The 56,065-nt window shown below is 41.2% G+C and overlaps 6 protein-coding genes across 15 annotated transcripts in view; 2 read left to right on the top strand and 4 right to left on the bottom strand.

The window, feature by feature from the left end:
- uap1 (UDP-N-acetylglucosamine pyrophosphorylase 1) overlaps positions 1-3,781 on the bottom strand; it is a 13,610-nt gene extending 9,829 nt beyond the window's left edge. For 2 of the 3 annotated variants that reach the window (XM_030050206.1, XM_030050208.1), the window contains exons 1-3: positions 2,518-2,800; positions 998-1,202; positions 103-278 (exon numbers count right to left, since the gene is read on the bottom strand). In XM_030050206.1, coding sequence (XP_029906066.1) covers positions 103-278; positions 998-1,202; positions 2,518-2,800 — 664 coding nt within the window. Of the gene's footprint in view, positions 1-102; positions 279-997; positions 1,203-2,517; positions 2,824-3,642 lie in introns of those variants that run through there. The other variant, XM_030050207.1, reaches the window with a different exon arrangement.
- A 2,880-nt stretch (positions 3,782-6,661) lies between these two features.
- Positions 6,662-15,559, top strand: ubxn6 (UBX domain protein 6). 2 transcript variants are annotated; one of them, XM_030049327.1, is made up of 11 exons: positions 6,662-6,835; positions 7,379-7,530; positions 8,682-8,746; positions 9,113-9,241; positions 9,415-9,512; positions 10,042-10,117; positions 10,642-10,726; positions 10,961-11,180; positions 12,411-12,541; positions 12,706-12,854; positions 13,203-15,559. In XM_030049327.1, exons 1-11 carry the CDS (start codon positions 6,753-6,755, stop codon positions 13,326-13,328), a joined length of 1,314 nt encoding a protein of 437 aa, XP_029905187.1. In that variant the 5' UTR covers positions 6,662-6,752; the 3' UTR covers positions 13,329-15,559. The 2 variants fall into 2 exon arrangements, with proteins under 2 accessions (XP_029905187.1, XP_029905186.1); XM_030049326.1 differs by having other exon boundaries at positions 6,663-6,835; positions 7,376-7,530.
- Positions 15,560-15,621: 62 nt separating this feature from the next.
- Positions 15,622-26,900, bottom strand: chaf1a (chromatin assembly factor 1, subunit A (p150)). The gene is given in 27 exon segments (XM_030049717.1): positions 15,622-17,033; positions 17,274-17,358; positions 17,582-17,906; positions 18,343-18,499; positions 18,964-19,213; positions 19,351-19,364; positions 19,367-19,451; positions 19,832-19,919; positions 20,460-20,484; positions 20,487-20,555; positions 20,558-20,622; positions 21,271-21,458; positions 21,460-21,489; positions 22,001-22,015; positions 22,017-22,070; positions 22,177-22,257; positions 22,412-22,467; positions 22,470-22,643; positions 22,646-22,661; positions 22,858-22,920; positions 23,416-23,576; positions 23,579-23,626; positions 23,783-23,829; positions 23,831-23,874; positions 23,876-24,048; positions 24,662-24,709; positions 26,576-26,900. Coding segments are annotated over 27 exon segments (2,559 nt in total). The 5' UTR covers positions 26,646-26,900; the 3' UTR covers positions 15,622-16,905.
- Positions 26,901-27,314: 414 nt separating this feature from the next.
- On the top strand, positions 27,315-36,503 carry scamp4 (secretory carrier membrane protein 4). 3 transcript variants are annotated; one of them, XM_030049270.1, is made up of 8 exons: positions 27,315-27,511; positions 27,640-27,900; positions 29,236-29,262; positions 30,084-30,212; positions 31,736-31,892; positions 33,360-33,461; positions 34,317-34,434; positions 34,583-36,503. In XM_030049270.1, exons 3-8 carry the CDS (start codon positions 29,256-29,258, stop codon positions 34,766-34,768), a joined length of 699 nt encoding a protein of 232 aa, XP_029905130.1. In that variant the 5' UTR covers positions 27,315-27,511; positions 27,640-27,900; positions 29,236-29,255; the 3' UTR covers positions 34,769-36,503. The 3 variants fall into 3 exon arrangements, with proteins under 3 accessions (XP_029905130.1, XP_029905129.1, XP_029905131.1); XM_030049269.1 differs by having other exon boundaries at positions 27,315-27,900; XM_030049271.1 differs by lacking the exon at positions 29,236-29,262 and having other exon boundaries at positions 27,316-27,900.
- Positions 36,504-37,313: 810 nt separating this feature from the next.
- Positions 37,314-52,388, bottom strand: LOC115357666 (semaphorin-4E). 5 transcript variants are annotated; one of them, XM_030049268.1, is made up of 15 exons: positions 52,261-52,388; positions 46,710-47,292; positions 46,157-46,299; positions 45,052-45,114; positions 44,530-44,628; positions 44,011-44,110; positions 43,578-43,688; positions 42,537-42,688; positions 42,061-42,233; positions 41,690-41,846; positions 41,321-41,543; positions 40,606-40,721; positions 39,579-39,798; positions 38,745-39,464; positions 37,322-37,450 (listed from the first exon to the last, which is right to left on the bottom strand). In XM_030049268.1, the coding sequence occupies exons 2-15, from the start codon at positions 46,822-46,824 to the stop codon at positions 37,446-37,448; spliced, it is 2,397 nt and encodes a 798-aa protein (XP_029905128.1). In that variant the 5' UTR covers positions 46,825-47,292; positions 52,261-52,388; the 3' UTR covers positions 37,322-37,445. The 5 variants fall into 5 exon arrangements, with proteins under 5 accessions (XP_029905124.1, XP_029905127.1, XP_029905125.1 ...); XM_030049264.1 differs by having other exon boundaries at positions 37,314-39,464; XM_030049267.1 differs by having other exon boundaries at positions 37,314-39,464; positions 41,690-41,843.
- Positions 52,389-53,147: 759 nt separating this feature from the next.
- Positions 53,148-55,666, bottom strand: LOC115358177 (uncharacterized). Its single transcript, XM_030050029.1, has 4 exons — positions 55,590-55,666; positions 54,874-55,251; positions 53,961-54,098; positions 53,148-53,366 (listed from the first exon to the last, which is right to left on the bottom strand). The coding sequence occupies exons 1-4, from the start codon at positions 55,630-55,632 to the stop codon at positions 53,200-53,202; spliced, it is 726 nt and encodes a 241-aa protein (XP_029905889.1). The 5' UTR covers positions 55,633-55,666; the 3' UTR covers positions 53,148-53,199.
- Positions 55,667-56,065: the final 399 nt, after the last annotated feature.

Genomic DNA, 56,065 nt, shown 5'->3' with positions numbered 1-56,065 from the left:
AAATAAAATAACTAGATTTGCGAAATAAGGCAAAGCAGGATATTCAGAACCAAACTACACTCTCATGCGAGCCCAAAACTCACAAATCCCGAGCAAGCTTACCAGGCGCCATGGAGAGCTTGCTTTTGCTCTCCAGAATGATCTTGCCATTATAGTCCATGGCTGGTAGCATGCCTTGCTGGAAGAAGATGACGTTGTCCTTGCTCAAACCAAAATAGTTATGTCGTGAGAAGAACTCCTTGGTGGAGTCCATTGTCCTGCCGCTGGTCATGATGTACCTGACGGGAATATAGGAGTTATCTGTTATTGATTCATGTAGTTCTTTGCCATTTGAATGAAGTGTATAAGGGCAAGAATGTGATAAAGAACATATAGGCTCAGGAAAACCTTCTGTAAAATAATACTGATTAAACATATCCAAAAGGGTCTCTTTGTCATGCAACAGCACATAACATAAATTTTAATACCTATTCACAAGAGCGACACCTACAACAACATAACAGACCTCACCAAAGCCTGAAACATAATAAGTAATGAAGTATATGACAGGCAATAAAAACATAACATCTTTATATAATTAGTTATTGTGTCACTGGGACAAACGGTAAACTATATAACTGTTCAACCCAAAAACCCTGTTCGGAGTACTCAGTACACTCCACTGCCTTCCTGGCATCTTCCAAACGTTCTCAGCACCCTTGGATCTGCTCCACAGGGAACTTTAATCCCTATTCGTGTGAACAACTTCCCTGACTGAGATTTTAGTGATGCTGACAGCGATTTGAAGCAGTTAATCATCACAAAAGCAGAACTGGGACATTATGGTTATACTGCTCATTAAAAATGGAGCCAAGATTGGGGAGATAGATCTGTTTTTGTTTCTCACATAACCTAACAGATACGGCTAAAAGACACACAATCTAAAACACATTAGTTATTACTTCCTGAATAACCCTCCATAACATGATACTTATTACCTTTAGCCATGAAGGCTTACCAGGGAATACAGCACTTGGTTTTATGCTTCTCATCAGCGAGCTGTTGCAGCTTCAGGATGCGTTCAGCCTGGATCTGAAAGAGGGTTTTGTGGGATGGCAGGCCCACGTCGTACATGCCCTTGGGATAAGAGACCCCCAGCCTGGTCCCTTGGCCCCCAGCCAGCAGCAGGACAGCCACTTTACTCTGAGAAATGCAGTGCAGACCTGAGGCAAGACAGCGAGTCTGAATTATCATAAACAGCAAGATAAAGATTATTGCTTTCGACTGTGTGTTATGTAAAGTGTATTTAAGATAGCGAGATACATCTAGCCCTATGCCTATATCTGGTGGTGATACAAGATGTGTCTGTAGTAGCACAATATCTAATCTCTTATGATGGCCATAGTGCATCAAACATGGGTTACAAAATGTTGATAAAAATTATTAAGCATGCACCAAATATTTTATGACTAGTGCTACAGGACTTTGGTACGGCAGGTGGCATAATAAATTAGCACAAAAATGACTCACTGAGATGAAATTTAATAACCCTGACCCTGCTTTTTGATTATCTTATTATGGTTCACTCAAGTTTATCTAACATAAACTGCTGCTACGTGACCTACTGTGCAATTTGTTTTTGTGCCAAAAGACAAGGCAACCACCAGTAAAATGGGTGGGTCTGATAGACTCTGACTACTCCCACCCACCCACACCCAGCACTCAGAGTCGACATGTAAGCCCTGACAGAGCAGGGTGACCTCATGAATGAGGGTCAGGCAGTACAGCTGTTTACGTCAGGCCCAAATCAAAACCAGATGCTTTGTGTTGCCCACCTCCACTGTCGTCCTCCCTCTGGGTAAAACTTTTTAAACAGACTCACCCCCACCTCAGAGCCCCCACTGCAAGGGGATTGCGCAAAGTGTAATGAATAACGCAAGCTGACTTACTCATAAAATCTGTGTAAGAGGCTGCAAATGGGAATGATTTGAGAGTTTATGAAATACACAGCAGGCTGTTCAGCGGCTCTAAATTGTAGCATTCTCAAGTAATTATTATATCAAGCTTAGACTGCATTGTGTGTGTGTCTACTGCTTGAAATCTAAAAACTTCACCAATACAACATCATGATCATCCATATTCAGCATCATAACATCTGGGATGCAATGTAATGTTTCAGTGACTTGTAAGGTTTGCCTTTGCTCTTATCTGAAGTCACGTAGTTCTTCCTCCACCCGCAGCTACTTGTTTAATTTGCATATTGGAAGTCACTCAACACGACCACATATCCGCATGACTTCTTTTCAGTCTCTTTGGAGGAAACTGTTCCTGTTAAACAGCTGGTCACTGTCCACATATGCTCTATGACTAGATAACATTACGATCATGCCAATAAAACCCAATACTGCCTGAAATCTCTGCCACCTCTTGCTTCCTTATGGTTCATAGTGTACTGGTCAACTAAATATTAAAAAATTAGGGCTAAATCAGTGACTGTACAAAGATATTTTTAAGCAGAAACACTTTGATGGAGCTCACCTTCCACCTCCCAGTCTTTGAGACTGTCCCTGTCCCTTGTGACACTACCCAGCACCTCTCTGGGTACTGGCTCCATGCGGGCATCCATCTTCTCGTGTTTACTGCTGCTGGATGTCTCCATGGCACTCTTGAAGAATCCATTTATTTCCTGAAAGTCCATTGACTCCAGGTCGAGGGTCAAACTGGCTCGCTCCTCCGGACTCAGCTCATCATAGAACTGCAGGAGGTGAGACTGGCCGGCTTCAGCCAAACTCTTGACAACTCTGCTGCTGCTTGGGTCCATGATCACTGGGCTTTCAGCTGACTCTGTCAAAATGAAGTACAAATCCATGAAAAACACTTAATGCTTGTCAACATTATGAGACACCCATCATCTATAGGTATCTGCTAGCATTGCCATTCAGAGCTGGAACTCCACACCATAGCTTACCTGAAATAAAATTAACTTCTGGATGGCTCCTTACTATCTTTCTTTGAGTCCACACCAAGGAATGTATTAAGTCTTAGTGATAATGGCCAACACCCAAAACGAGAGGCTTGCCGCACAAGAAATTCACCACAGTGCTGGAGGTGATCTCACAGCAAATGAATGGGATGCTGGCTACTGCTGAAGGCTGCTGTGACCCACGCCCATCAGTCGCCCCCATGGATTTAACCAAATGAAACCGATGGCTGCCAAACAAATCAGTGATACAGCTCTCACTCGTAACTTGAGTGTATCACAGAGTTTCAGAGCTGGGGGTCACTGGAGGTCCTGACAGCGCCGTGCAGCAGCTGTCACACCATCATCACCACAAAAACACCGGAGAGGAGAGGCGCCTCACCTCAGCGGCAGCACGGAGCATCCCGCGTTAGCAACATGCCATGAAACCGGCTGGTGTTACTAAACTACACTGTTGTTGTAGCACACGTGATTATTAATGAACATATTGTGCCAAGTAGTAATAAAGCTACCAGCTATATCCAGCAGCAGCAGCAGCACGCGAGTGACAGACAGGCGGCACCTACCGAGGCTAATTGAAGCTTTAAATCCTGCTAGCTAGCTAACGCCTGGATGTAAACATGCTATGGCGCGGCTCGCTGGAAGGAAAATAAATAAATAAACATAAACTGGTACAAACTCACCTTTTCTCGACCGCTTGCCTCGGCTTCCTGACCATTAATGCGTGTCGCTATGTGGAGTTTCTTGTTCTGGAGACGGAGCCTCCTCCCCCGACGACACCTCCTCCCTCGTCACGTTTGACGTGGCAGTAGTGGCTCCGCGAGGACGAACCGGACAGGCTCCCGAGCATATGCTCCCGAGCGCCGCACATCTGCTGCCTTCAGGTGCTGCTCGTAAAGTTCGCTTTCACTCGAGGAGAGACAGACACACCAGAGTACTGGGGTCTGTTTTCTGTGGCAGGTGGACCAAAGTCTTTAGCAGCGGGCGCTCAGCTAAATGTGTAATTATTGATTTATAAAAACAAGTCACAGGAACAATTCTCTTTATAGACTACCTGTTTATATTGCATTATATTTATTTAACTAATTTAGATTTCTATTCTATTATATTACATTGGATATAGAATATAACCACTATTTAAATCGTTCACTAAAGTATGACACGTTGTCTGCTTTGTTGTTAATTGCTTAAATATTGTGTATGATTGGAGAAAGCTGGCTGTCAAAGGGAAATTATGGCCAAAACCAGGCATGAGCTTGTGGTGGTAAGAGTTCAGAGAGCCAATCGTGTACAATGTGAGGAGTTACAAGTGGGCGTGGTTTCATGTAGGAGGCGTTACAGTGTGTGTGTGTGTGTGTGTGTGTGTGTGTGTGTGTGTGTGTGTGTGTGTGTGTGTGTAATGTAAGTCAATTAGGTCTTGCCTTCGCCATCCCATCCTAGGAAAGAAAGTATCGCACACAGTACAGCGCCACAGTCTGCTGCAGAGTAGCCATCCTATAGGGGACAAAAAATTACCTCGAGATCATAAAATACTTACTCGTCCACAAAAGAACCTATTGTTTATTATGTAATGAATTCATGATATTATCATGGATTTGTTTCCAAAAGTGACAGCAAAATGTTAAACATTTAACTCGAAATTACAGTATTTAGGCAAAATGACAAAGATACCATGCCTGTTATGATTTCCATTTTTGCTGGGAGTCTCCCTTTTTTTTTTTTTTTTTTTTTTTTAATAACCCTTTCTCCAGTTAATCTCTCATTTTCTGACATGCATCTCCAGTCCAGTGGGTGTTTTGTGTGAACTCTGTTTGTCAGACAAGCCTGAGAGTCAGTCTAATCAGCTACACACTCAGCTTTTTTTTTTTCTCACATTACCTGGCAACTCCCAACATCATCTTCGAAACTCATCAGTGCAATGGCTTTTCCTGCACTGAAAAGATAAGTGCCAGATTTTAGTTTGAGTTGATAGTTACTCTTATTGTACTTTTTTGTACATTTGCATACATACACACAGATATAAGTTTATCACTACCACCATCTTTCGGCCTCCCACTTTCACAGTTTCTTGTTCAACTCATCATTTCTGTCAGTACCTGAAGCTGAGGCGGATCTACGGGTGGGCCTGGATGGGCGTAGGCCCACCCAGATTGACAGCTTGCCCACCCTATCAGATTCAAGACCAAAAAATAACTAACTAAATAAATAAATGTTTTAATGTACTTTTTCCAACATGTAGTTTATGCTCATTTACAACCTCTCGGCTCGTTCACCGAGAGTTTTTTTTTTTCTTTCATCATATCATTTTATACATGTCTATCTAAAAAAATAAACAAAATGAAATAACAGGCCCATCCAGAATTTTTTAGGCCCACCCATTAGCCATGTTCTGTATTCGCCACTTATACACACATGACTCATGACAGGCTCTTCATGTAGTAGCAGCAGATCAATATAATCTATCTATCAGCATGGATAGAGGGAGGTGTTACACGTATATATGTATCTGTTACAGATTACAGTAGCTTGCAAGGGCAGACTTGTAAAATAAAAGTGACTGTAGTCAGGCTTCCCTGCATTTTCGGCGCATCATGCCAGTAAATCAAAAGAAGGAAGTTCCTTGAGAAGACTGAGCACTGGCTAAAAGTGAACACAGATAAGATAAGATACGTTAAGATAAGATGTACCTTTACTGATCCCCTGTACAGGAAATTCAGCTTGACCCAGCAGCAGCATAAGATGTCGATAACATCATAGAAAGAACATTTCCATAAATTCCTATGCATCAAAAAAGTAAGTACAAAATAAATTTAAATACCATAAAATGGAAATAATACATACAATAAAATAGCTCTGTGTGTATTGTAGATTTTAAGGTCCTTTTATTGGCTCATAAGATTATACATGGGTTAGTTATTCAAAGTTGGCTGGACATTGAGACTTTTCCTATCTCCTCTCCTCTACTCTGGAATGCTCTACCTACAGAAATTAGGGAGGCAACCTCTCTTGATATTTTTAAAACTAACTTGTTTTCTTTAACTTATGGATAGCAGAATTTTAGTTTGACCAGTGAGGGAGGCGACGTCTCTCACGTCTATCCCACTGCAGTAATACATGTATGCACAATAATCTTTCTTCACTTTTACTTAATCCTGTTACCCCATTAATGCTCTCATATCCCCCCTCAGCTTCTGTATCTGTGTCTCAGTTGCCTGGGTATGAATGCCTCATCACCCTGTGCTTTGTCTTTTTTGTCTGTTACTGACTTCTTCTGTATTATGCCTGTATTGATTGGAAATTACACCCATGTGGCTCTGAGGGTGTCCTTCTCTGTCGTCCTTCTCCCATTTTCTTCCATTTTTTCCCCCTTTTACACCTTTCGGAGGGAGAAGAGGGGTTTCTTGGCCTTAAAATATACTTGAACATGAACTCAGTATTATCTGATTAGACCAGACAATCAGTGAGTAGCACCCCCAGGAACATGTAGGTGGCTCTTCACTTCCTTCACCATTATGATGACAGTGGTGGGGGGCATTTTGCAGGACATTGAAAACTTTGGCCATAGTCAAAACCAAGGGCATGCGCACCTGTGGCTTGCCTCTTTGTTGTGTTTACTTGTGATCCCAACCACGAGGGGGCGACATTACATTTGATGCGCCGGAAGCAGAAACGGGCCACATTATTTATTTGTTTTGCTCCGCTCTGCTAACGTTAGCCAGCTGGGAGCGCATCTGAGAGCTGAGCGGGCGTTGGGCTTTTTTTTTTCTTTCCTGTGACAGTCAACTTCGAAGAGATGAAGAAGTTTTTTGACGACATTAAGAAGGACATTAAATTCAAATCTGCAGGACCTGGGAAGAAACTTACAGAAGAGACCAGGCAAATATCAAACTTTGTGCACCGCTGCTAACCGAGTTAACTGTTAACTAGCGCTTCTTAGCGGTTAGCGTGTGTTAACTTAGGTTTGCAAGCTAGCAGCGTTATAGTTTTTGGATGTTAGTTTGTCGAGTTTGTCAGCAAACCTTGAGAACATAACGTTAGGTTGTGTGATTTTTGTCTATTAGATAGCGGGTGGGTTAACTGTTTGCTGCCGCTCTTAAGTGGGTTATATAATAGCAAGGTTAGCTTAGTTAGCGTAGTGGGAGGTGCCCCTGTGATTTCAGCATAATCCTAAAGGAAGCTAATGCCAAGACTTTAAAGTAACGTTAAAGTGACTCTCCTTAATCACATAGCTTACCTCCTTTTAGCTAAACCCACAGTCTGCATATGAAATGACATTTAGCTGAGTTAGCTGACGTTAGCTGCTGCAGCTTCTGGGCAGACTTGTGCTTTGATAATTCAGTGGTTGCTTTGGGCTAACGGAAAGTCACTGCTCCTTTTCTCAGTCCCCAATTTAATCCTGTGTACGTAACATTACAGCAGCAAACCACAGGTGGTGCAGGGCAGCGTCAGTGCCAAGCCTCGCCATGCTCCCACCGAGGGGGCCCAGATGGCAGGAGCCGCAGCCCTGGCCAGGATCGAGCAGCACCAGCGGCCAAAGGTCCACACATCACAGGATGCCATCCGGAACCAGGGTCAGATACACTCTTACACTACATATACATATGTATATACATATCTGTAGCAGTGTCATTAATATGTTTAATTTTGTTTATTACCTGTAAACCACTTAAATCAGTCTGACAGTGCTGGCATCAGCCCCTCTTCTCACATAAATAGTAAACAGTTTGAAAGGATGTCCATGCTTTGATGATGGCAGTGTCAGTTTTATCTATACAGCACATTTCATTACAAGTAAGCTTAATGTGTTTTACTTTGAAAGACAAAGTATAAAAATATAGTCATAAACATGAGGTAACACAGTAGCATAATATTATGTAAGAATATTAGTATTAGTAAAATGCAGAAACTGAATTATTGATACACAGCCCCAATTAAAAACATGGAAATGTCAACATAACCAAATAGAAAGTCCTGCGCTATCATGTTGGGACATATAGCCAACTAAATAAGAAGCAGTGCTACCACACACACAGAGGCAGTAATTATCCATAAGCCTGGGAGAATATATAAGTGTATGATTGAATGTGGACACAGTTGTGATGGACCTCAGGTCAGCAGGCAGTCTGGTCCAGAGAGCAGGATCACAGTAACTGAAGACTTGCATCAAAGTCTAGGTACAACTAGAGGATTTTTCCTTGATGACCTGAGAGACCTGATGAGTTATTATCAGTGAGCAAGTCAGAAATGTACTGAGGAGCCAAGCCATTAAGAGCCTTGCAAACTATTAGCAGGCTTTTAAAGGTGATCCTGTATTGTACTGGAAGCCAGTGAAGTGATTTAAGTGCTGAAGTAATATGGTAAAATATTCAAGTGTGTGTAAGGCTGCCACATTTTGAATGAGCTGGAGCCGTCCTACTGACTGTTTGGATAATCAGGCAAACAGAGCATTATACACTGTAAGTGAAGGGATTTTCTCTTAGTTAGGAGTTATGCCACATATAAATAGCCCATATCTTGATTACTGTTGCACACAATTGAAATATGTGATAAGGAAGTGGTCTCAGAATTTGTTTTTGGCTAATGTTTTTAGTCTAAACCCCAAATCTTCATCTCTTTAATATTGATGCGGCATTTATAACTGTGCTATCATGCTGGAGAAAGAGTTTACTTGAAAAGGCACGTTGTTGCATTTTCCATATTGATTTGAAATTTTCTCTTGTAGTGAAAAGAGAGTTGGAGGCAGAGGCCGCTGCAGTGGCCGAAAAGGAAAAGGCAGCGATGGCAGAGGTATGAACCATAGCAATTAAAGCAAGAAATGTACGTTTAATTATTTCAGTTAGATGCACTATTTGCATAGGATCCAAGTTCTGTGCAGGGACACCCGTTGGAGTAAATGTTTAAATTTTTAGAGCAGTTTGTTTCTGCACAGAGGTGTAGTGATAATAGTGGGGGGGTGTGGAGGCTTGGTACAACTACAGTTCAGCAATAATACAAATACTGAAATGGTGAAGAAAGTGGCTTGATTTTTCTGGAGACCAATTACGAATATTTCAAGATATTGGTGTCCCTGCATCCCGCTGATGTATACCACTTCATACACCCTCTGAGCACTGATTGCTAATAATTTTGGTAAATGGTCATTCTTTTTTTCAGGGATCCAAAGTGTCAGTGAAGGATCCTGCCTCTCTGTCAGTGTCAGGTGTGTATTTCACCTGTCCACTAACGGGAGCCACTTTAACTAAGAGCGAGAGGGAAGTACACATTAAAGAGGCCATTTTCATGGTAGGTCTGATGGTAAAGACATATTCACATGTTCCAGTTTTAGTTAGAATTTATCAGTCTTACTAGCTTAGTAATGCACTGTCTGCCTTGCCATATGATACATTATAAATGAGAGTGATTAATGAGGTTCTCTGGTGTAGTCATGGTGTAACTTTTCTCCTTCTTATGGTCAGCGGTTTGAAGAGGATGAAGTGGAGGCCTCTGTCATGATGATGCACACTTTTAACAAGGACAAAGAAAAAGTGAAGGCTGCTGTGGATATCATAAGCAAGTAAGCCACTTTATGACAATGCTAAGGTTTAATCTTATCTTAAACTAAGAGGGGCAGACAGACAGATTTTGCATCAGTCAACAACGGATTGAGCCAGTGCATTTTGGCAATGGATTCTGTTCTCTATGGGTCAGTGGTGAATGATGATGAGAACGGAGAGTATTTTTATTTATTTTTTGCATGTCAAAAGTTCAAACCTCTTGACCTTTTTTATCTTGTGATATGTTATTATTCATCAGCTGGTTAGTACTTTATCAGAAATAGTAATGGCAGGCCCGATTAAAGAGTATTTACTTGTCCTTTTTTTTTTTCAAAAACACGTCACTTTTTTACATTCATGTAGGACAGAGAACAGAGGGCAATGGATCCTTTTAAGAATTTGTTTTATCTGTCTCTCTGTCCACTCCATAAGTTTGACTGAATCATGATTTTGTCTTTGTATTTTCATCTTCATACATTTTAAAATTTTATGTTTATATTTTATGTACAGATACCATTGTATAATGTTTCTCCATTGTATTGCCTACAGGTATGTTGACAATATATGCAAGAATCCAACAGAGGAGAAATACAGGAAGATTAAAATCAGCAACAAGGTTTTCCAGGTATGTTTACAATTTGAATGTGTAAATGTTAGTGCCAGAAAAGTTTTTTTTCATTATCAGTAGTTGGGGCAGGGGTTTGGAGGTTAGGAACATGCTGATAATAATTAGTAATTATGAAATTATAATTTGGGTCTCGGCTAAACCATGTTGTCAGCCGTAATTCTAATATACACATTATTTGGGGATTTTGTTTACAGTCTGTCTTTTAATGAATACTGTGTACATGAAAAATGCTAAATTACTGTGTCAAAGTGTAGTCTGGTGGAGGTGTGTCAATATATTGGTAGGTCTACTAAACATGGAGCAGGAGCACAGTGTTCTCTGTCCACTTTGTTGTTTCATACCCTTTGACCATTTCCTGGTTGTATCACTATGTATGGTAAATGCTTATCACAGATTTTATGGCACCAATCGAAAAGAAATTCAGTGAGAATAAAAGCAGGGCTTGTCATGTTAGAACTATAGAAATGTTTTTTTTTTTTTTTTTTTTTTTTGCTAATCATTCCATTATTTGTGTCCCTCAGGAGAAGGTACGATGTGTTGAGGGCAGCAGAGAGTTCCTGCAGGCTCTGGGCTTCCAGAGCACCATGCTTCCTGTAGAGGGACAAGGTAAACTCACCTTCATGCTTTTATTCTAAATTGTCAAAGTGTTGTTATTTCTGCACTTCATGGTCCATCTGTGTTGGGTTTATCTCAATGTACCACTCTCAACAGACATTTAAAAATAAAATAATCGCAACATCTGGCAAACACAATCTTGATTTCTGTTTTTCTTTTTTGGTCATACACTCCATCAGTCAGTCACTACCCCCCTCACTCTTGCCTGTCTTTGCTGGAGATCAGAGCAGGAAGAAGAGTTCCTGGTGTTGCCAGAGCAGAACGCTGATGCCCTGGAGTTAATGAAGGAGAGGAGGGATCGTCTTCAGAGGGGAGAGCCAGTCAGAGCTCAGCTGGACAGGCAGCCTCAAGCGTTCAGACCCTCTCCTAACGCCACGCGATTTGAGCTGCCGCCGGAGTTCTACAACCTGACAGCGGAGGAGCTGAAGCGCGAGCAGCAACAGAGGTGCAGACCCCTCAGCAATGCATGGTCTTTCATCAGCTATAGCAGCTACATTCACACACCCCTGTCAGAGACCCACACACACAGTTGTGTCTTGTCTATTTATGCCTTCAAGTGCAAGTTGGAAGCTCTTGTTTCCAACATCAGAAATCCTGCATACAATTTGGCTGACGTTAAAGTGCTTTGGTTGAAAATATTGCATAACCATAGCAACCTGATGGAAGAAAATTTTACATTAGCACAAAAAGCAGATATTCAACATTTACTGTCATCAGCAGCAGAATGAAGAGCATATGTTGTGCATCAGTTTTATATTCTTTATTCTTTAGGCCATTTTGTTGTCAGGGTAACTTGGAAACATGGACATTATCAACATCTCCCAATCTCCTACTGGTAATTACACATTTAAGCGCAAACTCATGTGCTTATTAACTTGTAAATACAGTAATATGATTGTCCCTCGCTATAACGCGGTTCACCTTTCACGGCCCCGCAGTTTTGCGGATTTTTTTTTTTTGTGCAATTTTGCATGCTTTTTTTTTTTTTTTTTTTTTTTTGTACAGCGCATTGTGTTCTGCGTACTGATTGGCTAAGGGAGAGCCTGCGCATTGTGTTCTGCGTCCTGATTGGCTAAGGGACTGTAGACCATTGTCAATCAGTCTCCTCCGTGCCGTGTCTCCTGTACAGTACAGAATGCGTTCATTCTATAATACTGGACTTATTTTTCTATGAAGGTTTTCACTTTGAGAGTGTTTAAACAAGAGAGAAAAGTGAGAAAATGTTAATGCCTGTCTGAGAAAAGTGTATAAAGTGTGTAGTGAGGGCTTTTACAGCCTTAAAACATCTAGAATAATTGTAAAAAATAAAGCTGACTACTTCACAGATTTCGCCTATTGCGGGTTATTTTTAGAACGTAACTCCCGCGATAAACGAGGGACCACTGTACATTTGACCTGGTCTTGGGATTGTCTGGATTATTTTTGCGGGACCATTGCCTTGGTGATTACTTTAATACTGACTGTTTACATAATAGTCTGGGTGTGAAAAAGGGGTTATGGGGAAGAGAGACTGAATGGGGAAATGCCTGAGAAAATTTCTTGTACTCTGTTAACTAGTTTAGGACGGTGTTGCTGTCAGATAAATCAAAAGGAATGACAGCTGTTCTTAAGTGGAACTTAATCTTTAAAAAGTCTGATGTTGGAATGTTAAGCATGTGTTGTGTGTGTTTGTCAGGAGCGATTTGGTGGAGAAAAATGCCATGCTGCGCACCAAGGCCATGAGGGAGAGGGAGGAGCAGAGGGAGAGGCGGAAATACAACTACACTCTGTTGAGAATCAGACTGCCTGATGGAAACCTACTGCAAGGTCAGCATCTTAGATTTTTTTTAATCCATTGAGAACATTAAATAGAAACTGTATTTTTTTTGTTTTGTTTTGTTTTTTAATGTATTGAGATGAACCAGGAGCTATGTGTTCTTTGCCAGAGACATAGCATGATGAGCTCTGATGGAAATAATCTGTGTTTGCAGGAACCTTTTATGCGTGGGATCGGTTGCCTGTGCTGTTCCGGTTCGTACGGGAGTCACTGGTGGACGGCTGGCAGCCCTTTGAGCTCATTGCTCCTGGAGGTCAAAAACTTAAAGAGACTGAAGAAGTTGCCCTCGCAGAATGTAACTTGGTGAGTTGAAACCAGAATCTTCCAATGAATGTTGCCACAAATTATCTGTCTGTCTGTCATCTTTTTAAGAATTTTTAACTTTCTCTTACTGTATATGTCTGTTTAATTCCCTTTTTGTGTTGTCTATCTTATTGGCTTACATGTTGTTTTTTCTGTAAAGCACTTTGTCACTCTACAGTTGTCTTTGTGCATTTTAGACCATGTATGCAGAGCATGCAGATGTGTTTTTTTTTTTTAATATGGTGATAACTGCAACTTTGTAGTTGTGTATTGAGAACAGTAACCATGTCCGTTAGTGTGATGATCAAACCCTGAATATTCAAGTGTGTACCGGCTTTTGTTTCTTAGGTCCCTGCAGCTCTGCTCACATTCTCCTGGGATGCAGCTGTGCAGGCGGACATTGCAGCTGCTGGTGGAAAGAGCCCTACTCTTCTCAAACCAGAGCTACTGGAGACCATTCAAACCCTCAGCTGAGCAAAGCAGCTCTGTCCCTGAACTCTCCCTGCTACCTCCCTCCTTGGCACTACTAGGGTGAAACTGCCCCTTAACCACTGACTAGTGATGAGCTTCTCTTTGCAAATAAAATGCAAACCATTAGCAGTGGGACTAGGTGCAATTAGAAATCACATAAGTCTTATACAGTATGTAAATATATATTATATAACATATATGATTTCTATGCTTCACCCTAGCCCCTTTGTCTTGTCGAGTCATGATATTCTCTTTCCACTTGGGGGTTAATGCTATCCCTGCAGCTTATCTCAGCAAACTGTTGAAACACACTACTCTGTTGAAGGAATCGTTATCTGGCACTTGTAAGGAGAAAGCAAGGGACAAATGTTTTTATTTTATTTTTCATTTGTTGCATCTTGAATGTACATGCTGTACAGTAAACTGACCAAACAGAAGCAGTCCCCTGTCCTCTACTGCACAGTCGGTCAGCTATGTATGGCATATGGAGAGACCTGGATTTAACTGTGTCACCACATTTTCCTTTGTTCCAAGTAAATAATGCTTATGTCACTTGCACAGCAGTTTAACAGAGATATACACTCCGGAGTGTAAAATTTTGTGAAAGAGAACCAAGACTGGAGAGGGCAAATAAGCTGACCAGTGAGTTGCTGACTTGTATTAATTATGTTAAATAATTTTTTGAAGTTTCAAGTCCTGGTCAAGCATTTTAAAGTGCAGTGGCTGTACTTCAAACCCGTGAAAAGCTCTGTGCTCAAGGTTAAGTCAGTGTTTTTTCTCGTGACTGGCAGTTGACTGGTCTGATTTGATGTGATAAGAGCTGCTGTAAACAGCAGTTCCGTGCGGCTTGCGGCGCAATATTTTCAACACAACGTGAGTGTGAGGAAACTGGCACTAACAAGAAGTATCAGTCACAAAAATGAGTTGTACAATCCCACTGGGTATAAGGTCTGTTCCAAGTCAGCCAGGTGCTGACAAAATAATGGTGATGCTGTTCTAATTATTAAATGATTTATTATTATATGTTTCCAGTTTTAAGAAGCACATTTCAGGAGCAGGCATTTAAATATAAAGAATTGTGGGTGTATAAAGCCCCCTGAATGGGGAAAAAAGAAACGTTAAACATACACAGTATTGTTTAATCCATACTAAATGGTTTGACTAACAAGTGGTTTAGTTAGAGGCTCGCTGCAAAAGCTTCATGTAACCACCTTATTCTAGCACACAAGCCGTCGTGAATTAGTCATAATGTAAAAACTGGCAGCATGGAAACCTGTTGTTTTGATAGTGGTGGTTGTGCTTTCTTTAGTCTTGTATTTGTTTGTATCAAACACCTTTCTTTGCAAGATAAAAGGGTCTAAATTTCACACTCAGCATGGTGAGTGGGAGTATAAAATGGATCTCATGTAACCAGACCAGCGCATAGAAACCAATGAGAATTCTGAAAATTAAATTGGTGGAACAGACTGGAAGCAATTGTTAGTGTACTGGCCCCAAATTTTACTTAGTTTTGCATAATGTCTCTTTGATCTTCATCCTTTCGCCTGAATTGTGCCCTTAAAAATTTCACATTTATTTTTAAAGTAAAATGGTGTATTTTAAGTTAACTCAGGTGTGTATCCCCAGTGAATCAGTGAAGGTGAAACAATACACTAAATGAATTCTATCGGTGGGGCAGAGATAAGCATTTGTATTTATCTTGCTTGTGGTTTGCCAGGATGACAACAACCTACCTCTCATCACTCATTTCATCTATTCAGTGCATCCAAATTGAGTTATACACACGGAACAGACATCTTCACCATCCTGGGCATGGGTACTTCGTTTTTGTAGCCAATGGTAATCAGTGTCCACCTCTTTACTAACAAATTAGCTGGCCATTCACAGTGAAATACAGCACATTACAACTGCTGGTTGGTAGAAACAAGGTAATGTCAAGTGTCAAGTATCACTTTCATGAAGAATTTAAAGCACAACCTGTGTGCATAAGGCCAACTCAGCCATAACCGTCAATATTCCAAGAAAACAAACTTTACTGCACGCATCTGTTGTCTTGTTTTGCCTGTCCAGCTGCTCATATATTTTCTATACAGGAATATAAATATTATTGGCAGTGTAACTTTCTTTAGGACTAATAGTGAAGACCAGTTGTGATCTATCCATGCAATGAAGTGAGTTGTGTTCTATGCTTTTAACCTGCCTGTAATGAAAATAAAGACCACATTACATCTTTACTATTGTTTAATCGACCCATATACAAAGTTAGTCAGTGTGCTAGACCTCATCTGCATCTGGAGGGCATCTTTCAACTTTAAAATGTGAGAACCATGTTTTTTTTTTTTTCCCCCACAAAGACTTTTACTCTTGCATTGTTCATAAAGGCATAGCTCTTACAATAATGCTTTATTGAGACAAATCAAAACTTTTATAATACCTGCAAATGAAAACAGCTGAGGGCTCAGGGCATTCATAATGCCTGCCACTTGAAATAACACATGAACAGCAATGTTTTCATAATGGACGGCCATCTTACTACTCCAGCTCCAACCATCAGGAAATAATATACAAAATAGAGGCCTAGAGTAGTAATACAAGCACTGTCAAGCAGCCTGAAAGACTACAGCATCTGCTGTATTCTTAAACATCAAACCCTTTTACCAAAACAGTTCAGGTCTTGATAAGTATTAGCAACTGTTAGTGAGGGTGGTTGCATGTTGACAAAGGCACCCAGATAGAAGGGGAAATGAAAGGAATATAAAAGTGCAGTACAATCATACTCTGTTTAATGAATTTATCCTGTTCAAGTATTCTTGAAAAACAAAAAACAAATACATATTTATAAAAATGACACTGGGCCTAACTGTACAAGTACAGATCTAACAGCAAGTACACCATTGAACTCAGATTTAGAAATTGCAGAATAAATGCACCCATTGAAGGCAAAGAGAAACATGGATGGACTTTGAGCCTCTCATTTCCAAATTACCAGTATACTATATACATTTAGACCGTGACACAATACTTTAAAATTCAATAACGATATGAATATTCAACACTTCAACAATGCCAATTCTTCACAATCTGCTCGTTCTCACATCCATTGGGCATATCTGTTCTGCTCTTTCTCCTTCTGTTTAACCCAATCTGCTGTAGACAAAGGCAGTGCCAAAGAGACTGCTACCTTCCACCTCCACAAACACCCATATCAAACAAGCCTGACTGAAACTCCAATGTAAAAGTCAACATAGTAATGAAATATAATCAAATATGTCCCTAAGAGAACCAGACACTGATTTATCTCAGAACTACATTTTACAAGCAAGATGTCTTCAGACACTTGAAGAGTGAGGTGAGGGGAGTAAGGTGTAACACTGTATACTGTATAAGATGCTTTGTGGCTTGCTGTGAGCCAGTTCTACTAGAGTGCAGTGCTTCATCTTGCTTGAAGACCTGATTCTGTCTTTGACATAATGGAGTTCAGACCCAAGAAACAAAATGTAAGAGGGAGAGAGGAGCCTTTGGGCAGTGGTGAGGGAAGGTGCAGGGTCCCAGAAAGGACAAAGGAAGGCTTGTCCTTTTCTTAGGCAGTGGCAAATGTAGAAGCAGCACTAGGCAAGCTGCAGGCAGCTGCATCTGTTGGTGTGACTTCCATCTGGCTGTCTCCCGCACTGGTGATGGGGTTGCTCGAGGAGTTTTCTCTGGTTGAGCCTACAGTGTAAACACAGGAGTGTTTATGCAGGTTGGAAAAGGTGATTATGTGGTCACCATGATAACCAATCACCAACCTTTACCATGCATCTTTGGTGCATTTTAACACATATTTTATGCATATAAAAACATCCCACATACAACTTTGCTCAACAAGCACATTGACAAAAATGTAGAGAACTCAATTCTCAAACCAAAAATAAAAAAAGACAACATTAAGTGTCTTCCTGTCCAACCCACCATTCTGTGTAGAGACGATGGCGCAATCCTCCTCATCGTCATCCTCAGTGTCTGCTTGGAAACCATCCGTCTCCATTGCTTCTGTCTGCAACAGACAAGAAATTCACTTGAAACAAAGATATCCGAATTTAAAAAAAACTATGAAAATGACCTTTTGAAAAGCATGTGAAGTCAACAATACTGGAACCAAACACGTGACAGGGAGAGGAAAAAGACCCATCTGTTAGAAAGGTACCAGAACAATGGATCACAGGACAGACGGCTCAAATCGGACTGAAGAAAGATATGAATTTTGTGCCCTGTCCTACCTGCTCCGGGTCAGTACACTTCTTCATGAATCTGGTGATGGACATGCTGCCTGTGCTCTTCCTCTTGTTGGAGGATGAAGGTGTAGTGGAGGAGGAGGTTTGGGGTGTGCTGGGAGAGTTTCCCTGTGAGCCTGTAGCTGCTTGAGGCTCTTCACGGGACTCTTCTCGAGCTCCTGTGGTGAGGTAGGTCCACTGGCAGGGCACTGGGAGGGCCTCCTGGCCAAAACGAGATAGGACGTTTGTGTGCGCGTACCAGCAGCAGCGCCTGTGTGTTGAGCGCTTCTCATAGACAGCGTTGTTCTTGATGAGCCGCTTCAATTGTATTCTGATGAAAGAGGTGGGAAAAGAGAAGTCAAAGCTGCGGCAAAGGTGCTAAGATCTGCAGGACAAAGCCTATCCACTGCTTGCACATTAGTATCTAGTGTAGCTGACTGCAAGCATACACCATCGTCAGATGGGATTAGTTTCTTGAACAAAGTTTAAGTTTTAATTACTGACACAGAATGTCTGTAATTTTATGTACCCATTCTAATGGGATTATAGTCTCTGTAATTTATAGAGAGGCCACCTGAAGATGTCACCCCTCTCAGCAGCAGCATGTTTATATAATATGTTGTACAGAAAATACTTTCAATTTTGGTGAAACTGTTTATTACGTCTCCAACTGCTGGGCTAGTGAAATGTGTTTGAGGCAAGTAGAACTCTGACCTACTAGACTGAACACTGTAAACCATGATAAACACACACACACACTCTCTAACCTGGTAGGAATGTTGTCTGCTGAGCACAGAGGACTGGCCAGACTGGGAGGTGATGAGGAGGAGGATGTTTGCTGCCGACAGAACTCCTGGAACTCTGTGATGATGACCTTGCTGCTGTTGACGTTGCCGTGCAGCAGAGGCAGCAGCTGACCGAGCACTATGGGAGACATATGAAGGAGCGTTATAAAGCTGCCTGAGTAATCAGTTAGTGGACCAGTCTTTGTAGTCATCTCTTACATTTTGAAAGGGATGAGTCATATTTTCTAATTTCAAATGCTTATGTTTTGCTGGCTTCAAATAAATTTCCAAGTATGCAGGTTTAACTTAATATTCCTAAATGTTCCTGGTTGATGGCAGATCTCAGGATGAAGTAATAACACCAAAGAGCAATAACCGAGAAATGCTCCAGAGTATTTACACAAAAATCTGCAAAATATCTTTCCTTTGGCATAGTAAATAATACTAGATAATGTATGTGAACAAAGATTAGATGTGGAAATGAAAGTACTTAGATCATGTGGATATACTTGTTATACAAATGCACGATGTCATATGAGATAATACTGGCTTGAAAATTTCAAATTTAGTCCAAGTATCCAAGTAAGTCCAGTGATTACACACATTGTTCATCTTCCTGGCGTTTCCGTGATGATTCCTCAGGACTGGGGCTGGTGTCTGTTTTGGGTAAAGGCTCTATCCGACACATGGCATAAGGCTGGAGGAGCTCCAAGGCAGGGCCGTCTCCCTCCCAGACACAGCCCCTCACCACCACCTCCAGCACCTTCACCTTCTTCTTCAACAGCATCATCTCATCCCACTCCCTTGCTTTCAGTTTCTGGCGTATTTTCTGCTTCTCCAGGTCACCGCCCTCCTGCAGAAACACACAGAACGCATGGACTGACTTTTCCCCTCTTCAACATAATTTGGCAGACACTCCACTCTTACGAAAGCTTTTACAAAAGCAGAGAAATATCTGACAAAATGACCAGAATGCAGCAGCCTTCATACCTCTTCCTCCAACGCCCCTCCCCGTCTGAGAGGTAACCATGAGGAACAAAGAAGCCGTCGTCGTCATCATCTTCGTTGTCCCCTCCCTCCTCCTCATCCTCCTGATGAATACCAACCAGTTCAAACTGTGAGGTTCTGACAATTTTGTAATGACTTTTTTTGCTGAATTACAAATAAAGGACAAACAGTATAAGATTCTGTTAAAGTTGAGCTTCAGTAGATTGATTGCATCTGACCTCACTGTGAAATGATACCGTTTCAACTCAAATACCGTAAATTAAAACATACCGTTCTTATGAATTATTAGATATAATTTAATAGTTTTCCAACTTTCTATTTTATTTCGAAAATAAATTGTGTAGGCTTTTATAAAAGTTTGAAACAAATGTAAAACTATGATACTATGCATCATCATACCAATACATTATTAGGGAAGTGCCGAACTCTTAGACACATTTTTTCAACTTGTAGTTGGACTCACCCCTTCACTGTGTGACAGCGACTCTCCGGGTTCCTCTTCCTCCCATTCCTCATCACTGTCCACCTCATAGTCCAACAGATCCTGTGGTGACAAAGCCCAGCTTTTAATGTCAGTGATACAATATGAAATATGAAGGTCTTGGATGAAATGCAAATATAGGAAAAGGGTGGCACCAGGCACATATGTTGCACTTGTGGGGTGTATGGTTTCCAACAAACATTGTTTGGCCCACAGATATGCAGCATTCTCATCTATCCACCTATTAGTAATAATGAAGCAAAGATAAAATCAATCTTGGTTCTCCATTGATACAGAGGACAAAGATAACCCACGCCATGTTCTGCGAGTAGGCCGCAGATATCAGCATTTACATTTATGTACACTGGTAATCCATTAATATTTTTATTGTGTTTCAATGCCACATCCTGTTTACACACGTAGTTTACAGCTGCTTTTAGCAGTCTATGCAGGCTCAGTGTTGCATAGTGTAATGTATAAAGTCAACAGTTACACCTGCAGAATCTCTTATATGTGGATTGATAATTAATTGAAACGACTGAAGGCATTCCTAACAGCTATAAATGCTTTGCACCAACAAAACAGGAAAAACTGTAAAATTTACCTTGTGTGTCTGAGGGGGCAGCGGGGTGAGAGTGTGAGCTCTTCTTACTCCACGTGCCCCAGTAGGCTGGACGGTAGTTCTCATGGAACTGCAGCAGCTTCATGGTCCATAACGTTTACGGTCTGGCACACCATCTGGTTTAGGCCCTTCTGCCACCACCACACACTCCCCTGAGGATATAACACAACAAGGAAACAGCACATATGGTTCACAACAATGGAATGTCGACAAATTAATTAAGTGTAGCAAAAGCCAAGGTATACCACAATTTGTAAATACATAATAAAACCTTAGCAACACTTAAGTGACCACAAATCACCATTCATGTTCCTGCATACGAGGCGATGTGCTACACTGTTTAGAGATGCAACCATATTTCATTTACAGTTTCATAGTTTTCAGTTTGTGGATCATGGTGAAAAATGCCATCTCATACACTGCTCTGCGTAATTCTCCAGTAAGCTTCCCACATGGGTGACATAGCATTATGATTTACTGTAATCCATGCTCAGTCATTCACTGGCCTATTTGCAGACCAATGGATACCGTCATCCTGAAGAGGCCTTACGTAGAACAAATGCTGTATCACAGCATGAAGCGATTACTCAGTGGTTTGAGGCCCTGAGTTAGCCTTGACAAAGCCAAAAAATGTGTCCCACACACCTGATAGAGATTGCTGTGTCACTGCTGGTACATTTTTTTTGCTCTTATTTTTTGCTTCCATAATGTTGGGGACATTTGTGGACTGTTCTTAGATCACCAAGCACCTACAAAGAGTCAACAAACTGGCAGGAATACACATTACAGCCAGTCTCACCTGAGTGGACCTGTCTGTCTGGGTTTAGTGCGCCCTGATCGTCGGGGTTTTTTCATAATCCAGTCCTTAAGTCCATCAAGGCTATCATCAGGTTTCAACAAGTACTGGTCCAGTTCCTCCAGAACAGAGTCCTCACACTGGACCCGGCACAGTGGTGCGAGACACATGTTGTCCTTGATCTCAAATGGGAGCAAACTTGCCACAGGCGGCTGCAAGAGTCTAGAGGTTAAAAGGAGAGAGACAAAGTTAACTAAGCTGCAGTTTTTGAACCGATTAGCTATATTTTGGAGCACACAAAAAACACACTGAGGAAAAAAAAGGAGCAAACAGACTATCACAACTGAAACGTAGTCAGGGCTGTTCTATTACAGCTATTTACAGACAGGTTTAGTTGTAATGTGAGAACTGTCCTGTTGAAAAGACAGGTTTTATTTACTTTTTAAAATTCAGCTGCTGGAGAGTGTTTGTCCCATGGATGTGTGATGGACAAACTGAAATTATGTCCGGTTCTACCATGAATAAAGTTATAAAATTATGGCCACAATCAATCCTCGTTGAGAATAAGAGGAAGTATCATTCATTAAGAATTTCACTCACTTTTTGGCCTCGACAGACCAGCCATGGAAGGATTGCTGGATTTTTTGGATTGCTGAATAAACTCAATCAACCCAGTTGAATAAAAATTCAATATCTAGTGGCAGAGTATTTTAATTTTTTTCCTGTCAACTACCTTGGAGGCCTGTTGGGGTCTTGGGTTTTTGTAGAAACCTTGTAATTTCTGCCTTCTCAGCTTTGAGACGCTGTAAACAGATGGGACAAAAACAGAGGTAATTTGTTTGAGCAAATCTCAAGGAAAACATTGTATCACATTTGTACCACCAAACAGCACCTTTCTACATAACTTACATCTTTCTCTTCTTTCAACCGTTTCTCCTCCTCTTTCAATCGCTTCTCCTCTTCTTTCTTCCGTTTTTCTTCAAGTTTGCCCTGAGAAGATCAAGTTTGAGGGAAGTGCTATTACACAAAACAAAATTTTTGCTGCTATAATATTTGACTTGATGAATAGTAGCTTATGGTACTTAACAATGTCAAAGTAAAACTGGTCAAGCTGACTGGTCAAGTATAAGGGAGTCAGAATGACTCACTCTTGCTTTGATTTCCGTTGCTCCTCTTTTGCTTTTAACCGCTCTGCCTTTCCTTCTCCTCCTTTCTTTTTTCTCCCGGTTTCTCTCGCTCATCTTTTTCCTTTTTCTCCCGCTTTTCCCTTTCACGCTCCTCCTTTAGTTTTGCCGCGCACTCTTCTTTCTTTTTCTCTTTGCAGCTTTAGCCTCTTCCTTTCTGACGCTCCTTCTCCTGACGCAGGCGAAGCCTCCCTCTTGTTCTTGCAAACTCTGGTTGCATTAATTGAGAATAAGTCTTTCATTTCTATGAAATCTCAGCTTCTTTCTAATAAATGATGGTGAATGGCGTAATAAATAGAAATGGTTATACAGCACAGATTGTGTTATGAGCACATGCAGCTGGTGGCTTCGGGTTTGACAACGTGGAGTATCAACCTGCCTCAACAGCATGTGTAAACATTCTTACCTTCATGAGCTTCGTTTTGACCTTTTTCTCATCTGCTGGTATCTTGGGAGTGGTCTTTGGCTCCTGTGCACAAATAAAGGAGATTTTTATGACAATGTATTATTAAGAATGTGGTATGAGAGCTCTGACGTTTCCACAAATCGTTTCATGTATATAAAACATAAACATGAGTTGGACAAGAACTTGACATATACAACTTCATTCAGTCTTAGATTTTATTAATCCTCCATGACTTACAATGATATTTTATATAGAAATAATGGTTTGAAACTCCATTTCGGCACTTTGAATTATATCATAAAAATGTAATGACAGTTAGTGTGATACACAAAATAATGAAATACAAATACTGAAATCTCTGACTGAGACTTAGTCTCAGTGGTGGGTTACTATTTAAAATTAGCTTTAGCACTTTGATTCTCTATGTTGGCAGATCCTGTTAAAAATATTTTAGGTGATGCAATATCTTTGGATTATTGTGACATTAATTTGTGTACAGAGCCCCACCCTACATGTGACAATGAGCCCGTAAACACCAGTGAGGAAAGGTGTACTTACTGTAGGTGTAGCAGCGCTCTCGGTCTGCTCTGGTGAGCTCTCTGCAACAGACACGGAGCTGACTGATGAGGGTGACAGCATGGACTTGTCCCCTAGACTGGAAACATCTGCCTTGCAGACTCGTCCTGCCTCCTCTGCCTCACTTTGAGAATCTTGTGTGTGTCCAGTTGTGAGACAGATGCAGAACGTTCCTCGTCTGCTTGCTCCATCTCTTCCATCTTCATTCCACCTCCCTATTATTCTCTGATTCTTTGACTACTTGGCCGTCTGTGCCATCCTGTGTCTTAGGAGTGTGATGATTGTCACTAGGATTTCCCAGTGGAGGTCTTGTCTTAGTTGGGAGGCAGGGGAGGCTGAGCAGGCGCACCAAGATGCTTCCTGGGGGATCTTGAATCTTCTGTGAGATCTATACCTGTTCTCATTTGTACGGGCAGAGCGGCTGCGACTAAGGAAGCCATCAAAGGGGTCCACGCCCGTTAACCAAGGCTGGTCCATTACGCACAGGGAGCTGGGGGGACTCCGCCTCATTCTCCCCATCTGAAAGCCCAGGTTCAAGGCAGGGAGGCGCACGGGGACGTTTTGGTTGTTGATTCTCTTTAGGTTCAGGGTTCAGGCGCTTAAATGGGAGACGAGCTGAGGACAATACACAAAACCATCACCATCAGTTGTAGTTGCACTATTATCTCCAAATAACAGTCCTTACTGTTAGCACAGTTTTTCAAGAAAACCCTAATTGAAAACTAATAAACTTTTTTTCAGATTTTTATGTAATAAACTTGTTTGTAGTGTGTGAATTCAAACAATAATTAATGGCAGTGAAAACAAGGAATCAAGAGGTTTAATTTACGTATGCCGCATACTCTTTTAGTGGGCCATAATAAACACTTCATTGAATTACTGAATCCTGTGTGGATTAGTGTGACCACTCCACAGCTTAAAATGTGATGGTAAACAAAGTAGCATTTCAAAATTATGCCAAAGAGTACAACTGGATGTGGTCAAGAACACACAAAAGGCAGAGAAAAACAAAGAGAAAAGCAGGTTAACTGGAATAACACAAATATGCCCCATCATGACCATAACTGTGAATATCTGTGATTCTCCTGTTTCATTTACCGGTGATGTACTGTAGTCAGTCGTTATAAAATCATGTAACCATCCACACTGCATAAACCTTAATACTTTATAATGGCTGGCTCTAATGATCAACATGCTACAGTGTGTAGAGAGAGTATCATTTCCTTACCTTGAACAAGTTTCTTGCTGGCATGCTTACTGGGTTTACAATCCATGCCTGAGGAGAAAAGCCCAACACCACATAAGAAAATCATACCAAACTTAAAATACTGATGCTTACTAACACTGACTTCTGCCTTAGACGTGCTGATATAAGTCGTAATACAGTGGATTTTTTATTTTCTTTGGAGATTAAATGGCATCAACTGTCTTAAAATAACACTCACTGTTTAGTCTAAAACCTATGTGAAGGACAAATATGGTGGAATTAATTGAACATCAAGACCTTTTTTGCTTCATATATATTGATCTTTTCTTAATTTAATAGGGACAGTGGGTAAACATGAAATAATATGTTTTCAATGTCCTGTCTGGACACAATCTGTGCGCACTGTGTGTTTGGGGGGGAATTGACCTCAGGCTGTGTTAGCTGTACAAACATATAAAAGAAATATGAACATTTTACACACTTTGTAGCCATTGGATGACACTGAGGAACTATAACACTGCAATTTATAATCATACAAGCTTCCCTCTGCTTTAGGGCCCTCACCTAAATAACCATTACCTTTACTAGTGTAAGAACCACTGATAATCCCACAAGAACTTTGATATATTGATATATGTTGGGTGGGGGTGGGGAGGGTTAAGTTTTATTTAAAAGGACTATTTAGGTAGTCAATAGGATACATAAAATACCTGACAATTTTTTTATTATAATGATTTTCTGGAGGTATATACTGCTGGGGTTAAACTGACAACAATTCATAAAAAATGTTAGTAAAGCTGAAGGTAACAGCAGGGTTAGATTAGTCACCAGCACCACCTAAGACTTTGTTTCCACTGAGCACGCAGTTGTTGGCCATGACAAAAAAAAAAAAAAAAAAGAAAAAAGAAAATCGCATGCCAGTTCAACTAAAGTTACTGTAATGTTAAAAATTCAATCTGTCCTGGCTTTAACGTGAAACTCTGCGACTGCATATCGAAATATGAACACGTTGCGATTATGGATGTTTTGTTTGGCTGGGTAAAGTGTCAGGCTCGAGGCGTTTTGTGGAGCAGTATAATCGGTGTAATGGATGTGTTTGGTTTGCTCTCCCGCCAACCGGTAAGCAGGTCCGTGCGGCAGGCCCCGGTCGAGTCCCGCACAGCGCAAACCTCGGAGCTGTCAGGGGAGACGAGCTACTCCGACCACAATACTGACGAGCTGATTAAATAAACACTAGCACAACAAGAGTTTTATGTACCGTAGCATGTGCACTGCTACACAAAATGTCTGAAAATTGCTGAGTGTGTAGTTGTGGAGCCACATTCATGAATGAACAGGTATGATGTGTAGACTACTGCTACTAGCATGGTTAGCTTGTCTGCTAGCGGCGATCCCGACTACTACCTACGAACAGTTAGCAACTCTGCTAACTTTTAGCCAATGACATGAGCGAGTGGTGTGCTTAGGTAAGTTGTGTGGGCTAATGTATCTATCACTATCAGATAGCTGAGCGTTATATAAAAGTTTTAGGTTAATTGTGCGAGAAAAACAAAGTTACTGTCTCCAACTGACGTTAAACCGAAGTTCCCCATTAACAATACCGGGCATCTTGCCTCTTACACGGCTAAAGTTAGCTAGCACAGTGTTTGGTTCCAGTGAGAAACCATTTTGCTTTTATCTTTGTTGCAGTGGCATTAACATTTACACTAATGACAACACATGGAGCTGCTTCCAACACGGACGACGAAGCGCTAGTGTGGTTCAACAAAGCTAGCATGAACTTAATTTGGTTTGTCTTCGCTAATTCTGCAGAGGAGACTGTAACGTTACTTCACTTCACTGATGTTGTCGTGTTAAAGGTGATGTTGGCAGACTGCTGTGATTTTTTGAAAACGGGTTGGTCGTTTAGTTATCTGACAGTTGTGGTAATCTTACCTCTTGTACGTGGAGTAACGCTAGATGCTACCAGATGCCCGTCCACGGATGGGTTTTCCGCCGCCAACATTACCACCACAATCCGAGGCTCCCCTCACTGGTGGCTCACCTCAGCGACACGAATTCAAAACACTGGAGCAGTTCTCAGAAATGCAGACGAATCTCCCAATGACGAACCAAGTACTATCTTCTTATTTTACCGGATTAATTCTAACTTATTTCACCAAATTGGAAAAAAAGTGCCTGCTCTTTCCGCATCTCTCGTACATTCCCTCGAATCCCCCCGCTGCCTCCTCGCGCTCCTCAGTCTGAATTGGCGGGAGTGTGTCACTTGCGACAATAACCGTCCCTGATTGGTCAGACGCAGGGCAAAGGATTGGAGGTGGGGGCGTTTGATTTGTATTGCAGAGCCGTGCGCGTACACCACCGTGTTGCTATCATGAGTCGAGCGCCTTAAAGGATCTTTCATTCAAAAATGGTGTCGATCATGTTACACCGTAGTATTCATAAAAGTGTCACATGACATGTAATCACAACCGAAACACTTTTATTCTTGAGTCACAGTTTGTTAATGATCGAAATAAACTTTGCAACGCCGTTTCCGGGCCGTCTTGTGATTTAAACCGCGCGACCCCAACTTTGTAGTACCGGTCACGCCCTCTGGAGGATGTTTCCGGCCTTTTCATAGGCCGCGGGGTTTGTCCCTCAGCGAGATGCCATGTTTTCGTTCTGGTTTACTGCAAAGAACGGGACTGAGAGTAAAAGCCTCGTAAAATAATCCCACAGTAGAAGTATGAGATAAGACAAGCATGATTCCCTGGAGTTCTGTTTGAGGACCTTTGTTCACCTGGATCACTAATTACTCGCATCCCGACAGATAGTACAATTAAAACCTATCGTATATTCCAGAAACCTGTATAGAGTTCGTTCATTAAGGTATCTCTTTCGTATATATATTTAAAAAAGCATTTCGCATTCACCCTCGGCAAAATATTTTATTGGCATCATAATGACAGTGGGACTTGGAAGTTAACGCAATCAATGCGAAATAAACGTATTTGTAGGTTTGTGCCCCTCGACTCCAAGCGCCAAGCTCCAATCTGGAAAAGTGATCTTTCCGTCACGCGTTTCCCGTTTACAGCTGTGAAGGCTCCTGGGATTTGTAGTTCGTCATCGGGTCGGGCGCGTTGAGCTGCTGCAGCGGAGAAGTGTTTTGGACTACAAGTGCTACTATGCAGTGCAGCTCTCTTCCACGGGACCAGGAGCTATCGGAAAGCGCATCCTGAATGTTTCACGGTTCACGAACCTCCGTGGGTGCTGGCAAGGTAAGGACACGGTATTATTTAGTCATTTTGGGCCTGTCTGTAAAGTTTGCGAGCAGTGTTTTACACAGGCTGGGTGGATAAACTGTGGTGAATTTCACTCTCAGTTAAGACAGTCGCCTCCCAGTTAGTCAAATAAAGTAGAACAAGCTCTCAGCAGTGCGTTCACTGGACGGGGCAGCTACATATCACGTTAGCTTTAGCTGCTGTTAATATAAAATATATCTGTTACGCAGTTAGTATATCACAGTGGAGTTTACTTAGCTAAAGTAAGCAAGTAAACGTGTGATTCAGTACAAATAATTTAGCTTGCAATAGTTTATTGATATGGCGGCTTGTTGTGGTGGCAGCAGACATGCCTCTCCCTGATAGAAATACCGTTAAGCTGCCAGAAAAGTAACATGCATCAACAATTACCGCCTTTTGCCTCCATTTGGTAGTCTGTGGTCTCTGATTTGGAAAAGTTGAGCCTAATAAAGTGGAGCAAGTCTGAACAAACCTGATCTGTGCAGCTTAGAGGTTTAATTGATTGGAGGCGTCCACACTTTCTAAGTATGCTAATTGTAGTCATGAAGTGAAGAGTTTTCTTTGCCTTGCTCTTTCAAAATTGAACTAGCCGCGTGACAAGTAAACATCTAAACAAGCAAGGTGAAAGCACAGTGGAAAACAGAGAAGCCGCGACAAGGTGGAGAATTATATTCCCTGTAGGCAGTGGAGATTGGTATTTGCAATGACTGTGAACCTTTTTTGAACAGTATTCAACTCAAAGCAAATATGAGGTTTGAAGAAATGCTTCTCTGCTGATTTCTATTCAACTGTTATAATTGGCCTTATAGTTCATGTCTCTTGCAGTATCCAATGTAAGTTCAAGTTCAATGCTTCTTGTGTTATTCAGAACAGCTTGACTGTTAGCAGAAGGTAAACAAAGCTGGAACCAGACATATTTTCTCTATCTTATTTGTTAGGTCTATTGCATTAGATACACGCCCAATCAACATACATACACATAGCATCACACATTCCGAGATCAAGGCATGGACAGTGGTTGGCCTGTCCATGTCCGGTAACTGGCCAATTATTCTCGGTTGCGTTTAATGTCCAACCTATGTACGGGGCAGGCCCAAGCCCAAGAACATAAATGTGTATCATTTCCTGATATCGACACTCATTCTGACTGAGATCCTGCGAGAGCTCTGTCACACTGAGACCAGCGCTGCTTTGCTTTACATGTGACCAAATAAATATTATATCTGAGAGCTGAAGATTGACTCCGGTCTGTCCTTGGGCATTCAACAAAAGAATCGGGTCCTACACAACCTGTATGCTTTTAATTTCCAGGAAAGAAATAGGACTTCACAATGGCAGGTTTGTAACTTCATAAATGTTTAAAAATGACAGTGATCAAATTTGCATATTGCATCCAAAGTATTTATCATCCAATTTACATATTGCTTCAGGAAAGTCATCCTCAGTGTAATATAACTTTTCTGCATCCCTGTCCTTTCTGTCATTGCATTTTTTGCACCCCAGTCCTCACCCAAGTTGCATGTAAACTTTCCAATGATCTGGAGAAATTTATTCAAACTTATTATTTATTATATTTCAGTTTTGGTGGAAACCTCAGAAGTCTTGGTTTTATGTAGTGTAGAAACAGAGCCTCTAACTGGTGCTAAAAGATAAGACAATATCACTCTTAGTTTTGGGGTCTGTCTGATATTAATTGATTGATTTATTAATGGAATTTCGATTATGTTTAAAGTAGGGTTTGGTCCATAATTACAGCTGAGACCTTGTGTGAGACTATATTGATCACTTGCAGCTCTCCTGGAGTTAGTAGGGATTCAATGTCTTGCTTAAGGACACTTCAGCAGAGCAGATGCTTGCCAATGTCTTGCTTAAGGACACGTCAGTAGAGCAGATGCTTGCTGTAACTGGTGCTTGAGCCGAAGCTTTCTAGTTGTGTGATTTCCTCACATGGACACCATCCAGTTGTACATGAAACTACCAGTGAAGATCCTTAAGCTGGGATGTTTTGCCATTGTAAAGCTCATATAAGGCCTTTTACTAATCTTGAGTGGATTGGAAGCATTTTTGGTGCTGTAAAAGTAACTTTTCTGATGTTAAAGAGCGATATTGTGCTGAGATTGTTAACTACACTGCTGAGTAACACTTTACTTCCTTTTTAGAGAGAGTGAATAACTTTCCGCCCCTGCCTCAGTTCCTGAGAATTAAGCCTTGCTTTTACCAGAACATCGAGGAGGAAATTCCTGCACCCTACCAGCAGTTAGTGCGCAAAGTCTACATGCTATGGATGAGTGAGTGTCTTCCCCTGCATTTAACCAAGGCACCCCTGAAAAAATTCATTCCCCCTGAGACACCCCAAACCCTTGAAGATTTAAAAATACCTCAGAACCTAAACTAAAAACAATCTGACATAAATTGGCTTGAAAATGTGTATTTAAAACTGATATGTGAGCTACAACAATTTCAATCAGAGTTCAACTCCATTGAACAAACTGTTTTAAGTAACTCCTGGAAATAAGAAGAATAAGCCTATAAAATATTCAACACAATTATACTGAAAATTATTGATGAATAAAATAAAATAAAATAAAAATTATGTTTTTGATTAAAATACTTTTGCTAAAATGCCAGCAGAATGCTTATTGTATTATGTGTGTCTCGGGGCCCCTGTTTTGTGTGTTGTCCTCTCATCTCAGAGGGCATCCATGCCTGCCTTTGCCTTGGGTCCCAAATTTCTTAAATCCGCCACTGCATTCTGCAACACCAGCCCATGCTAGCTTTAAACTCAGTGTGGGGTATGTTGAGCTCTGTGGCAGCTTCAAGTGCTTTTTGTTGCATCACAGCCCTCGTAACGGGCAGTCCTTCACTACGTTTCTCATTCACAAAATTGCACACCCTCCTGTCAGTCTCGTTGAATCGACCAGTTTTGGGACCACGAAAAGCCCTTCTCTGGCTGTGGGCATTTTTTTTTTTTTTTTTTAGCTCTTCTTTCTGAGACCGCCACCGTCTCACATTGCACTCAGAGCCAGGGTTAAGGGATGTTTATTTACCTTGACAGTTTCGGAGGTAACTTCAGAAAGCGTCCAACTGACAGCCGGAGCGGCATGTCAGCTGGCTGCTACATTCAACCGGGTAATCGCGCTTCGCATTAAACGATTTGCGGAGGCAGGAGGAAAGTTGCATGATTTACGTTGTATCCACGTTCGCGCGCTGCGTGCGTGACCGTTCATGTGCTCGTGCATGAACGCCCGTACCGTGCTGGAGCACACCCCTTCCAACCGTGCCAGAGCGGGGGAAGTGTACACATTCAAGCATGGAACATATGCAAGTACAATACATGTGTATTTGCTTAGACCCCCAGTATAAGACGAGGGCGTTTTTTCAGGGCATTTTCAATGGAAAAAATATCGTCTTATATTCAGATCAATACGGTATATTGGACACATGAGTGGGACACATGATCCTGCTTCTGGGAGTCTCTTATGTGGCAGGAGACAGACAGCACGATTCGCAGGTCTCGTTCCTTTGACAGCTGCATTTGTGTCTTGTTCTTGACATTTATGCGAGAGAAAAGAAAGCCAGCTCACATAATTAGGAGGGTGGGAAGGGTAAAAGATCCTCGATGGTACTCTTTGAGAGAGATGGATGCTCATGTCCCACAAGCAGCCAAAACCCAAACACAGTAAATCATATTGCAGTTTCAGTGTTCAGTCCATTAGTAGCTCTACAAGTTCATCTTGAGCGTTTCTGCTCAAACTAACAGCGGATGCTAAAGTGAAGTCTCAACGATCCCCTGCTCTCCTCTTCTCTGCAGTGTATTCAGCCACCCTGTGCATGAATGTGATCTCATGTATTGCCTGGTGGGCTGGAGGTGGAGCTGCCCAAAACTTTGGCTTCTCCTTGCTCTGGCTCATCCTCTTCAGTCCCTGTAGTTACAACCTGCTGGTTCGACCACTCTACAAAGCTTTCAGGTGAGTGGCAATGTAGACAATCTCATAGCCCTGAATAATTTCTCCTTAAAACTCTTAGAGCTTTGGTTGTGTAAGGCTTATAGTTGCAGTGTATTGATTTTTATCAGCGATGTAGGATGTTATCAGTTTCAGACACAGTCTGCACTCCTGCATGCTTTTCTGGCTATCAGAAGTGTGAAATGAGAAGTCATAAAAGAGAAATCTCTTCAATCACCCTTGCCTTCTTTCTACTTAGAATAATTAATATGTTCCAGTCACAGGGTTGGCAATCATTTAATCATAAAGTGAAGTAGCAGGAAACATCAGTGGGCATGAGTACTTTTTATGATTAATCAATTCAACAAAGAGACAAAACTCACACAATCAAAAGTAAAAAAAAAATGCACAGTGAACAAGCTGAGCAGTGACAAAACATTTTGGGTTTCTCCCTTCATTTATGTTAAATGCACATCAGTATTGATCATAAATCCTGTATAATTTTGGTAAATTAATTACATAGAGCAGGCACTGATAGGTCAGTAGATTGTCAAAAATGCATAATGTGAAGAGAGTATCCAATTTGAAGAAATTACCATGTGAAGACTCTATACAATTAGACAACTACATAATTTAAACATAAAGATATAATATGTGGAGAGTATACAGCAGTTTACATGTTATTTGTCAAATGTAAAACTCAAGATTTCACCAAAGAAATGAGAAAGAAGGGCCTACACAAAGTAACTTAGATGAAGATCTTTGTGGCTTGAGGACACAAGGATGCCTGCTCAATGATCGCAAATTAAAGGGCGGAAACAGGGTGACTCGCCTCACAAAAATGACATGCAAAAGAGGATTTTTTTCCTTCTAATACTACTCAACACTGTGCTCTAGCTTCACATTCAGTCACACTTGCTTAGTAACAAATTACCCACCCGTTGTTTCATATCAGTCATCAGTTGTCGTATCAGTTTTACTCGTCTCCTCCTACCATGTTTTGTATCATTAGAAAGGGATGGAGAGATGTTTTTATTCAAGGTTTGTGCATTGCTGTAGTGGCAGTATAGCAGTTCAAATGGTTCCTTATGCAGTGTCGTGATCCCACTGGTGAAAAGTGACGAAAAACTGTTACTACCGTGAATGTGAGGAGTAGGTATGTGGAATTGTAGATGCAGAATTCTAGTGTCTTTTATTGTTTTGTTCACAGGGGCGTCTAGTTTCATTGTCTGCGCCCGCATTGTTTAGTCAGAAAACTGAAAATGAAAAATCTTTTATGTGGCTTGATTGATTGCTTTAGCACATCATTCTCACTTGTGGGGGTGTTTTCCAGTTTGACCCAAATTTGTACCTACGTGTTTGCACCCAGTGGAAATGAGCAAGAATGCCTCTGACACACTTGAAAAACCAATCAGTGCCCGAAGCTTACTTGTTTTGTTCTTTCTGTTTCTTTGTATTTTCTTTTTTTTTTTTTCCCCTTTGTGTTTCTAGGGCTGACAGCTCTTTCAACTTCATGGCCTTCTTCTTCATCTTCTTTCTTCAGTGTGTCTTGACCCTCATCCAGGCTATAGGCATCTCTGGCTGGGGAACTTGGTGAGTGGACACTGACTCTAACATGCATTGAATTTTTAGTTTGTTGTCATATCACCCAAGAAAAGGAAACCAGTTGTGGCCGCAAGTGTAAAAATCTTCCTTCTCTAACTTACAAAACCGCTGGCCTGTTTATGCCAAAAGTGGATATAGTGTGAAAGAGGGCGGGCTATACCGAAGTGTAGGTGCAGCATATCAGTTACACCTGATGGGTGCTGAGTTTTGACGTAAAGAAAGGGGGGTCCTAGGGTGCCAGAGATTACAATTAAACCTTCTGGAGGTATTGTGGGTTTAATTTACTTAAATTGTTATGGAGGTAGCCATCTGTTAACCACATTGACACATCTGTTCTCATTCAACCGCCATTATTCTAACTTCAAGGCCAGCGCTCTGTGTTGGTGCTCATTTACCTTAACAGAACAAGAGACAGATCAGCACAGTGTATGGTGCTGTCAGGAATTATATTAAAACAAGAAAGCAAACTACTCTTTACATACACTAAGAGCTACAAATACATTCTCACATGCTTACATTTGTATAGGAATAATATCCAAACTTATTTATGTCATAGATTTTTGTTTTGCTGTTGATTTTTTTTGTGTTATTTTCTCAACCTTTTCCACCCCCTTGTACAACAGCTGTCATTATCATTCACTTGACAGTGTATGATGGTAAGTTATTGTTACACAGTATTCTCATGTGCTGTATCAAAGCATTTTGTCACTACATCAGTTTCTTCACGGCACTGCTTTATGGCTTCATGAACAACTTTGGATATTTGTAGTTAATCCTGTTTGCTCATGACATATAATGCACTAACCCCTCCTGCCTCACTTCACTCTCACCGACACGCCAAAGCGGGTGGATTGCGACAGTGATGTTTTTCAGCTACAACGTGGGCTCTGCTATAGTGATGCTTATCACAACTCTGCTCTTCACTTTGGTGACTGTTTTAATGGGACTGGTTCTCATCAAGGTGAGTTCAACATGTACACAGAACAGCGCATGCATTTAATTGCACATACTCACTTGAATTCTGGCCTTCATTCTTAAAAACATGCACTCACAGAGCCACTGAAAAACATATGCTAACACTCCATTAAGTTTTTTGGCTTTCTCTGCAGGTGCACAGGCTGTACCGCGGTGGTGGCGGGAGTTTTGAGCGTGCTCAGGAGGAGTGGAGCACTGGGATGTGGAAGAGTGCGCCCGTGAGGGAAGCAGGGTTCAACGCAGTCGCTCAAACGGCCCAAGGTCCAAGCTTGCCTCAGTACCCTGCTGCAGTGCCGAGCTACCCCGACAACAGCCACTAGGTGATACCTGTAAAAGGCCTCTAGATGGAGACGACAGCTGGCCAATCCTGTGGTGCACAAGAACCCTGAACACATTGATGACTACACCGTAATTCCACTGTTACATGACAAAATGCATTGCTGTATTCTTTTTTTTGTGATTGAGAGGATTTTTTAAACAGAGAATTACTGAAAGAAGGAAATCAAACAAAGGGCTTCCCCTGTAAAGCTCATTAAAGCCTTACATTTGTGAAGGAGAGCTGTCTTCAAAATAACGCCATTCCATTTCACTTCACTTATGTTTACATGTAGCCTATCAAACTTAATCTGATTCTTTCCATTTTAAACGTTGCACAGAAAAAAACACAATTTTATGCTGAGAAGGAAATTTGTTTAAGAAGATGTACTATTTTGTAAATAAGACACAATTGGAAACTATTTAAAAGGGTAGCAGCTGTTTGAGGATACCAGTGTGTGAGAGGCGTGTGCCTTGTGGATCATAGGAGAGGATTTTATGTATTGCCAGAGCTGCATGCTAGAAACTGCAGTGTGCTGTGAAAGGATGAAGGTCAGGGGTTTTCTTTTTGCACCTAGAGAAAGGAAAGTCTGTAAACTGCACGATTTCAATCTGGTGACTTTTTTTCCTGTGTGTTTTGTATAATATAGCGGCACCTCCGTTTATTTTTGATACCTTATGCTTGTTATCTCAATGCTTGTTTGCTTTGGCTATAATTCCTTGAGATGCGCCTTAATATGCGTGCAATTTTGCATGTGACAAAATGTCTTGCTTGCCTCTTGCCTTAACAGATGCTGCTTATATGCCTCAGTGAAGCAACAAGTGGGGAAAAAAAACTTCAAAAGTAGACAGTGCATAGTCCTCCTCCTTTGTGATTCCTTACCGTGCACTGATGTGCCAAACACTTGCTTCTTTCCATGATTTCACTGTTGACAAGCCACTCCAAAGTAGATATTGTGTTGCGCTCGGCCTCAGTGAATTTCTCACGCTGCACACTGACTATTGTCTTGTTTTAAAGCTACACTGTTTGCTTTTGGTGGTCAGTGCCCGACCGTGGAGCACCTACTTTATCTGTTGTTGTCGATGTTCCAGGCATTCCGCTTTCTCCACAGATAGACTGAAGTTGTGCACCGTGTTCAGTGACTACACTTATATGCGGCTTTTGCTACAGTTCATTTTCTCTCATCCTGAATGAATTGACCTCATAACCAATATGAAAAGCACGCCACATTGCTGATTGAAGCTACCAAAAATTGTGACTGTACATACCATTAATCCTAAGCATTTTCGGTCAACCATTATAGATCCAGTGGCATCTTGCATGTAAATGTTTAAATGCAGCCCAGTATTCCCATTTACAGGACCAATTTAATCTACTTTCAAATCAACTGACTCCCTACAAACAATCAAAGCAGAGATTGTTTACAGGAGACAGTGGAAAAACTGTTGAATGTAACTTCTTGTGCAGATAATGCAACTAGTCATCCTATTTTCATTTCAAAGATTCAATCAAAGCCTGCATGTAAATGTAGGGACTGTGTTTGATTAAAGGTGCCTGCCTTTTTTTTTTTTTTCTTGCTACTTAAGTGTCCTTCATGGCTCACTGCCACTAGAAGTATTTGATTTTCTCTCTCTCTTTTTTTATTTGATAAGTGACAAATATTAATGGATATGTTGTTGGACTGTCAGACTAACCTTGAAATATGACAGAACATTTCAGTAAACATTCTTATTCACACACACTGTGTCTGGCCCATTTGAGTAAGAACGGTTGCAGAGTGGTGCAGAATCCGGGTTGAAATTCAGAAGGAAAAGCCACAAATATAGAGTATAAAAGTCTTAAAAGTTTATAAAAAGTATTTGATAAAATCCATAAAGCTGAAAGGCAACATTTTTCTGTCTGTCCATGTCAGCAAAGCCAACATTTAGGTAAAATTTCAACTGTTAAATTTGCATACATGTATGTATTATTAAATTACTTTTGCCATGTGAAAACCCAGTAACTTCAGTTTTGGTGGTTTTCAATTTTTTGCTGGAGAGTGACATGCTCCTCTATGGTTTGAGAAAAAATTACCACTCTTTTTTTTTTTTGTTTAATGTTTTAATCCTTTCAAACCAAATTGAATTAAATCCAAAATACATGGATGTCAAGCTTAAGGCTATTTTTCTCTTTTTCTGAAATTGACATCTTGGCGTTTAAAGGTTTTTCATCTGACAGTGACACTTAGCTCACAGTAAATTGCGACTACACCTGAACCAAGAAACCAACTCTGTCCACAGTGTTCATGCACAGGTGGTTTCTGAAATTCACCAGCCACTTTCAAGATTAGACTGGCTAATTAAATGAAACTAAATCTAAGTTTTCAAATTACAGCATGCTGGAGTGCCTCAGAAAGTTCAACCGCTAACAGCAAAAACTGCAATTTTCTACAGACAGCATTGTATTAATTTATTATCTTACCTGGCAAAACCGGAACCAAGTTTTTAAGCTCATAACTTACTACTTCACTGCTGAAGATTTGACCCCACTCACCCTACCCCCACCCTCCCTACACACACACACACACACACATATGTGCTTGTTTTACATAAAATATAAGGCTGGGTGCTGTTGGTAATGACAGACAGAGGCAGTGAAAAACACAGACAATTCAGACAACATTCCTGTAATTAAGTTTGGTCTTAGACTCTTTCAACAACAACAGACACATCTGAGGTAAATGAACAGTCGTGGTGTTTTTGTCACACACAGACCACAGCAGTGTCTATTCCAAAAAGCATGACAATGAGCATGCCTTCCAATGTTATTTAAAAATGACTTTCCTGGCTGTTGTAGAGGGAAGGTAATGATTACTGACAACCAGAAACTCTTCAAGCTCATGTTTTTCATGTGAAAGGAGAACGGCACTCACTTCACATATCATTCTTTTGGCCTTAGGCATTCCAGTCAGTATTTTGAAATATGAAAAGGTACTTGCCACAGCTAGAAACCAGAGAACCAAGAGTCCTGATCAATGATGGCTGATGTACAAAGTTGATAAACTGACTTTTACACCCCAAAGATGTTTTTGAATGGTAGTGCTTCAGTGTAAGAAATGTAGCTGAATACATGGACAGTCATCTGGGATACACTGTCATATTTTTTTCCAGATCACTTGCATGGTGATGTATGTCCGTATAAGATAACATAACAGTGGAAAAACATCTCATATTTCTAGCTAAGGGATACAGGTCAGTTTTCACGAATAGAGATCAATCTCTTGGGCCAAGAAAGCTGTTTGAATGCTGACAATAAGAAGTATTTCCATTAAGTTCTTCAAAGCACCTTGACTAATTCAGTAATCTGTTTTTTTAAGAGCAGCCAGGAAAACAGACCAGCAAGGGCTATTTATCATTAACATGGCCAGAGACTGAATAATGTACAACTGGTGGCTAATGAATGTTGCCTTATATTAACAGTAGAGTCAATAAAATGAAATGTCCTTGGACATTAGAAGTCAAAGTGTTACTTGTTCCTTGTGTCGGCCTATTTACAAGACACTGATCACAAAACACATGATTCTGCAATGAAAAAAATTCACATTAATCAAAGAAATAGTACTTAAAAATGTCCATGGCTTACAGCATACATTACACCAAGTATATTCACAACATGGCACTATACAAAAGTGTGTATAAAAAAAAATCTGGAGTGAAAAATGAACCAGAAATATTGTAAAAAGTCTAGTTTAAAGTACATGAGCTGCCTGATTAGGGTGAGGAAATGATAGAGTGATGGACCCTAGTCTAGGAAATTGTCATATTACACAGTTTGGTCAAGGACAAAATGACATAGCGGAATAATATAACATAAGACCATGCTTTCCAGTTCCCAGGCACTGTTCTATGTAGGAGGATAATTTGTGGAACCGTTGTAGGCCTTGGTTTAAATTGTGTCTCAGCAGAGTTAAATCTCTGACTCATCATTTATATATCCCAAACCATCCAGACTTGAAATGTTGGCCATAGGTGTGAAGTGGTGCTCTCCATTCCCTTTGAAGTCCACAGCAGAGTGATTATTGTTGGCAATGCAGGGTCTGCCAGCCTCAGGGCCCAGCAGCTTAATCTCTGAAGTTCTGTTCTGAATGTGCACGTACTCGGCCGAGTGCCGTCTCTCCTTGCTTTCACTGGAGCTCTGTGAAGCCTGCAAGCATTCAAAATGTCCTCTGGTGAAGTTCCAAAATAAAAGACCAGCCAGGGAGAAACACAGCAGCGCCAGCAGAGCCACAGTCACCTTTAAACCTACTACCCTGCCCTCAAAGCTTTGATTCTCAGGTGGCAGAGGGTCCTCGTCCCCCAGGTCTGGGATCAGCCCCGGTGCAGCTGTATGATGGCTGTGAGTCGAGTCTGAAGAATTGTCGCCACCAGTGTTGCTGTCCCCGACACCTGGCTCAGTGTGTGGGTGTAAACGATAAACCGCCATGGTGCGGCTGTATATTCTGCCCTTCACCTGCTCCAATGAGGCACAGGTGTACAGGCCAGCATCGGATTCAGAGGCGTTCAGAATGAGCAGGCCTTCGCTGTAGATGTAGTATTTGTTGTCAGAGTGAAGTGTTTGGTCAGAGAATCGCCAGCGGACTTGCGCCAAGTTGGAGTCCGGCTGGCAAGGCAGCTGGATGTTGTTCTCTAGAACTAGGGCAAAGTCTACAGTTGCTACTGGATCTGGAACACACACACACACACAATGGTTGGTCTCATAAAAAGGACTACTCAGGTGAAACAATAATTGATGATGATTAAAGATTCACTTTATATAGATACAGTAAATGAATTTACCTGGCTGGGGACATTGTGAGATATTCACTTCTTTTAGACTCTGAATGACAGTGTGTGAGAAAGAGGCTAGGGTGGAGATGAGGGAGCATTGGCCAGCAGAGATGTCCCAGGCACAGTAAGGGTCCCGGGACAGGACGCAGTCCGCACATGTCTCATAGCGGCTACAGTTGCTGAGTGGCATCTGGACAACACCGAACTCTGAACCTGCATACAGCTGGCCCTGTGTTCACACACACACAAACACACACACACACACACAAGGAGGTGAACCAAATGAGTTTCACCTGAACCCTCTCTAGAAGCTGTTAGTGACAATTAAATGACAAAATATTCAAACATAAACTGATATAAACTGATACTGAAGCTTATTATACAATAATAAACAATACAATATCTACCGAGAATAACACTTGTAAATATTTAGGCTTTGGCTTGTTGTTGATCTAGGGAAATCATTATGGTGACATAACTACATAAATTGTAGTCATAAATATGGCAAAGATAGACCTGAGCCTATATAAGGCTGGGCAATATGGCCCAGGCTTATATGGCATATTGTGATATTATATAGCATGTAATATCACAATATCTTTGGGCTATATCACAACACACAATATATATTTCAGTATTTTGAAATCTTCTCTTAAACATTTCATAAATGCCCGATTAAGCCCCTTGGTTGATGGATACAACCACATCAGTATGATGATTCTAGTAGGGCTGCACCATATGGACAAAATCAAATATGATATTTGTTATGCAATATATGGATATTGTGACAAATTGTAGGGATGACAATATTTACAAAGTGAGATTTTTGATAAACAATGATCAGTCTGGCAAGTTCAGAAAATATATCACCTTACTGTAATGCAGCATTTAAAACCAGGAAAAGATACCACTTATGCCATATCGCAACATTACGACATCCAAAATCCCAGATGATATCTATTCTCATATCACAATATCTATATAATATCGATGTATTGCCCAGCCCTAATGCTATACCACACCTATTAACAGTTACCTTGCTGGACGAGAGGCGCAGGACCCTGACAGGCTCAGAGTTCTCGTACAGCTGAATCTCTTCAATGATGAACATTTCTCCAGCGTAGTTGACGGCTTTCTGAACATAGCCATTTTCTATATGGAGACAAAAATGATTAGATCTAATAAAATAAATACATTGTATAAACATATGTATAAACAAATACTCATGGTTTTTCACATTATTACTCGTGTCTCCACAGTGTGCATTTTAATCAGTCAGAAAACAAAAAGTGCTCATTAAATGACTAGTAGTGTTTTTTAAAACTTTGGGTTAGGTTTATTCAACTAGAACACAGATATAGAAAACCAAGGAACATATAAAAGCAGAGTGTGTCATGGTGACAGCATTACAAATTTGCATAGGTGACAAACGCACACCAGCAATACTGAAGTCAATGGATTGGGAAGCAAAAATCTTGCCGTACAAGAACTATACCTACAGTATGTATATTGAACTTTGACAGGAAAGAGGCTCAATCGCATGACAAAACGCTCTTTACACAACGTCGACTGGTGTTTTTCATAACCTAATCTAAAAAAAACTATCTTTTACAAATTCACTAAAGAAAACTAACCCCAGAAAAAAGTGCATTTTAGGGTATCTCAGCCAACAGATCTAGTGGGATTCACTGTCATTCTTTTCACCTTATTGGTAAAAATGGACATGTTTTGTAGCAGGTATCACAATTTACCAGTGCCAATGAACATGACAGGATACGTCTCTCCATCCAGAGCCGTCACGCTGTCCACTACGATACGTGTCAACATGGCTCCTTTCTTGATCAGCAGCGGCCCTCCTGTCAGAGGCCGAACAGCCTCATCCATGAGGGGCCGGTCTCTGATGAACTGGAGGGTTTTGTCAGGAAGGTCCAGGGAGCGACTCATCCCCATCGAACGTGCTGCATTATTGATACACTGAAAAACACCACCACAATTTTGAAATGTGGGTTATATGTTTTTTTGGGGGTAATGTGTCTGGATTTACAAACTGTGTGTGGATACCCAATCTAAATTCAGGGTGTACTGCTGCAGAAGCAATAATAAAATGTGGTTTTACTCACAGCTCCTGGTCTGGGGACAGGCAGTTCTCCAGTGTACATCACCCACTTGACATGAGATGTCTCCACAGCAACAGGTGTCTTAAACTTCCCCTCGTTGAAAATATCTCCAATGGCAGACACACTGTATGCACACACTGCAGACATGTCGGACGAGCTCCTGGTAAGACCAAATCAATCAGTCAATCATACACTAAGTCACAACCCATTAATTCGACAAAAATTTCATTTTGTTTGAACTATAGGAGCACATATTTTTCCATCTTGAATTACAGATTTTTTTTTGCATTGCAAAATACTACCTTACACGACCTGCTTTTCCACTTCAATCTTGGGGCATACACATTCCTTTGATTTCACTGACAAGCACTTACGATTGTGGAGTGAACACAGCGTAGAAGACGCTCTTCCTCCAGTCTTGGTGCTTCAGCAGGAAGACATCCTGGACAATGGCAGGCAGGCTGGGTTCAGGGAGGGAGCAATCCAGACGAGCTTTCAGGAACGACGTCCATTTCCTCTGCAGCGTCCGCTGGCCGCCCATATCCCCCTAAAAGCAGAGAGAGAGAGAGACCACTCAAACATGTGCATTTCTTCTGCAGCCCATAATCCTTAAACCACAAAAGCCAAGCCTATGTCAGACAGGAATACTGAGGCCAAAGACATGTTTGCACATTCTTAGACAATAAACTCATTGTACAGACTTTGTCTGGCCAAGATATTCAACCTTGAAAAAAAAAAACACATCAAAAATGCACAAAATGTGTGAACATCCCCTGAGATAGAAAACATGTTTTGCACAGGCTGTATGTACTTGCTTCTATTCTGTATTTGTTTTATCTGTTGTGAATACCTTGCAGACACGGGCCACTCGTGACACCACAAGTTTGTTGTAGAACTCAAATTCCATGGCATTCTCACTGAAGAACAAATACACCTTATCGTCATCACCATCAGGACTATCCACACTCTCACCCACAAAGTCCATGTAGACGAAGTTAGGCTCTGAAATCATAAAACATGAAAGAAACACTCGGGACAAGAGCAGACAATTCAAAATGCTTCATGACTTTGATCTACTTTAGTAGCATCTTTGTAATTCCCCCATGCATCCACAGGCATCACCTGCTCTACCCTGCCTCAGCACTGCAGCTGCAGTCTACTCCCTCTGGAATGTAAAGAGGAACAAACCAGGAATTTTCCAACTCAAAATTACAAAATCCAGAGGTGGAAGTAATTAATTGCATTTACTCATGATACTATAATTGAGTAGCTTTTTGTGTACTTGAGCTTTTTGAGTATTTTAAAGTCTACTTTTACTTAAATATATTTTTGCTTTAGTATTGTATTTCACTACATTTTAAATCACATCCATTACAGAGAACAAATGATCAATGACAGATTGCTTAACCTTTCACAGTGAACGCTCAGTCAGCAAAGAGAAGAGGAATCTGCTTCCACTTTGTTGGCTCTACTTTTTATCATTTCCACATTTACAATGAAAGGTGCACGATGACCTGATGATGAGAACCGCATAGACTCAACCATCATTTTACGTGCTTATTCCATATTTGTCACTGAAGTCTACAGGGTCCCCACTTTAGCCAACCCTGGGTGGTTTTGTGCAATGCACATTTAAAAGAATCTAGTTTGAACCTTGCACACCTAACACCGTTACTGTTCTGAAAAGGGAACTCAGGAACTTTTACTCTTAAATGAGCTACTTTTTACTTTTACCTCAACAGATTTTTACAGCAATACTTCTCCTTCTACTTAAGTAAAATATCAGCAGAGAAACAGTATTTCAACTTGAGTAGCAATTTGTAGTACTCTTTCCACCAAAAATCCGACTTAAATAGCTAGTTACAACTACATTTGAAGCAGGACCTCTCACCATTGAGCCAAGAGCTCTTGAACTCGGTGCGGAGAGCCAAAGCTGAGCTGCGGAGAATCACAGGCTCAGAGCCCAAGAAGTTGATGGATGTAGCAGAATACAGGTCATTTCCTGTTGGACAGGAACAAGGGGAAAGAAAAAAAATACTGGAAATGCACTACTCAGTTTTTGCAAGAACAATATCCCATTAATATGACTACTAATAAAGTGAAACAACTGACTTTACTCTTGACTGATGGTTGTATATATTGAATAAGGTTAAGTAGAGATCAAAGACAGAAAGATCTTGGCGATATTTACATGAGGTGCTCAGGTCTTTAGACTGGCCAAATCTGCACATGGTTAGTATGCATTTACGGTTGGTGCACTTTGTACACCAGATAGCACTCTCTCTGATCTCAGTTTGCTGTCAAAGGTACTTATGCACACTCACCAACCATGAGGGAGGAGTATCTCTGGAAGGGATCAAAGGGACACTTCCCTTTTCCCTCTTCCTGCTTTCCCTCCAGACTCAGCTGTCCATCAGAAAACGTCTGTCGGGAATGAGAAAGAAAGAAAGAAAAAGATGGACAAAGTTGGTGAGCAAGAGAGAACAAAGGACAAATGTGCCTCGCACTGGGATTCAGGACTAGAATACGCCAACATAATCAACATTAGTTTAAGGGAAATCACTCAAGCCAGTGGAGTATCTTTCATCAAAGTAAAGATAAAGGTGCAAAATGCCTTGATTACCCTGAGGAAGACAGCTGTCAAAATATAGCTTTTGGACACAAAAACTTGTTGCATCAGAGCTATGAGAGTGTGGCAATACTTATAATTTAGAAAGGGGTAAATATTAGCACATCATGTGAACAAAACTTCAGACAAAGATCACTAACAGGGGGAGTGAGGGCAGGCGATGTCCTCACAGTTCATTCAAAGTCTTCGCAACTAGCCCAGACACTATACTTACCATATAGTCACAGGTAGGGCTGAAAGCATTTGTGCCACACACATACATTGTAGTGGTATTCACGGTGTGCAGGGTTCGAATGTAGTTGCGGCATTCCACCTGCAACAAGATACAACCGAGAGAATGCCAAGGTCAGAACTCTGTTAGTTCAGCTGCAAAAACACAAACATACAGGGACAGATCTACTGCACTAACTGCTTGAGCCGAGCTGAGGTGGTGACCACAGGTCAAGGCTGTGTATATGCATTTTCTACTCATGCCTTTATTTGTACATTCAGTGAGAAGCTGCGAGCAAAGCACTTCAAACAGAATCCTGTGTAGAGACTTAAAAAGGAAAAACACTCGCATATAAATGATTAACAAATGTACAGAGGTAAACTGCACAAGGAGTAAACTGCTCTCAGTCAACAGTCATCCTTTAGGGCTGCACAACAAGTAGACATTAGAGCATGATCCTGTGTGTGTGCGTGTGTGTGAGTGTGTGTGTGTCAACATGGTTGTTAAATGACTTATTTCACAAACCTCAGCATGTTTTCCCTTGTACGTGCACTCTCTCTGTTTCTCCTCGGTAACTCGCCAGTAAGCCTGCATCATCAGAGAAGTGTCTTGTCAATGCACATCAGATTAGTGTCTCACTTGGCTGCAGGACAGCCTCGCCGTGGCTTGTTTTCCCTCACCTAACCTGTTGTTTGCTTAACACGCACACCTAACGCCAATACTAGACGGAAGCAGAGCACAGCTATTTCATTTTCAGTTATGACTGTTGCCTTTGTAACTGTGTTTACTTATGAATCAACGGACAACTGTGTAAAGTCCAACAGGACCACCGCTCATTCTTTTGCCATGCAAATATGCACTAGCTACTATTCAATTCTGTTTAACTGGATGCTTAAGGGAATCCAGCTCTATATTATGCAGTCCATTCTACTACAAAGTATATTTTTTGTCAAAAAAACATTCAGTGTCTTTGTTCATTCTTCATGGTTACTGTTTGTGTGTCCTCACAAAACAGTGAAGCTGTTGTAAAAGGCTGGATGGTGTAAACAATTTATTTTAAAAAACAGATATTTTGCCATTTGGAAAAAAAATGGAAAAAAGAAAACTGACAAAAAAAATCTTGCAAAATTTTTCATGCCACATTTGAGGCATGAAATTAAAGCTTACTATTAAATTATCCCAAAACCACTGCTTACAAACTAGCTATGTATGGAAAGATGAAATCATCTGTGTTTTGTGAAATGTTTTGACAGATGAATTCAAGATAGCATCTGATAAGTAACTGAATACTTAAGAAATAAGCCAGGAGAGGCTATGCTTCAGCTGATTTTAGAACAGCTAAGCGGCACAATTAGGCATGACATGACCAGAGTCAAGGGGCTTATTGGTTTTAGGGAATGAGTCTAACTCATCCATTATAATAAAAAATGATCACACTTGTTAACTTTTTAAAATCTAAATTAATCCCAATAGTTCACTATCAGGCAGTGGGTGGTGACTGTCAGCATGCACATTTAGCAGCTGTGTGCTTCCCAGGTGTGTGTTTAGGAGGTTTTTTACTCAGCCAATCAGAACTTAATGCCAGAGGTATAAGTTTATGAATAATTTTCTGGAATGAAACTCTTCTCACTGCAGCCTTTCTGATGGAGATGTCGTTGATGTCCAGGGCGTAGATGGCCTCTCTAGCGCCCAGCAGCAGCAGATCCAGGTCTTCTCGCATCAGCATGGTGGAATAGTTCCAGATCCCCTCCTCTCTGAAAAACCTCAGCCCGTCTGAACAGGAGATGGATCACACAGTGCATTATTATTATTATACCTTCTGTCCTTGACACTGATTAAGCAGCAATAACAATTCACATGCACATCTAAGGCCAGGAACAAAATCAAACATCACAATATCTTGATATTCATATTAAGATTATATTGTAGGGACGGATAATGCTGCCTTCATAAGATATGTGATAAACAATCATTAGTAATGTGGATATGATGACCACATAAGTGAAGCAAGAAAGGACAACACTTCTGCTTTATTATGATATTAAAAATCAAAGACCATATTTGGCTCATATCATATCGATATAATATCAGCGCATAGCCCAGCCCTACTCTTATCTGAAAAAAGGTATATGCCATTATTTGCTTGCAGATAGTGAGTAAACAGTGAGAGTTAGGCAACTTACTCTGGTAGTAGGGGACAGTCTTTCGTGGAACACAGTAGCCAGTGTTAAGAGCACTAAATTGAAAAGGGAGCACCATCAATCCATAGAGAATGCTCAGGGCACAGAGAAGAGACATGGCTCAGGGTCCAGATGTGTCAAAGTGTGGAAGAGCTGCACGGTCCAGCTCTGCCACCACAGCACCCAATCAGAGACAGAACATGGTCCAAGGTCCCTGGCTGATGATTTAATCCTGGAGTTTTGGGTGCTGTCCCATTCACACTGTGGTGATGTTGCTGTCCTGTGCATATGCTGCTCTGGCACAGCTCGTCCTTATTTACAAAGAGCCTTTAATAGCAGTTCAGAAGATTAAAGTGGATGTTTAACTTGCAGCTCAGCTCGGTTCAGTTCAGTTCATTTCGGGTTGGGTTGAGTAAGGTGAAAAACCTCCTGTATGTCCTCTGTGGCGGATGGCTATGTTGGTGTTAGCCTCCAATGCAGTGCTAATGAGCCACTAGTGTCCTCTCTGGATTGCGGTGCAAAGGCCATGCTGCCACGGCTACTGGCAAGAGATGCTAGGGTAGAGCTTCTTCATGCTGGTCCACTTCTAGGAAGGACATAAAAAATATTTTTAGAAACACATGCGACAGTAAAGCAGAATAAAAAAAGAAAGAGAGCTCTTACATGATCAGTCAGATTTTTGCCAGGGTGCTTTAATGGAATCATGGCATTCTAAGCTTAAAATTTATTCCACTGTTGCACCTAAAATGTAAACATGTTGTATGGAGAGAAAAACAAAGAGGTTCTGAGAAAACTGTGAAAATGGGGAAGAAGTGAACTTTGCTTGTTTACTGATGCATGCCTGTCGAAAACATACACAAAATACGGGACAAATACACTTCATATTGTTATCCACAGAGAAATCTAGCGACAACAGAGTTACTGACAGTTACTGGCATAGGTGATTATGTTGTAAGGACATCAGTGTAAAAATGAAATTCAGCAGAGTGCCCACCGCCCCCACTCTCCCTCTTCCTCCTCAACTCTCTCTTCCTGTCCTCCTCCCTGATAAGAACCTGCTTCCTCTGGGCTTAGAGGGGTACAAGCAGCAGAGGGGATCCGCTCAAGTTTGGGCATGCAGATAGATCTCGATGATAATACACCACTTCAGCACTCAAAACCCTCCCCTGGGATTCACGCTGAATTGAGACTTTGCAGTTATCTGGAGAGCCTCGCTCTGTCTTGACTACACAAGCGCCGCAGCTTCATTCAGAATGCATTAAGCTACTTTCCCCCAGAATAACACAGAAAAGTATGCATAACAGAAGCCTCTCAAAGTACAAACTATACTCTTATCTTCTTAGGATATTCACAGCTGAGCTCCAAAACAGCAGCACCACCACACAGCCAGCAGAACAAAACACAGCATAATACATGGAGACGACCTCTTTGAAACACACCACAGAGTCCTCCCCTGTTGACAGAGTCCAAATGACAGCATCCAAAATTCCCTGAGAGACGGCTAGATGCGAACTCCCCATGCGCTGTTCCACTTGCCTCTAAACAACCTGACTTTTAAGTGTGTTTTGCAACTAACTACCATGCTTCCACCTTGTTGTTACTTGACACAAGCGGGACGAGCTGCTGCATGTATGAGGCTGCTCATCTGTTGGCAGAGCAGGGATATCTTGCATACTTTTCCCCTCAGGCTCTTGGGGGGCTGGAGGTTGAGTACTACAGCTGTTTGGAATGACTGCAGGTTGTTATTCACAGTATCTGACAGATATTTCCAAGTAGTGCAGACAGGCAGGTATGACTACAATAATAGAACACAACGTAGCAGTTGTCCCTCTTTTCTCTTCCCATGTTTTTCTAGGGTCACACACTCACTGACATGTGCACATGTGATTGGAATGGGGAGGGTGGGTGATGCATTGTTGAAGTTTTTACTAGGCAAATGGCCTCAAGTGGAGTTACTCGTCTTATGGTGCTACTTTTATTATTGACAATTATAGACTTGAGAAGTCAACTGCGTTTATTGAAATCCTGAATGAAAGAGTTGTTTTCCTGTTTACATTTGGCTGCACAAGGCACACAAAATCCTCAAGTGTGAATAGGATCATAGAAAATAAACTCAACTGCAACTTCAATCTCAACTGCAATCAAATAATAGAAGTGGTTTACACTTAATTTTCATTTCCATTATCTCAGTACTCTTCCAGGATGAGTCATTGCTCTGTTGATACTTTAGTTTCCAAAATATAATAAACCAACATATCCTTAGGTGTGATTTCCAATAATGGAAAAAGTATGTAGCAGACAGATAAACAGACAAAATGGTGTTAAACCCAGTGGTGTGTTTCTTTAATAGGGGACTGATGCTTTTTCCAGTATAGCCAGCAGAACCTGCTTAAGGATTGGTCTTTCAGCTCACAACTGCATACGTCATACAGTTTTGTACAAGCTTCATATTGTTCTTTTGTAGGATTATATTTAAATGAACAAATGTACTATTTCTGAAAGATTTTGTTTTATAATTATGAGAATAAATACAAATATGATGTAGGGTCTGCACACATGGAAAAACACTATTAAATGTCTTTGCTTTGGGCCTTCTTCTCTTCAAAAGTCGACTTGATGCTTGAAGCACCTTAAGCCTTTAAATACAACTCTAAGAATATCATGTGTGACAGTGCTGAAGATGAAAAGCTTCCGTAAAACTACAGCAGCTTAACAGGAAATTTCTATAGATATCTACATTTCTAGATACAGCTGAGGAGTGGAAATGAATACATAATCAGGACGGTCTACTGAGCCAAAATCCTCACAAGTTTGCTACTGAGGGAACTTGGCAGATCATTTTTATTACAGTCAGGCAGTGCAATGAGGGTCCGAAAGCTGCTTGTGAGCTGCTATCATGCGGTGAAGAGGCCTGCAGCAATATCTCTAGACACCTAAACCTCTTGAAGCATGCAGATATTTATAGAGTGCACCAGTGTCTCACCAACAGGGTGCACTCAGATGGCCACTCACAACACCTCAGCGCTCTGTACAAAGTAAAAGGCCAAACAACAGCATGTAAAAAAAACGTGCACAGACAAGCAAGGCTCTGTCATCAACGTGAGTCACAACAAATCCAAATCCAAAAGCCGTGTGAACAGCCACACAGCTGAGAAGTGAACTCTGACTGTCTTGCTCTGGGCTACAAGGCACCTCTCCGTTTGAATTGGTTCCAAAAGGCCAGACTACACCACTCTGAGCTGTGGAGGGGTGAGGCCTCCTAATTCTGTAACTGATTAACCAGAGTGGCCAACTGAGAGGAGTTAATGAGCTGACTAACTGGCCTGCTGGTTGGCTGGCTGAGAGCTATCCGCCTGCCTGCCTTCCTGCCTGCCAGCTGTAAACTGAGCGGCGCTGGCAGGACAGCAGGCCGTGGTACACTGTTCCACCACGGGGGCCTAAACAGGAAACCGGTTGTGGGAGGGTGTTCACCTTTGACACTCCTTGTGACACAGACGCTGTTGTGAAACAGTCACTGGAAAACACACCCCAGTTCAGTACCAGGTTATGTTTTTGATAGCTCAGATGACTAAAACAAAAATCTATTTTATCATAATGAGCCATCTCTTTTTGTTTTTATCTCCAACTAATATGCAGAAAACAGAGCTTCAAATCATGCAGTGTATGGTTTTCAAGCCTGCCATGACAGGTGTCAGCATAGCTAATCTAATTCCCAGCGAACTGATTAATGTCTTAATCCAATCACATTACAATTAATGAGACACTACATTTCCAATCAGCTTAAAGATATGAAGCCCTGCTCTGATAAATAGTCATCAATGAGACATGTCCAGTTAAGTGTAAGTACATGCTTGCTTGCACATATACACACACACACACACAGACAGACACATGTACATACAGGCAAGTCTCAACAAGACCTGGGACACAAAAGAAGAATATGTACACCCTAAAATCTCAGCCTGCTCTGCCGGGCTTGTCCTGAGTTGTGTGACAGGTTCGCTGACAGATGGAAACACCCAACTGGAAACACACAAAACTAAATGTGCTATTTCTATTTCATGATCCTGAAATTGAATTCAGGATTATCATTCAACTTTGCAAAAGCCCAAACCATGACAACCCACTACAGGTGTATTAGTACAAGTAGGCCTATCACAAAACTGTTTTTACCTAATATTTATATTCTATTTTAGGGCAAAAATATGACAACAGACAAGGATACTGGATTCTTTTCTCGACAGCAGAGAAATATGTTTCTTGCTGCATCAGATATCAAATCTTAAATATTTGCCTACATGTGAATGCACAAGCAAAATAAAAAAATATTGAGCCTGGCTACATGGTATGCCACACAGTTGCTGAATGAGTGTTGTTCTTCTTCTCTACACAAACTATTCTGACCATTCACTGCTGTTTTACTTCCTGTTGTGACTCTGCAGACTTTTATATGATCAAGACTCTCAAAGTGTGCAGCTCTTCACTATCAGAGTCCACTTCATTATAACCTGGGAGTCAGATTTTATGATTCATGACTGGTGCTCTTGCAACATCAAGCCCTGCTATCAAAGTGGACAAGTGAAGGTGTGTCACGTATCCTTACCAGTTCACCTGAATTTCATTTACACATGTCTGTACCAAAGGATATGTGCATCAACACCAGCTGAAGCCGCTGAGAGCAAGTGTACTAGTTGTGGTCTAATGTGCAGCATGCCTTGGCTCTGTGACCCCACTGTGCAAGAGGAGCATAGCTAAAATTGGGTAATCCCCTGAGCAAGTGCATTGACAGTCCATAGCCTCAGAAAGAAAATTACATATTATGTACTAAACTTCCTCCAAGCAGCCACGAAACTGTAGGCTGGACCAGTACATGTTGCACTTAAACAAAATCCCACTGAATGCACTGCATTTACAAAATGCACACACAGAAAAGTTAATTACACTTTTTAATTATACTTTTTTATGTGGGCTAATACAATTTTTGGGAAAAGTCAGTCAAACAAAATGTAACTGGATTTCCAAACAGTAGCCTACACAAAATGTGGATTATGCGCTTAACAAAGAATAAACAATTCTTTTCATTGGCTTTCTAAAGAGAAAACCTGCACCCCCCATAAGGCATATGGCCCAATGGCACTATTTTAGGTTATTAGAGTACATATCTACTCCTTAAGAGCTTTATATGAGTTTTCCTGTAACTACCCAATACAAGCCGTACTGCGGGTACGGAGACTGCGAGATCTCCTGGTGTTACTGACACGCTCCAATGGAGAATGTGTACGGTACTCTACGTAGGAAGCCTGAACACACACACATGCACACACAAACACTGCTCAGTCTAGCTCTCGGCGACTATTATTAGATTAGGCTATCCCATAATCTTTTCGGCAAGAGCGACAATTCAAAGCTCGCTGTTTGTGCGCTTGTATACCCAACAGGTTGCCAATCCAATTCCCCCCAGCCTGAGCTCCGTGGAGACAGCCCGCGGGACAGGACCGCACAAACACCACAAGTCACAACCGCAGCTCATGTCGAAATCAAACTTGTAACTCACCAGGAGTTGTACAGCTCTGTGCCAGAAATCGTTTAGATGTTGTTGGCTTTTTCCTTCCCTCGGATCCCGTGTTTTGGTGTTTTCTGCTCCACCTGTGAGGCGCGCAGCCCTCATCCCTGTAAGAGCGGTAATCTGGCAGCGCACAGCGGTAGGCAGTACCTGGCCGGGACAGCCCGGTCATGTGACATTTGATAGGACATTTCTACATCAGTTTCCTTTGGCTGCTAATCAGACAGTGGCCACAACAAACCGACTTGAATTTACCCAAGTGTGGTCATTTTATCTAAATTGTATCTGTTGATCTGTTGATGCTTTAATTACATTTCATTTGTGATATTTTATGATACAGGCTATTCCTTATTTAATAATAATTTTTAAAATTCAGATGAACCTTAACCTCATCGTACAATACAACAGGACATTGTAGGGAACAAATAGGACAGCAAACCCTTAAACTACAAATCAAAAGATTTATTATGCAGCTCCAGAATACAGGCACACATTTTACAGCTTTGCATCTCAGATCTAAGCAAAAGATTAAAACAACAACAACAATAAAAACAACAAATTTACCTTAATTTAATCTTAATCTTAATTTACCTCTTTACAGTCGGTAGAACATTCCAATATTGTAAGGCTCTGAAACATGAAAAACACAGTTTTCTCCTCAATTTTCTAACACTACATGCCATCTAGTGGATCAAAATGGAGTGAAAACAGTTTTCATGACTGAAACGAATTAGTTTATTTTCTAGAAACGAATGTAATTTTTATTGGAAAAAACATATTCAGTTTAAAAAAAAAAAAAAAAAAAAAATTCTCAAATGGTCCGCGCCCTAAAAAAAAAAAGTATTTTCAAAATACTGAATAATAATGTCACTCTTATTTCTTCAACGGTGAGGAGTGAAATTCACTCATCTGTCCAAATTTATAAGCTGTTCATGTTTTGGGGCTTCGTCTGCCCTCGTATTTCCTGGCAGGACTTGGGGTCCGAAGGGTTTTAGGCGGAGGAACTGTCTTCAGGCTGTCCAACTGCATCCCTGGACGGGGGGAGGGCTGTTTGCTTAATACTGGACGTGTGTTTGCATAGATAGGACACTCTATACCTAAATTCAAAAAGGTAAAAAGAGAGCACAAAGAAAACAATCATTTTCTTTGTTGAGGTGTCATAAACGGGCCTCACACACAACAGCCTTTGCTTTCAGTTTCTGGTCAAATGGTTAACGATTAAATCTCTCAACCAGTGTCTGTGATATCTGAAGGGTCTCTTGAGGTCCACAGATAAAAATCTTTGCACATTTTGCACACACAGGCAAATGCAGAGCATCTCATTTGCCCTACATCTCATCTCATCTGCTCTCCTGCTGTGTTGTCAAACCACAAAAACCACTTGCTTTCTCAGTGTTCTGTCACAGGCCACGGGATGGGCAGATGTACCTGCAAACGCATCAGCAGTACGTGCTTCCTCTCGCTGTCTCTACAGCTGCCTGTCTGTCTCTCTGTCTCTGTCTCTGTCTCTCTCTCACACACAGACACACACACACTGAACATGTTCACCCCTTGTTGCATCTTGATATTTATCTGTTTGGTACCTTGGCAACCACAAACTGGTGTAAATGTGCCACAAGTTAGATTAGACATAGACATACAGATTGGACTGACATTGTCTCAGCCTTCCGATTGCGAAGGCGGGCTGGTACCTCTGTTCCTGCATCGTCGTCTTCTTCTCAGTGAGAAACAGACGCTCACTATTAGTATGACCAGAAGTAGACTTGATGCTCCCACCACCACCCAGAGCCACCAGTCAAGAGAGGTCTGGTCTGTGGGAAGCGTAGGTACTGGGAAGAGAGAAAATAATTACGTATTGAGGCCTTGGCACCACTTTACAATGGCCTTACGTCAACTGATTAACCTATAAAAAAGTGTTATACATACACAATAATGCTGTATCAGATCTGGTAGTACAACCAGTTATTATCATTATCAATACAAGTTCATTTTAAGTTCATACACAGCATTGTTTTACAATTACAATACTTCTCCACAAGTTACAACACTGGCCTATACACATGAGTACGGAAAATAAAGTGTAAAATAAAGTGCTGCTGAATAGTTCAATCTGTATAGTGACTTTAAATATATGCTGCAAAACCATCTGGATTAATGTAACTCTTACAGTGTAAAAAGCCATGAGAGTTAATTAAAAGTTTTAGATGCCACATCAGCTGTATGGGTGGAGAGACTATATTGAAGTAAAAAAATATATATACACGTGAACACTGGAAAATTCACTGCATGGTGTGAATACATAGTGAAAGCCTTCTAGTTGGAAAAATGCAAGCGTATGCACACACACTTACACATATAAGCACACACTCACACACACTCTCAGTGCCTCACTCACACACACCTTGTTCGGTTGTCACTATAGCAATGGTTGTACGCTCCATTTTGCTCTCCGCTGCTATGAAGGAAAAAAGCGCACGTAAAGAAGAGCTGCTGTTTTCACTGCAGGCCATAACATTTGCAGAATTCATTTAGCCATTCAACATTCGATGCTGCACAACAGACTTAACAGCTACAACGATATACGTACTTACAACTAATACTTACTAATATTTACTTGCGTCCCATTACTACAACCTTGCTGTAATGTGGGAATCTCTACTGAAAAACAGCAAAAGTACCATCCACTGTCATTGAATGTGACGTTAGATAAAGTGTAATTGAACCAAATCTTTTCCAGATCTGGCACTTTATCCTTCGAGTTCTGCTTCTCAGATTTGTTGTAGAGCTCAGTATAGAGTGGGCGATTTTGAGAGCATTGTGTTATGGTTCTTGTCCGGTTAAAACACCACATCAGCCGAACTCTCTTGTATGGCTTGAAACTGCAGCTCAGAGTCAGCGAGGACCCAAGAGGAACGTCCTTTCTTTCCTCTGGCTCATCCAGAATCACTTGTGGAGCTGACTTTGCCACAGTTGCCATTGTCACTACAGAGAAAAAGAGACAAACAAATTAACAAAGAAAAAAAGAAAGAGACAAAGGTGAAGTTTGAGATGAATGTGAATGCAAACTCTATGTACTACATAGCCACACTGAAAACATCACTAAGGGTGATAAATTGATTTTAATGCTTTTTTTAAAAAAATTCTATTCAGCAGTGGCTACACACCGGCATGTACGTTCCTCTGCCTTCCGCTCAGGTCACTTGAAAACTCACTCTTTTCATTCATCCCTTAATTAAACAGCCTTATGTCATATCTTAACAGCCTTATGATCAGTGTAGCACTTCATTTTGACCAGTTCAACATCAGTGTCAGAATCCTACCTGCCAGTAACACCACAGTTGAGAGTTTCACCCAGGTTTCCATTCTAACGTGTCAAAGGTGGTCGACTTGTGAGACGCATCCTGTCTTGACTGCTTTGCCGGTTTGACAGAGCTAGACGAAAAGAAGTGCGTGGGGGTGGAAGGAGGGGTTTACCACGTATCGCACAGTGACAAGAAGCACAGAGTCAGGCAGCCTGGGGTGACTATGGTGGAGCGTGCAAAAAAGCCAACATGGAAATTAATTTGCTCTAACAACCAAAAACACAGAAACTCCACGCCTGCCCACACACACAAACACTCGCACATACACACACGTTTCATACATTTCTTTAGAATATATTGCGTTGCAGCATCTAAAGAGGTCACAGCACAAAAAAAAAACAAAAAAAAAACAACAGCTGCTCTCACCAATAAAGGCTGCCCCCATTTATCAATAACCTTTTTTAACATCCTGTTTTAGAGACCACATATAGTTC

The sequence above is a fragment of the Myripristis murdjan genome, chromosome 4, assembly GCF_902150065.1.
Source record: "Myripristis murdjan chromosome 4, fMyrMur1.1, whole genome shotgun sequence".
NCBI classification, from domain to species: domain Eukaryota; kingdom Metazoa; phylum Chordata; class Actinopteri; order Holocentriformes; family Holocentridae; genus Myripristis; species Myripristis murdjan.
Note: the sequence above shows the minus strand (reverse complement) of the source record. Positions and strands in the feature narration are given on the sequence as shown.

Coding starts and splice junctions, on each gene's coding strand:
- scamp4 (XM_030049270.1), top strand. Junction 33,462..34,316: donor ATCTCTGGCTGGGGAACTTG/GTGAGTGGACAC, acceptor GACACGCCAAAG/CGGGTGGATTGCGACAGTGA. Junction 34,435..34,582: donor TGGGACTGGTTCTCATCAAG/GTGAGTTCAACA, acceptor CTTTCTCTGCAG/GTGCACAGGCTGTACCGCGG.
- ubxn6 (XM_030049326.1), top strand. CDS start 6,753: ATGAAGAAGTTTTTTGACGACATTAAGAAGGACATTAAATTCAAATCT. Junction 7,531..8,681: donor GGATGCCATCCGGAACCAGG/GTCAGATACACT, acceptor TTTCTCTTGTAG/TGAAAAGAGAGTTGGAGGCA. Junction 9,513..10,041: donor GCTGTGGATATCATAAGCAA/GTAAGCCACTTT, acceptor TATTGCCTACAG/GTATGTTGACAATATATGCA.
- LOC115357666 (XM_030049264.1), bottom strand. CDS start 46,824: ATGTCTCTTCTCTGTGCCCTGAGCATTCTCTATGGATTGATGGTGCTC. Junction 46,300..46,709: donor GACTGTCCCCTACTACCAGA/GTAAGTTGCCTA, acceptor TCTCCTGTTCAG/ACGGGCTGAGGTTTTTCAGA. Junction 41,544..41,689: donor CTGTCCCCAGACCAGGAGCT/GTGAGTAAAACC, acceptor GGTGTTTTTCAG/TGTATCAATAATGCAGCACG.
- LOC115358177 (XM_030050029.1), bottom strand. CDS start 55,632: ATGGAAACCTGGGTGAAACTCTCAACTGTGGTGTTACTGGCAG. Junction 55,252..55,589: donor AACTGTGGTGTTACTGGCAG/GTAGGATTCTGA, acceptor TTTTCTCTGTAG/TGACAATGGCAACTGTGGCA. Junction 54,099..54,873: donor TGGGACGCAAGTAAATATTA/GTAAGTATTAGT, acceptor CTCTCTTCCCAG/TACCTACGCTTCCCACAGAC.